General features: G+C 40.4%; 1 long non-coding RNA gene and 1 pseudogene across 2 annotated transcripts; both read right to left on the reverse strand.

The window, feature by feature from the left end:
- Window positions 1-2125: 2125 nt before the first annotated feature.
- On the reverse strand, window positions 2126-3054 carry LOC117096904 (annotated as a pseudogene). Its single transcript, XR_004442708.1, has one exon. The product of XR_004442708.1 is annotated as a 40S ribosomal protein S2-like (transcript).
- Window positions 3055-21621: 18567 nt separating this feature from the next.
- Window positions 21622-39493, reverse strand: LOC117097966. The gene is made up of 3 exons (XR_004443117.1): window positions 39483-39493; window positions 31612-31616; window positions 21622-21887 (listed from the first exon to the last, which is right to left on the reverse strand). It is a non-coding gene; the product is annotated as an uncharacterized LOC117097966 (long non-coding RNA).
- Window positions 39494-72089: the final 32596 nt, after the last annotated feature.

A 72089-nucleotide genomic window follows, 5' to 3' on the forward strand; every position in this document is an offset into this window, starting at 1 on the left:
ATGTTGTAATATTCTCAGCATCACTGAAATCATAACACCAAGTTTATTTTTTATTTCAAAAGAATAAATTTAATTTTGAGGATTATGGAAACATTCAACCATGCTCTTGAAAAAACTGGCAGGAGTAGCAATGTCATAAAACTAGGCTTAGGATAGCTGGCTTATGGGAAGAAATCACACAGCAGTACATTTTATAAATATATGATTAGGAATTTACAGTAATGATGTTACTATTTGTATTGCCCTGTAACCAACCAAAAGGCAGCAAGCAATCATAAACATGCATCTGAATGAATGATCACGTGGGAGCAAACCCAGGTATCCACTACCCAGGGCCTGAAACTGCACACTCTGCTCACCTTGGAGGCCCCTTCCTGTCCTCTCATAGTTACAGCCTCCCCTCCTTGACTATGATGGACAGATACCACCTGTTTTGAAGATTACACCAAAGGAATCATTTGAATGTATCCTTTGTATCTTGTTCTGTCACTGAATATTATGTTTGCAGGTTTTCTTCAGGTTGTTGCATGCAGTGATTTTTTTTTCATTACTTTGTAATACTCATTGTATTTCACAGTTTATTACCACGTACTATGATTTTTTTTTTTTTTTTTTTTTTTTTGCCATGAGAAAATATCAGCTAAATCCAAGTTGAGGAATATTCTACAAATCTTGCTCAAGACTCTTGGCACACACGTGCATGCGTTTACATTGGACATATCCATTAGAGTGGAATTAATGTTTATAAGGTTTGCATACATTTAATTTTAGTGGATAATACCTGTTTCATAAAGTGGGTTCCAATTTACCACCACTGGAGTGCGACTGTCACTCCACATCCCTGCCACATGTCTTGTGGGTCTTACAAACTTTAGCCTTTCTGGTGGGTGTGTAGTGATATTTAATGGTGGTTTCAATTAGAAGAGCCCTGATGACACTGGTATAAAGCACTACTTCATTGGCTATCCTTTTTGTGAAGTGCTTGTTCAAGCCATTTGTCCATTTACTCCACTTTCATTTTCTTTGGTAAGTTTCTAATGATTATGGGAAGGCTTTATTGATTCAGGACTGAGAACTTGTTAACTATGTGTGTTGCAATAACTCCTACGTGTTGGTTTATGTTCAATTTCTTGATGATGTCTTCTAATGAGAAGAAGCTCTTATTTGCCAATTTTTTCCTTTATGGAGAATACTTTTGTGTTCTATCAGGAAATATCTGCCTACCCCAAGAACATAACGATATTCTCTTCCCTTATTATCTAGAACTGTACTATTTAATATAGTAGCCATTAGCCACATGTGGATATTTAAACATAAATTAGGTAAAATAAAAACAAAGTAAAAATTTAGTGGTTGAGTTACACTAGCCATATTTCACCTGCTCAAAACCAATATGTGGCTGTGGCTACCATCTTGGAGGGTTCAGATGTGAAGCATTTCCATCACCATACAAGTTCTACTGGCAACACTGATCAAGGGGTTCTGTAATAGGGGTTTTCCTCTTACATTGAGATTGGCAATGCACAAAGTATGGATTGCTTGGTGGCGAGGCAGAAGTCATTTTGCTTTTCCCCAAGTGGATATCCAGTTGACCAGGCATGATTTTTTGAAAACACTGCTCCTTCTCTACTGCTTTGTGGTACAAACTTCGTTGTAATAAAAATGTCCACTTATAAGAGGCTCTATTTCTGGCCTCTTATCCTGTTCTATTCTATTTCTATCTCTCCTTGTATCAATAACATGTTCTCTTAATTACTATGACTTTGTAAACTGGTCAAAACCCAGTAGCTTATCTTAATGTTGGCCATTTTCATCTATATACATTCTGGAAACAACTTGTGAATTTCCACTAAAATATTAATTTTCCAGAAACTCTATTAGGGCTTCATGTTATCTACCTAACAATATGGGAAAGAACTAATGTCATTGCATATATTTCCATTTCCATTTATTTTATTGATGTTATATATTTTTCTGTATAGAAAATTGACTTGATTAACATGACAGTGTCTTGCCCATTTTTAATAAAAATACACATTATTTTAAAATGCTATTTTGGTACTTTGGTTCATTTTTTAAAACATTTGAATCAACGATAAAGTTATAGAAAAATTTTAAGGACAGATTTTTTTTTTTCAGGCTTAATTCACTGTATTTTTCTTGTATAAAAACCCTATGTTGTAGCCACAGCTGGAGCCTGGGTCTGCTGCACGGAGGCTCTGGTGTGGGTCTTGACAAGGTGGTCAGTGAATTCCTGATAGGGAGACTTGGTGAATACAGTCTCCTTCCAGAGGTCAGGGGTCAGGTAGCTGTAGGTCTTAGAGATGGCATCAAAGGTGGCCTTGGCGAAGTTGCCCAGGGTGGCAGTGCAGCCCCGGGCTGAGGTGTAGCAGTCATCGATACCAGCCATCATGAGCAGCTTCTTGGGCACAGGCGCTGAGACGATGCCAGTGCCCCTGGGTGCAGGGATGAGGCGCACCAGCACAGAGCCGCAGAGGCCTGTCACCTTGCAAGGGACGGTGTGGGGCCTGCCAATCTTGTTCCCCCGGTAGCCTCTGCGCACCAGGACAATGGAGAGTTTGGCCAGGATGATGGCCCCACGGATGGCGGTGGCCACCTCCTTGGAGCACTTAACGCCCAGGCCGATGTGGCCATTGTAGTCCCCGATAGCAACAAACGCCTTGAACCTGGTGCGCTGGCCAGCACGGGTCTGCTTCTGCACCGGCATAATCTTCAAAACCTCGTCTTTGAGAGAGGCCCCCAAGAAAAAGTCAGTGATCTCAGATTCCTCAATGGGCAGGGAGAAGAGGTAGATCTCCCAGGGACTTGATTTTCATGTCCTTGACCAAGCGGCCCAGCTTGGTGACGGGCATCCACTCCTTATCCTCGGCCTTGACTCCGCGAGCTCCGCGGCCTCGGCCCCGGCCCCGTCCACGGCCGCGACCCCGGCCCCGGATACCACTGCCGAAACCTCCGCGGAAGCCACCGCGGTCCCCCATCCCAGGGCCACCAGGGCCTCCGGGCCCCCCCGGCTGCACCGGCGTCATCCGCCATTTGCTGTTTTCGCGGAGAAGCAAGGACAGATATTTTATTCTCAGAACCTTACGAAAGTAGTTTGCTTACCTGATGTCCCATTACCCCTAAATAGTTCGGTGTTCATTTCCTGTGAACAATGATGCTCTCCTACATAAGCACAAAATCTCCTACAGCTATCAAAATCAGAAAACTAACATTGGCATGCTGCTAATAATATTTAGTCCTCAGATCCTATTTACGTGTCTAGTTCTCCCAGTGACATCCTACAGCAACGTAATGGAGTTCAGATTTACATGTCGCATTCAGTTGTCAGAAGAGATCCTTAGTCATTGACTTTGCTGAACTTGGCACTTTTGTGGATCATGGCCCAGTGGTTTTCAGAATGTTCCTCACTGGGATTTGTCTGATATTTCTTCAGAAGTGGATTCAGGATTTGCATTTCATGAGAAATAAAACTGTAGTGATGCTCTGTTGTTCTCTTGTATTCTATCAGGAAGCTTGCAATTTTGATTTGTTCTATTACTAATGAGTACTGCCTTGATTACTTGATGAATGTGGTGTCTGCCAGGCTTATCCACTGTGAAGTTATTCTTTTTTCCCTTAGTAATTGCTTAATGAGTGTTTTCTGTGGGGAGGTATTTTCAAATGAGGTAAATATCTTGTCTGTATGTATGTAGAGATGCACGTCATTGGAGATTCATGGTTTTCCCTTTTACCTAATGGATTGGAATTCCATTTACTTATTTAATTTATTCTGATGCTCAAATTGTCCTCAATTTGACAGGTATACCTTCAAAATGCTTCTTTTGAAATATTCATTGTTTGAGCATCTTTTTGCTTTCAAGAATACATAACAAGATATTTCAGGGACATTTTTTACTTCTCCTGTACCGACCTAAGAATCAGCCCTTTATCCAAGGATCCATCTTTCCTTGCTGTAGAAAATAGTATTAAAAATGTATATTAATAGTATCAAAATGTATATTGATAATGTAAGGTCTGTGCACCACTGGGAATATGGCCACTCCTAGGCCTGCAATGGACAAAGTTAGGGAATATATAGAAGTTTATTTATGCATGTATGTATATACATACATGAGATGTATATACATACATAGAGATATGTGCACACATCTCTATCTTTATAGTTTGAAATATGTTAGTACGCACTGACATTTCTAATTCTGATCCAACATCACAGTGTTATTTTAGCTTTCTTCTCTTTTTCTATATTTGTTCATTCATTTTGCGACATTACAAAACCCACTGTCATTCTTTTGAATTGATTTACTTATTTGGTCCATCCCCAGCTGTAACTAATATCCCATTCTGCCCAGCACCCTTTACCCTTTGCATGGGTGCCTTCCTCATCCTATTTAGGGTCCCTGCAGGTTCGGGCCCCATGGGCCAGCCTATATGTCTGCCTGGATTCTCTGCTTAACCTGTTTACTACACCCAGGCTCTGATGTCCCACTTTACTTCACCCCAGTGCTTGGACACCCTCTGCACCTTGCTTGTACTCTGAGCCGCCCACCAGGCCTCCTCCTCTGCACAGGCCTGAGGCCACATGGTGTATGCTTCCTATGGGCCTATTTCTTCCTCCTGCTGCTCTGGTTCCCAGATACCACGCCAAGCCACCCCTTCCCCAAGCAGATAGCAACGTTGCTCCACCCTACGTGACGGCTTTAGTACTGAATTGTCTAGGAAGGAAAAGAAAGGAAAAGGGAGCTGGGCGCGGTGGCTCAAGCCTGTAATCCCAGCACTTTGGGAGGCCGAGACGGGCGGATCACGAGGTCAGGAGATCGAGACCATCCTGGCTAACACGGTGAAACCCCGTCTCTACTAAAAAAATACAAAAATCTAGCCTTGCGAGGTGGCGGGCACCTGTAGTCCCAGCTACTCGGGAGGCTGAGGCAGGAGAATGGCGTGAACCCGGGAGGCGGAGCTTGCAGTGAGCTGAGATCCGGCCACTGCACTCCAGCCCCGACGATAGAGCGAGACTCCATCTCAGGAAAAAAAAAAAAAAAAGAGAGAGAGAGAAAGGAAAAGGGAATAGGTACCTTTTCACATTTTGTTATTGTTTGTTGCTGGTATGAAAAATGTTTTTAAATTTAGCATTTTTACTTTCATATTTTTATATTTGTAGCAAGGTTTCTAGATAGAGCAACCTTACTAAGCATACTTATTAATTCTAATACATTATTCATAGGTTCTTTTGAATTTTCCGATACATAGTTATACTTCTTGTAAGTAATTTTAGATTTACTTCCACAAATTTAATTTTATTTCTACAGATTAAATCTCTATGAACAAACTCTAAGTAGAATAAAATCAAAGAGATGTAGATCTAGATATAGCATAGTCAAATTTTAAAAACTAAATGTAAAAGATATTTCTATCCATATAATTTCATTTCTGATCCTTCCATTACTCCATTGTCTAAGATTTGTATATAATATTGTTAGTAGGTAACCTTTAACATATTCCATATCAGAGGGAAATCTCTCAACATTTTGCTATTGAATGTGTTTTGCTGACGTGTTTTTAGACCTTTTATCAGTTTGAAATATGAGAATAAAAAAATTGCCACATTAGCAGTAAAAAGGCAGTCAACAGAAAAATGTCCTTAAGGGGTCTCAGATTAGTAGATAAAGAATATCTAAAGAATTAAAGGAAAGTGTGATAATGACATCGCACCAAGTGGAAAATAGGGATAAAAAGATGGAAATTACAAATACAAAAATGAACCAAATAGAAATTCTGGAGAGGAAAAGTAAGTAATCAAAATGAAAACACCACTAGATGGGCTGAGCGACAGATTTGAACTAGCAGGAGAAAACTGGTGAGCTCAAAGGTCTGTCAATAGAGATTACACAGTCTGAGGAATGTAAAGAAAAAAAAGTGAAGAAAGTAAACAGAGCTTCAGCGCCTTGTGGGACACCATCAAGAATATCAGCATATGCATAACAGGAATTCTAGTAATATGAGAAAGATAAAGAGTCCGAAAGACACTTGATAAAAACCAACATCTAAAAATTTCTCAAATTTGATGAAGAATATTAACCTACACACTCAAATTCTGAGTAGAACAAATCAAGTACAATAAACTCTTAAGTTAATAGATTCTAAGTTAAATAAACTCAAAGAGATCCAGACCTTGACATATCATAGTCAAACTGTCAACAGTCAAAGATAAAGACAAAAACAAAAAAAAGCCTTGAAAATATCAAGAGAAAAAAATGACTAGAAACCTTGGAAGGCAGAAGGCAATGGGTTTACATAGTCAAAGTGCAAAAAGAAAAAGACAGTCCACTAAAAATTCTAGATTCAGCAAAACGATTTTGAAAAAACAAGAAGAAATTAAGACATACCCGGAAAAATAAAAATGGGGAAAATTTGTCACTAGCAAACCTGTTCTACAAGAAATTCTGCATCGAGTCTTGCAGGCTGAAATTAAAGGATACAAAGCAGTAATTCAAATCCACATAAACAACAACAACAAAAAAATACGCAGGTAAATACAGAAGACTACATAAATACATTATTTTTCATTTTAACTATTTTTTTCTCTAACAAGATTAATGACATTTAGCAACACTGGTGTAGAAAGTGAGAGAGAATACCCAAATTACTAAAGTCAGGAATGCAAGATGGGATATCACTACTGACCTTCCAGAAATAAGAAAGATTATAAGGGAGCAGTACTAGGAACAAAGTATGCTAACAAATTAGATAGATTACATGAAATTAACTGAGTCTCAGAAGGATGAAAACTACCAAAACTGACTCAAGAAGAAATTGATAATGAGAAGAGATCTATAATAAGCAAGGAGATTGAATTGGTAAATAAAAATCTCACAACAGGCTGAGCACGGAGGCTCACACCTGTAATCGTAGCACTTTGGGAGGTTGAGGTGGGTGGATTGCTTGGGCTCAGCCTGGGCAACAGAGTGACACCCTGTCTCAGAAAAAAAAAAAAAAGAATCTTACAACAAGGAAAAACTCAGTCCTAGATAGTTTCAGTGGTGAATTCCACAAACATTTAAAGCAAATTTAATACATATCTTTCAAAAGCTACCCAAAAAATAGAAAAAGAGGAAATAAGTCACAATTCATTCTATAAGGCTAGTATTACCCTAATATCAAATATCAAACCCAGACAGACAAGAAAACAGTAGACTGATATCTAAACATATACTATAGATATTAATTATATATTATTATTAATATATAATTATATTTAATTGTATTATATATTATATAGTTACTATATTAATTATACATTATTAATATATAACATGTAATTACTATATTAATTATGCATTATATATATATTATTATATAGCATTTAATATATATTATATTTATATTTATAATATAATATATAATATTAATATATAATATAATATATACTATATAATTAATTATGTATTATTAATACACAATATATAATTAATATATTTTAATATATAATTAAATTATTATATAATAGCTTTTCTCACTGGGAATCACTGTTATAGACAACAGTGAGAAGTGGAGTATTATTTATCCAGAGAAACATATACCTGCATATACATGTCATAGAGCTAATTTGATCACAGTGCAGTAGAAAAAATAGAGAGGGATCAGAAGACAAGGAAAAGAGCTGGAAGGCTGGAGGTAAGTTGGATATATGACAAACCAGAACAGTCATGAGAAATCGGAAAAATGAAAGAAGATTGTTTAAAGAAGTATTTTGCAAGACGAGTTCAAAGGACCTGGATATACGTGAAAAAAGAAAGATGAAGTAAGAATTTAAAATTGCAGAAAATGCCAAGATTTGTGATAAGGAGAGTAGGATAAAGCAAGAAATCTTTTTGTGCGTTCTTGGAGATAAATCATTGAGAATATTGGTGAAAATTACATTTTAGCTCTTATGTTACATGATCTAAAACATGGATATGAGACATCGACAAAATCAGAATTCATTTATTCTTTGCTCTTTTCCTATTCTAATTTTTAGATCAATCTACTGTGATTGCTTTAGTTTACTGTGAGTTTTGAGGTATTGGTGATTTGGTAACTGCACACTTCTCTGTAACTATGATCATGTAACATTGGAAATGATATCCAGTTTGTTCACAGGTAGCAAGCAAGCACTTCTGAAAGAAGAATATCATATACATTATGATGTGAATCCTTCCTTTAGAATGAAGTGGCACAACTTCTATTTCAACACATCTCAGTGAATAAATTCCATTTTTCCAATTATGGCTTGTATGATAAAAGAAAAGTAGCAGCTGCTAACAAACAAATTAAACCCTTTCCTGATTAACTTAGTGATAGAACAGTGACAAAGCTTTGTTTGGAAAATCACCCAGCCTCTTACGTGTAATCGTACCCAACTTCTTTTGATTCTTATTTTGCCATTTCTTTGTCATCTATGTCCTAGGAAATTGTATCCTCATGTTTTATTTTAATGAGAAGAAATATTTTCAGGATGTATACAGCTGTGCTCTTGAACTTGTGGCATTTAAAGGGCAATAGAATTCTAATGTGACTAATAAAACAAAAGTGGTTTTGTAACCGTCTGCACGAGGACGCTAGTTTCTCCCTATCTTTTAAACTGACTAAATTTGACAACTTAGTTTGTAATGATCGAAATAGAGAATCACTGTGGATTGAAGTAGAAATAACCGTAAAACAAAGACATTCCTTACCTTTCAATAAACAGGTTGTCATGTTCTCCATTTTTTTGTAAGAGAAAATCTGTCAGGAAAGAGGTAAAAAAGTGTATTTCTCTGAATATTGGGGTCTATAATGATTTTTGAATTACTCTGGAAGGCAAGAGGTTGCAATACGAAAATAATCCTTCTCTAGTAATTGATTTTTGTACTTTCATTTGAACACACAAAATTGGTTTCAGGGCTGGTGTATTACAATGTGCCATTGAGCAACGATATTGATAACTCCAGTACATGAACTCTGCAATGTATCAGTCACCATTTCTGCCCTCAGCACCTATATTTGGCATGTTAAAACCAGGTCTGGGTAGCTACAGCGACTGTGTGTTCAGAGCTGACAACCAGGGCACTTGGTTTGTCAAATATAACTGTAATCATATGGGAACACTGGGTAAGAATATTTGAAATGAGGATGTTATAGAAGTTCTAAGACATATAGTTACTGTAGATGAAATTACTTCGGGGAGAAAAGACCATTTTTATTTATTCTTTCATGCATTATCTCAATAAACAGTTGGTGACTGTATAATAGTCACTGAACACTAGAATTGGAATTTGGGTATGGAACCATGACCAAGAGTCAGTCTCAGATCTTTAGGCACCCTTAGCAACTCTTTAAAGGAGCAACGAGAATGGGCAGACCCTATTGACTTTAATCTTTTCTCCCCACTGGTCTTTTCATGTGAGGAGGGATTTGGTCACAGTGGAGCGTGGTCGTTATGATATGGATGAGCGGCTATAAATGAGCCTGGGAATCATCCAGACAGCAGGGCAGTGCAGGAAGACTTAGAGACCTGGCTAAAATGGCCATCCCTAACCTGTGCCCAGCATTTCTGTTTGCTGCTCCTAAGGCACTTTCTACTCCTTCTGTGCCCTGCTTTTAGCCTCAGGAGGCTGATCTGCATAAACCAGATCCATGGCACCCTGCGGGGCACTCTGGGCTTGGCTGATAAGACCCACCAGGAGGAGACTGGAAGCCAAGGTCCCAGTGTTCATTCCCCTCTCTGGCCCTTCCAGGCAGGGTCATGGAGGGCTGGTTGCATCATGCTCTGTCTCCATAGCTGTCTCTTAGAGGCACAAGGCTCTCTCAAGGTCCTGGTAACCACTTCCCCCCATCAGGTCCGGAGTGACAAAGGCTTCCACTGTTGTAAGTCACAGGGTGCCTTGCCATCCCTTACTGGCTTCCTTTAATTTCCACACAGTTTTATAAAATGTCCCTTCATCAAACTTTAGTAATCCCATTTGAGTGGATCGTCTGTCCCACAGCAGGACCATGACTGATACTTAATGCAAAAATGTGACAGCTATGCTGGCAACAAACCAAGAGTGGTGAGGCCACCACAGGTGGCACTGACAGTCAAAGAGCCGTTGGCACCTTCAGTTGCTAAAGGGGTCTGTGGTGGAGTTTGAGTGCTGGCTATGGTTGGTCTTATTTATTTATTCATTAGAAAATGATGATATATAATCGATAATCCACTGCATTAAAAATGAAAGGAAAATGATGTTAATGAGGTCCTTGCTACTAAAGAGAGCCCTTGACTCTGCATTCCTGTGAAGCTTAGGGAAGACTGTTGTCTTAGTCCATTTGTATTCCTATAAGGAAATACCTGAAACTGGGTGAATTACAAGGAAAAAAAGTTTAGTTGGTTCATGGTTCTGCAGGCTGCACAGAAAGCATGGCACCAGCATCTGCTTGGCTTCTGGCAAGGCCTCAGGAAGCTTTCACTCATGGTGGGAGGTGAAGGGGAGCTGGCATGTGCAGAGACCACATGACAGGAGAGGTAGCAAATGTCAGGGGAGAAGTGCCAGGCTCTTTTCAACATCCAGCTTTCAGAAACTAACAGAGCGAGAACTGAGTCACCCCAAAGAGAGGGCGTTCATCTACTCACGAGGGATTTGCCCTCATGACCTGGACACCTCCCATTAGGCCTCACTTTCAACACTGGGGATCAAATTTCAACATGAGGTTTGGGGAACAAACATGCAAACTATAGAAACTGCATAAGATACTCTAATAAGTCAATGAATGAAGAGTTAAAAATCTCACTATGTGACTTTTACAGATAGAAAGCTCCCCTACTCAATATACAATTTGAAATTAAAAGGATGATGAAACACATACAATGGGTGTGAGTAGGACACTTTTTCCATTACCACTGCAATTAGCAGTAACTCCTCCCACAGAAAAAAGAGGTTTATATCCTCCTGCCATCACTATGCAGTAGAGAAAATTGATACTGGCAGAGAAAGCTGCTAGTTTGGCAGAAAATACTGGCTCAGAGCAAAGAACTACAGCCATGCACAGTCATTTCTGTTGACTAGTAAAGTGGCAGCCAGCACTTTGCAGAGCACGCGATGAAGGTAGGCAACAGCATCTGAGTTAAATTACTTTTGACCAGGACTATTCTTTGATCAAGTGGATGAAGTGAGGTTAATACCTTGGAGCAGCAAGTAATCAGAATGCTGATGTCAGGAGCAGACATACAGGGTAAGGGAGGAGCAGGTACAGAGAATATGCAAGGAAAGAAGGAAGAATCATCCTCATCTCTATTCTCCTGGAAAATTGACTAAGGATTAGCAAAGATAGTTATAAGAGATCCTTACATAGCTTATTATTTTATGATTTCTAATTTCATTTTCAATAATTCCCAGTAAGTCATTTTCTGGTCTTCAGAAAGTGTCAAGCAGTTGTCTAGTTCTTGTTACCTGCAAACTTACATGCACGTGCCCTCACATGCACACCAGTATGTCATTTTAGAAAAGCGATTTATGTCTGCAGGTGGACTAGAGATCTAGAACTGCACATCCTTGTGGAGGGGACCCTGTGTCCCCCTCCTTCCTGTCCCAACTGCATGGACCAGGAGCAGGCAAGAACTCCACATGGGGTAACAAATTCGCTCCTCTGGAAGTTTGGAATCATGATGCTGAGTCCCTCCATTTGTGAATGTGGCTGGCACAGAATAGAGTGCAGCAGGATGACCTGGAGAGCATTGACCTGAACACTTGAGACACAAATGTGCAGTGTCCTCTTCCTTCCTCACAACCAGCACGTCCCAGTAAAGCTCAGATGACACACTCTGCCCATGGCAGACCAAGGAGACTGCAGACAACTCGCAAACTAGAGGAGGCTTTTCATGCCACACGCTACATATTATACCAATGAACTCCAGGCTCTCAGAGAGAAAGAGTTTTGCATGACACATTTTGGAGATGAAAGCGGAACTAGGAGTCACTTCTCTTTCTCTAGCCCCTTAGATTTCCCAGGAGAAGGGAGGCAGGATGCTGTATCCAATTATTGTAACAAGGATAAGGGAGTAGACGTCTGTTAGAATTCAGGCAAAAAAAAAAAAGTAACAGGAAAAATAATGGACACAATAAAGCAGAATTGCATTCTCCCTCATACGAATGCCCACAAGTGGACTGTCCAGAGCTGGCTTGGCAGACTCAGAAGTCAGGACCCAGGTTCCCTCTGTGTGGCTGTGATGTTTAATTTTATATTTCTATTTGGCAGGACATGGTACCCAGTTATTTGTTCCACCACCCATCTGAATGTTGCTGTAAAAGTGTGTTTTAGATATGATTAACATTTATAATCATTTGACTTTAAGTAAAACCATATTATTCTCTACAATGTGAGTAGGCATCATCTGTTTATTTGAAAACCTTAAGAGCAAAGGCTAATGTTTGTCGTAGAAGAAGGGATTCTACCTCTAGACTACCAAAGAGAAATTCTACCTGAATTTCTAGCCTTTGGAATAAAGACTGTAACATCCACTCTTACCTAAGTCTCCAGCTTGCCCGCTTTCTCTACAGATTTTAAACTTATCAGTGCCCACAGTTCTGAGCCAGTTTCTCAAAATCAGTCTCTCTCTCTCTCTCTCTCTCTCTGAGTTACACACACACACACACACACACACACACACACACACACACCACATGTTCTGTCTGTCTAGAGAATCCTGACTAACATAACCGTGGATCCACCAACGAAAGCAGCAGCCCTGAAGGGTTCTCCACTGGGCACGGCAGGAGGGAAGGGCAAGAGTGATAACACCATGGTGATTCCAGCATCTGGAAGGACACAGACATGGCCCTGACTTTTTCTGCATGCCCAAGGGTAGCATGTACAATAACCAAATGTCTCTGAGGGCCCAAGCAGGGTTGTGAGTGCGAGGTGAGGGTCTCCTCCCAGCTAAGGCTGTGGGCAGCCCCTCAGCTGGAAATAACAATGGAGGTGCTTCTGGGGCCTCTCAGAGACTGTTAATAGCCCATGATCCTCCAGCAGGGTAATCAGCACATATTGTCCAAACAGGGAGGACACATTACTTATCATTTCAATAATGAATGATGTTAGATGGTGACCAGGGAAGAAGCAACTACAGCCCCACTGCCTGCACCCCCAGTCACACCATATTAATATGGTGAGAACCATCCTTAAAATAGGCAAGAGTGGATGGATCACTGACAGAATGATAGTTTAAATAAAGTTCAACCCACACAGACTGTCACAAGACGTCGAGCTTTAAACCACAAATGGTTGTTGAGTGTATCTAATATTTTAATCACCAAATAGAAATGGAGACTCCAATCAATAACAGAAATGAGGAAAATTGTATGTTATTTTCTTTCTGTTTGAAGTGAAATTGACATAAACTTAACCTTTTTAAAGTAAGAAATTCAGTGGCATTTACTACAGTCACAATGTTACACAATCTCATCACCTTTATCTAGTTCAGAAACATTTTCATCACCTCAAAAGGAAACCCCACACCTATTAAGCTGTCCCTCCCTGTTCTTCCTTCCTCAGCCTTGGCAGCCACCAATCTGCATTCTGTGTCTGCAGATTTACCTATTATTGACACGTTTTATCTATTATGGATATTTCTATGTAAGTAAACAATATGGGAGCTTTTTATGTCTGACTTCTGTCACTTAACATAGAATTTTCTAGGTTCATTTACATTGTAGCATGTATCAGGACTTCATGTCTTTTAAACATTGAATACAATTTAATTTATTTATATCCAACAGTTTGTGAATCCATTCATCTTTTGATGGGCATTCCAGCTGTTCCCAGCTTTTAGCTATTGTGAATATTGTTGCTATGAATTTGCATCTATGTGTATTTGTTTTAAGTATCTGTTTTCAATTTTGGCAGAGGGTGGGGTGGTGTCTTTACCTCAGAGTGAAATTGCTGGATCATGTGGTAATTCTATATTTAACTTTTTAAGGAACTGCCAAACTGTTTTCCACATCGCCAAATCATTTTACATTCCAGCAGTTCTATATTAATGTTTCATTTTCTCCACATCCTCAACACCTGTTACTTTCTGTTTTCCAAATTAAAATTGAAATTAATCCTGTTTGTTATAGCCATCTTAGTGGATATTAGCTGGTACCTCATTGTGGTTTGATTTGCATTTCCCTGATTACTAATGATAGTGAGCATCTTTTTATGTGTTCATTGGACATTGACATCTTTTTCTTTGAAAAAATGTTTATATGAGTCCTTTGTTTATTTTAAATCGGGTTGTGTCTCTGTTATTGTTTAGTTGCATGAGTTCTTTATATATTCTGGATACTAGACCCTTATTAGACAAATGATCTGTGAATACTTTCCTCTATTCTGTAGATTGTCTTTTATTTTCTTGAAAATGTCCCTTGATGCACAAAAGGTTTCAGTGTTGATAGTCTAAGTTATCTATTTTTTATTTTGTTACTTGTGCTTTTGTTATTACATCAGTTGATTCATTGCCAAATGCAAGAACATAAGGACTTATCCCCTGGGTTTTCTTCTAAGAATTTTATGATTCGAGTTTTTATATCTAGGCTATTTATCTGTTCAGAGTTGTTTTGCATATGGTGTGAAGTAGGGGCTCAATTTTATTCTTTTGCATGTGGAAACCCAGTTGTCACAGCACCACTTGTTGAAAGACGATTCTTTTCCCATTAATTTTATTTTACTTTTTGCTTTTTTGAGATGGAGTTTTGCTCTTGTCGGCCAGGCTAGAGGGCAATGGCACGTTCTTGGCTCACTACAACCTCTGCCTCCCAGGTTCAAGTGATTCTCCTGCCTCAGCTTCCCAAGTAGCTGGGATTATAGGCACCTGCCACCATGTCCGGCTACTTTTTGTATTTTTAGTAGAGACGAGGTTTTGCCATATTGACCAGGCTGGTCTCAAACTCCTGACCTCAGATGATTCACCCGCCTTGGCCTCACAAAATGCTGGGATTACAGGCGTGAGCCACTATGCCCAGCCTCTTTTCTCATTGTATTATCTTGGCCTCCTTGATGAAAATCAGCAGAAAAGTTGTATATTTTTGGTATATTCAAGTTTGGCTGATTTTTATTTCTCTTTTCTATTACAGCTAGGAGGTTGAGTAAACAATATTCTAACTGTGGATCATGATAAAAAAAAAAAGGCTAGAGGAAATTGAAACAAAACACAGAGGAAAGCGATGGAAGAGAGAGAGCACCTGTTACTCAGCAATTGCTGTTTCCAGCCTCTCCTGGCTGTAGCTCTGTTCCTGCACCGGATTTCCTTGTGCCACCTCTAGCCTTATCATAAGCTCCACTTAACTTACAACTAATATAATTTTTTTATAGAGTTAATGAACATAATCCTTAAGCCAGTCAATATTTTGGTCGTATTCCTCCCACAAAAATGACAAAATAGAAAAAACTAGGCTTGACTTACCACCTTTAATCCATCTCTGGGGATATTTATATGTGGCCATACATGCGTCACAGACAGAACTGGCAAACTCCATTGCCCTCCACAAAGTACTGAGGCCAGAAGAGCTCTTGTGAGGGCACAGAGGCTGCTCTGAGCAAAATAAGCCCCAGGCCTGCTTTCAGGCAGGGCGACTCTTATTGCCGGTGGACGCACCACCATTAGATCTGGTGCTTGTCACATATATTCAATACGCAGTTGCCAGAAATCATTGATGCACAGGAACTCAAGCCCACCTGCCAAAGTTGTCCAGAATTTTAATATCCCAGTTTCATCTTTCTGTGTACATAGGCTTAGTTTTTGATTGAGGAGTGGTTATTAAAGAATGGGGCAGATTTCATACGCCTTACATTAAAAGACAGTTTTTACTTGATTTATATTAAATAGTCTTTAATCCTTTTTCCTCCGGAAGAGTTTTTTCTTTCCTTTTAACTTTTCCAAAGTGACCAGATTTTCTCAAGTTTTCATAAAACTACTTTGTTTTTATATGACTTTTTAGTTTGAAATAATTTCAGGCTAAATTTGAATAGTTTAGGCTTTTTGAAAACCCTACAGAAAAGTTGTAAGATTGGATAAATACACCTGGATATCCTTTGTCAGGCTTTCCCATTGTTTATATATTTCTCTGTTTATTTTAGTGTTCCCTCTTTCTACATACACACACACACACACACACACACACACACATACACACACATATATACACATGCACACATATATGCTATATATGATTTGTATCCATTTTGTATATTTACAAATTAGATTATAATTATATGTTAAATTTACACACATTTTATTTTTCTGATTCATTAGAAAGTATGTAGCAGGCACAATGCACCTTTATACTTCAGAATGTATCTTCCACAAAACAAACATTCTTTTAAATATCTATAGTTCAGTTATCAAAATCAGGATATGTAACATTAAGGCAATGCTACTGTATAATTTCCGGATCAGGTTCAAATGCTGTCAATTGTCCCAATAATGTCTTTAAGTTTTATTCCCTGAGGGATTTTTCAGTTTAAATTAGGTATTCTTGAACATCTAAGCTTTAAAATTTGCCTCCTCCTGTTGTTTTTCCTGATAATTTTACAAACTCTTTTTGACTTTTTCCTTTGATTTTTTCATGACATTCAACCTCTGCTTATGTGTTGATGAGTTACCAGTCAAGACATCTCTTCCTGACTTCCAGTTACGTATCTGTTCCAAATGTGCCTTTCACCACGTAGACATGGGAATTACCACATGCTTGGTAAATTAATGGATGAATGATTGAATGTGTGGATTCCTGCACCATGGGCTCATCAGCTTTACAAATCTACCCCATTCAGAAATGTGGAGGATCCCTTTTTTCTCCTTCATTTCTACCCCAGGTAAGTGACCGCTCCCTACTCTCCACAATCTGTCTCAGCCATGCTTCTGCTTATCTACTCACTTCCCTTTCCTTTGGCAAGGTTCCAGCCATCCTCCTGGCCTCTAGTCTCACCTCTTTCTCACCTCCTAGAGTGTTCAAGTTTGGCTGAATTTTATTTATCTTTTCTATTACAGCTAGGAGGTTGAGTAAACAGTATCCTAACTGTGTTTCATGATAAGAAAGCTAGAGGACATTGAAACAAAAATGCAGAGGAAAGGCATGGAAGAGCGAGAGCACCTGTTACTCACCAGTTGCTGCCTGCATGGTCTTCATCATTTAAAAATCAGATTCTATTTTTTCTTTGCTCGATATTTTTATAGAGGAGATTTCTCAGGAGAAAAATCTAAATTATTTAGGATGGTGACCACACTTACTGGTCATTTGCTGCTCCTTGTCAGTTGCATTTTAATCCAGATATCATAGATGATTTTAGAGCTCAGACTATGTCAACCTGGCCAGGTTGTTACTAAAATAAACGAAAGTGTGAGAGATCAAGACCAAAAGAGCTTTGATCCCTGGTGTGGCCATCTGGAGGGACTGTGAATGTACACTTAGGGCATGTACTTCAAAGGATGGGAACATTGGTGAGTAGAAATTCAGCCAAAAAGCCAGTGTGGTGGACGACACGAGGTAGGGAGATGTCCTAGCTGCAGGCAGAAGGACACAGTGAGGACTCTAAACCAAGTGACATGTAGAAGTTTACAAAGAAAGGCAGCAGACATTGGGAAAGTCTATCTTCAAACAGGGAAGCTCAGTCTTAGGCAGGGTCCAGGTGCAGGTAGATATGAGGTAGGCAATGGAAAAGCTGTGGCGGCTGGTAGATGTTCAAAGCAAAATGAGATCCTTGTCCCAGAAGGCCAGTGTTACTGGGAAGCTGACTTAAACAAAATATAGGCATAAGGAAAAGGACAGAAGCCAGGTAGTAAACTGGGTGGCAAGACTAGAGAGGACTTTGAGGTGAAAATGGTTAGACACCAAGTGCTAGATTGTTAAGTTCTTTAAATTTTTCTGAATCAGGGATGGTGTAGACTGGGTGGAGGTTGATCTTCCAGTGAGAGCCTGGTGTCTAGAGTCAAGTACAGTAGGACTGGGCAGCACCTGAGAACATGGGGTTAAATCCTCTAGTGTAGATCATTCTGGAAAGGGCCCACTCCTTTATAAATAAAGTCCTCACTGCTTCCCTTTCCAGTCTTATAAGCCCACCTGTGCTCCATTAGATATTGAAATAATTGTTGATGACTGTGGTTTATTAAATATCTTTCAAAGCAGATTAAATCAGTATCCTGCTGGTTTGAAAATGAAGGCTTTTAAAGTAAAATTGGAAGATGCTTTTAATTGAGCATGTGAAAGAAAATTAACAAGTGAAAATCTATTGTTTCAAACATACCTTCCTGACATTCGTTGTTAAAATTAAGACATCTCAAAGTAGCACATTTCGCAGAGCTTCTGTTCTTCTAGTGTCTTTCATCATTCCTTGTAAAGTGCTGGAAAGGAAAGAAATACAATTCTGGAAAATTATAAAATAATGAAGACTTTGTAAAAATACCTGCTGTTGAAATGCAGGTAAGAGCACACTTGGATAATTTAAACAAAATAAAATTAGTGGTTCCAGAAGGCATTAAATGCGGTGCTGCAGGTGAATTAACTAAAGAACATATCCACTACTAAAGATTATTTTTAGAGTACAAAAATAGAGACCTGGGAGGGTATCAGAATGTCAGAAAATAGGAAGTAGGATACATCTTTTTTAAAAGGAAAGAATAACCATGGTAATTGTCCTAAATATATAATTCTTATTAATGTTAGAGAAACTAGTAAGAAAAAATAGGTCAGAATTCTGGAGTGTGTTGGAGCTATGAAAAGTAAAATTCATCAGTTTTTAAACGTTGGTAATAATTTTTCTGGAGGAAGTTTTGCTTCCCTTCTCCTTCATTTGCACTCTTGCCTGCATGTGACTCCAGCCCTGTTCGGCCATCTTTTGCTTTGCCATTTCTATTTCTTTGCTGTTCAGAATTTCTTTCCTTTCTTTGTTACCTCTGTCTTTCCCACTAAATATAATCCTTCTCTGCCTTAGGTAATTGTCAGGGTTCAATGAGACAGGGTATAAAATACCTGCAGCACAGATCCCACACATTATTCTCAGTTAGGTGTTGATTTTCTTTTCTTTCTTTTTTGAGATGTAGTCTTTTTCTGTCATGCAGGCTGGAATGCAGTGGCACGATCTTGGCTCACTGCAACCTCCGCCTCCCAGGTTAAAGCCTCAGTCTCAGCCTCCTGAGTAGCTGGCATTACAGGCATGCGTCACCCCATGCCCAGCTTATTTTGTATTTTTAGTAGAGATGGGGTTTTGCCATGTTGGCTAGGCTGGTCTTGAACTCCTGGCCTCAAGTGATCCACCGACCTCAACCCCCCAAAGTGCTGAGATTACAGGCGTGAGCCACCGTGCCCAACCCTAGGTGTTGATTTTCTCTTCTGGGATCTTTCTCTCCCTTTCCTTCCCAGCCTTAGTTCTACTTCTCTGCTGTACTCAGTTTGTTTTACTCTCTACCCTCCAAATAGGAATTTCAGTTTTCTAATTCTGCGAAGTTAATTCATCAAACATACATTGAATAACCACCATAGGGAAGGCAACAGGATGGGAATTTTGATGGACATGAAGGTGTGGGAGTCACTCCACCTATTAAGAACTCACAGTCTCTGTGTCATCCCAAACTTGGAAAGGCTGCTTCTCGCCTTACCTCTCGCCCTCTTCCATTGTATTCTGCCTCCCCAGGAACATCATGCCCATTCATCAGGCTCTCGCTCAACCTGCAGCTTCTGGGGTGGCATTTTACAAATACGGCCTAAAGAACACTCTGCTTGGGTTTTATGATGGTTTTTTCTTCATTAAAGCAGGGGTAAGTGGTAAAATACACTGGGAGTTGCTGATTTATATGAATTTAATTAGATTTCTTTACCACAGTATTTCTCAGAGCTTTTAATATCCTAATCTGCATTTAGAATACTCAAGTGGGATCTGCTGTGTCCAGAGTTTTAGATTTGCATTTGAATTTAGGTTTGATTGTGTAGACCCACAAAAGGGATTTCTGTTTCACACCTTGGAAAACTCTGTCCGGTACATATTGTATCATTAATTTACGATGATTGGTAGCATTGTTTATATCATGTTTTTGTGTCTCATTTCTTCAATTAAATTGGCAGTCTTCCTGTTTATAAAGACCGTGACTTACGCTTCTTTGTACCTCATAACACTACCCACATTATCCTGTCTGCTACATACAAGGTACAATTTCAAATAAAAGTGAACTACTATTTATCTAGAACTTTTCATATGTAATCTACAGAGGGGATAAAAAAGAAACAGTGTATTAGTCTGTTTTCATACTCCTGTAAAGAACTGCTTGAGACTGGGTAATTTATAAAGGAAAGAGGTTTAACTACCTCACTGTTCAGCACGGCCCCAGAGGCCTCAGGAAACTTACAATCATGGTGGAGGGCGAAGGGGAAGCAAGACGTCTTCTTCACAAGGAGGCAGGAAGGACAAGGGCCAAGCGAAGGGGGAAGAGCTCCTTATAAGACCATCAGATCTTGTAAGAACTCACTCGCTATCATGAGAAGAGCATGGCAGAAACTACCCCCATGATTCAATTACCTCTACCTGGTTTCTCCCTTGACATGTGAGGATTATGGGGATTATAATTCAAGATGAGATTTGGGTGGGGACCCAAGGTCTAACCACATCACCGAATTTCAGAAAAGCTTACCAACTTGAGCAGTTATTTGTTTGGTAATGACCAGAAGCAAAACTGGATGTCAACATCTCTACATCTCTGCGCCAGGCTTTCCACAGGAGCAAAGAATTCCTGCAAGAGTGTTCACTTTATAGGGGCGAGGAAGTTACCCAAATACACATAACACAAATAACTACAATGTTGATGTTTTCTGGAGTACTGATTATAGCAGACAACCATTCTGCAAAATGAAAACAAAGGAAAAGCAACGTTCCACAACTTTGATAACTATATAAAAGGGTATAAAAGGATGGGTAATTCCTGAGGTCAGAGACAAACACACCCACTCCACTATAAGTTGTTTGATTTGGACAAGATTACCTGACTTCACTGGAGCCTTTATCCATCTGGTAGAACCCACTACTGTGTGTGCAAATTAAAGTGTTTATTTTGTCCCTATTTCCATGAAAACAAGATCACATTTTATCAAAATTGCCAGTTTCATTTTTGTCTTTTAATGTCACCTAAATAAGAAATTCCCTTATTCGGAGGGATATTTTCTGTCCCAGTTTTTCAGTGCGTTCTTGCACTGCTATAAAGAGATATGTGAGTCTGGGTAATTTATAAAGAAAATAGATTTAATTGGCTCACGATTCCACAGTCTGTACAAGAAGCCTGGAAACATCTGCTTCTGGGTAGGCCTCTGATAGTTTTACTCACGGTGGAAGGCAAAGTGGGAGCAGGAACTTCACATGGCCAGAGCAAGAGGAAGGAGTAGGGAGGTGCTACACACGTTTAAACAACCAAATATTGTGAGAACTCTATAGCAAGAACAACACTAGGGAGATAGCTAAACCATTAGAAACAGCACCCAATTGCCTTCTACCAGACCCTCTCTCCAACACTGGGGGTTACAATTTGACATGAGATTTGGGTGGAGACACAGATCCAAACCATATCATTCTGCCCCTGTCCCCTCCAAAATCTCATGTTCTTCTCATATTGCAAGATACAATCATGCCTTCCCAACAGTCCCCAAAGTCTTAACTCATTCCATTATTAACTCAAAAGTCCACAATACAAAGTCTCATCTTAGTCAAGGCTAATCCCTTCTGCCTATGAGCCTGTAAAATAAAAAAAAAAAAAAAAAAACAAGGTAGTTACTTCCAACATACAATGAGGGTATAAGAATTGTGTAAATACTCCCATTCCAAAAGGGAGAAATTGGCCAAAAGAAAGGGGCTACAGGCTCTGTGCGAGTCTTAAACCCAACAGGGCAGTCATTAAATCTGAAAGCTTCAGAATGACCTCCTTTGACTCATGTCCCACATCCAGGGCATGCTGGTGTAAGGGGTGGGCTCCCAAAGCCTTGGGCAGCTCCACCCACCCCTGTGACTTTACAGGGTTCAGCCGCCATGGCTGTTCTCTTGGGTTGGCATTGAATGCCTATGGCTTTTCCAGGCACAGGGTACAAGCTGCCAGTGGATCTACCATTCTGTAGTTTGGAGGATGGTGGCCTTCTTCTCACAGCTCCACTAGACAGTGCCCCAGTGGGGACCCTTTATGGGGAATCCAGTCCCACATTTCACCGCTACACTGCCCTAGTAGATGCTTTCAATGAGGGCTCTGACCCTGCAGCAGGCTTCAGCCTGAATCTCTGGGCTTTTCCATACATCCGGTGAAATCTAGGCAGAGGCTAACAAGCCTCATGTCTTGTACTCTATCCACCTACAGGCTTAACACCATGCAGAAGCTGCCAAGGTTTATGGCTTGCACACTCTGGAGCAGTGGCCCCAGCTGTACCTGGGCTCCAGTTAGCCATGGCTGAAGCTGGAGCAGCCTGGATGTCGGGAGCAATGTCCCAAGGCTGCACAGGTCAGCAGACCCCTGGGCATGGCCCATGAAACCATTCTTCCCTTCTAGCCACCTGGGACTATGATGGGAAGAGCTGCCACCAAGATTTCTGAAATGCCTTTGAGGTCTCTCCATCCTCTTGGCTATTACAATTCAGCTCCTCTTTACTTATGCAAATTTCTGCAGCCAGATTGAATTCTTCCCCTGAAAACAGGTTTTTCTTTTCTGCCACATGGCCAGGCTGCAAATTTTCCAAACATTTACCCTCTGCTTCTTTGTTAAATATAAGTTCCAGTTTCAGGCCATTAATTTGCTCATGCATATGAGCACAGGAAGTTAGAAGCAGCCAGGCCGCATCTTGAATGTTTTGCTACTTAGAAATTTCTTCCACCAGATACCGTAAATTATCACTGTCAAGTTCAAAGTTCCACAGATCCCTAAAGGAGGGAAATGATGCAACCAGGCTCTTGACTAAACAAGAAAAGTTACCTTTATTCAAGTTCCCAATAAGTTTCTCATCTCCATCTGAGACCTGATCAGCCTCAACTTCATTGTCCATGTCACTAACATCATTTTGGTCACAACAATTTAACAAGTTTCTAGGATGTTCCATATTTCCCCTCATCTTCCTGTCTTCTTCTGAGCCCTCCACACTCTTCCAACCTCTGCTTGTTACCCAGTTCCAACATCACTTACCCATTTTCAGGTATCTTTTTAGGAATGCTCCACTCCTCAGTACTAATACTTGTATCAGTTCACTCTTACACTATTATAAAGCAATACTTGAGAATGGGTAATTTATAAAGAAGAGTGGTTTAATTGGCTTGTGGTTCCACAGGCTGTACAGAAAACATGGAACCATCTGCTTCTGGGGAGGCCTCAGGGAGTTTTGCTCATGGTGGAAGGCAAAGAGGGAGCAGACGTCGTCACATGCCAGGGCAAGAGGAAGGATGAGGAGGCACTACACACTTTGAAACAACCAGCTATTGTGAGAATTCAGTCATGAGAACAGCATTAGTGGGATGGCACTAAACAATTAGAAACTGCCCCCATGATCGAATCTGCTCCCACCAGGCCTTACCTCCAGCACTGAGGATTACAATCTGATATGAAATTTGGGTAGGGACACAGATCAAAATGATATCACTCAGGACGTGTTAAATTAAATTGAATTTGGCGTAGGCTGCCTCTGTACATAGTGAACTGCAACCTAACTCAGTATGTAAACAAAATGCTAACTTAGGAGTATATTTTTGTAACAAATATTTGAGTTTTAGCTGATCACAGCAGCTGAGCTTCAGCCAATTACAGTCTGCCAACTGATCAGACCATGTCCATATAAGGCAAATGCTGGAGCTATTACCAATCAAGCTGCTTTCCTATGTCACTTCCCTTTTCCGTTTATAAATATGACCAGCCCACAATCCTAAATGGAGCTGTCTGGACCTCTGCTTGGTTAGGGTGCTGCCCAATTTATGAGTAGTTATTTGCTCAAATAAATTCTACTAAATGTAATTTGTCTAAGGATTTTTATTTAACAGAAGTAATCAGAAACACTGACATAATTATGACACAGATGTTGGAAGCGAATGAACTAAACTGTGTGGATTGGGAATGGTGTTCATTATGCATGTTTGGTAAACTATGGCACCAATACAATAAAAGTTAAATTTAGAGATAGAGGAGGAGATAAAAAATGAATATAGTAAAAATATAAGTAAGTAGTGCCAGTACAAAAACTGTAATAAAGATCATGTTTGCAAATGTATTCAAGCTATAAAAAACAAATAACAGACCATGAACAATTTGTATTTATCGTCATAATTATACAACTTTTGAACTCTAGAGTTTTACATAGTTTAACAATTGTGCTACTATAATTTTGTTATAGAAGTCTTAGAGATATGAGTTATTAAATTTGATTTTAAATGTTAGATGTGAAGGACAAAATTGTTCACATGTCTCTAAAAGTATTAGCTTTCTTATTTAGTAAGGCAGGAATAATATGGTTTGCCTGGATAAAAGAAATATTGGTGCCTGACAATTTTAACAACTGTCAGAAATTTAATTAGATATAGTGAAGTCTGAATATTTGCAATGAAATATTAGATTATTTCAATATCGTCTAATTTTGTCATGTCTAAATCATCACAAAAACAAAGATTCTTATAATTCCCTTTAGCTTCTGATAGTACTTTTAATTTGAGATTTATCATTGTTACTATATTCTTAGTAACTGGTCATTAGTGGGAACTCAGCTTCTTGATAATATTTGAAGGAGAACTTTGAGTTGGCTTTTAAAACACCATATGGCTAAGATACACTATTTAAAAGCATATGGCAGGCTGTCTAGCAGACAGCTACAATCGCGTCTGTTGTCACTGGATATGGGTTCTTGTCTTAGTCCTTTTGGGCTGCTATAACAAAATACCACAAACTGGGAAGCTTATAAACAACAAGAATTTATTTCTCAGTCTGGAGGCTGGGAATTCCTAGATTAAGGGACTGGCAGATTTGATGTCTGATGAGGGCCCACTTTCTGGTGGACAGATGGTGTCTTTTCTCTGTGTCCTCACAGTGGAATGGGAAAATGAGCTTCCATGGCTCTCTTTTATTAGGGCTCCAATTGTATCCCAAAGCCCCCATCTTCTAATACCATTACCTTGGGGTTAAGATTTCAACATATGAATTTTGGGATGACAGATATATTCAAATCATAGCAGTCCTGTTGATGACATAGAGCAAGAATTGTCAAACTACAGCTTGCAGGCCAACCTGGGATTGCTGCAAGTTTTTGTAAATAAAGTAGTTTGGAACATGGCAATGCTCATTCCTTTACATAGTGTCTACGACTCCTTTTGCACTGTAGTGGCAGAGTTGAATAGTTACAACACAGACTGCATGGTCAGCAAAGCCTAAAATACTTACTATTTAGACCTTTCCAGAAAACGTTTGTCTGCTCTGATACAGAGGATTGTAGTGGAAGGATACCATTTTTCCCTGTCCAGCATCCAATTTTTCTTTTTCGGGTAATAGCTCCTGTTTTCCCTTTGGAATTTCCTATACCCCAGTCCATGTTCTTTGATTGGTCCAATTCTGCTCCAGCTCCAGGAATAGGCACCGGGCCCTACCTTGGACAATTAGAGTTCAGGAAGGGGCACTTCGTTTACTTTGAGCCAATTCAGGACCTTTGATAAAGGCATTTTTGATCAATTAAGGATTTCTTTGTTTTCTAAGTTTATAAGATAACTAGATTGTCTCTCTGTTCAGGGAGGCTGCCTAAGAATAGAGATAACCAAAGGAAATGAGTCAAGCACCAAAGAGAAAGAGATAGAGGAGATGGAACTGTGTGCTTCTATCTCTGTCTCTCTGTATCTGTCTCTCTCTCTCTGTATGTGCGTATGCGTATATATACATATATGTTAATATTGAGTATCAACTTGATTGGCTTGAAGGATGCAAAGTATTGTTCCTGGGTGTGTCTGTGAGGGTGCTGCCAAAGGAGATTACATTTGAGTTAGTGGATTGGGAGAAGCAGACCCACTCTCAATCTGGGTTGACACAATCTAATCAGCTGCAGAATAAAAGCAGGCAGAAGATGGCCAACATGGTGAAAACCCGTCTCTACAAAGAACACAAAAATTAGCTGATCATGGTGGTGCACGCCAGTAGTCCCAGCTACTCAGGAGGCTGAGGCAGGAGAATTGCTTGAACCCGGAGGCAGAGGCTGCAGTGAGCCAAGACCGCACCACTGCCCTCCAGCCTGATGATAGAGCAAGACTCTGGAAAAAAAAAAAAAAAGGCAGGCAAAAGAACATGGTGGAAGGACTAGTCTTGCTGAGCCTTCTGGCATCCATCTTTCTCCCATACTGGATGCTTCCTGCCCTCGAACATCAGTCTCCAAGTTCTTCAGCTTTTGGACTCTTGGACTTACATCCGTGGTTTGCGGGGGCTCTCAGGCCTTCAGCCACAGACTGAAGGCTGCACTGTCTGCTTCCCTGCTTTTGAGGTTTTGCGATTCTGACTGGCTTCCTTGCTCCTTAGCTTGCAGACGGCCTATTGTGGGACTTCACCTTGTTATCATGTGAGTCAATACTTCTTAATAAACTCGTATATATATATATGTATAATAGAATACATATATAATAGAATATATATATATATATATATATATATCTATCTTCTGGTTGTTCTTTCTAGAGAACCTTGACTAATACTCTATCTCCATCTCTATCATCTCTATGTCCTCTAACTCTACCTATCTGTCTAGAGCCCAAATCTTGATATTATACCATGTGTTGGGGCATAGAGCCCAGTCACACTGAACCTCCTCACCAATCTAAATCCCACTTTAGGTCAGGTGTTGATCCCTGCCAAGTAAATAATTCCACTTGGTAAAGTAACTAAAAGTCATTGAATTTTTACTTGAAATAGATGAATTTTCTGAGATGTAAAACTTGTTTCAATAAAGCTGTTTTTAAAATGAGGGCCAAAAGATAAAAATAGGATGAGAATGAATTCAACAACAATGCCTATAAAATATTTTTTTGTTAAAATAACCATTTCTAGTGAATAGCAGGTACACAGTATTAATAATATTACCATTTATAGTCAAATACAATACATGTAAATCAATTGAATTCTAGTTCAGGAGAAACAAACTATGTAAGATATTTTTGGGACAAATGGAGTAATTTGAATATGATTGGGTATTAGATGGCATCATGGAAATATTTTTCATTTTCTGATATACAGTAATGATACCAAATTTTATGAGAAAATGTACTTGTTGTAAACAGAGTACACTGAAGTATTTAGAATAGTAGGATAATAATAATTTTAAAACCTGGACATTTGCAATATTTAATTGTTATGTGATACTCTGCTGATTGCAAGATGCATCATTATTTTTTATACCTGAAAAAGAGAAAACATGCTGCTAATAAGAGTGATACAATGCTTTTACATTAAAACAACAACAACAAAAAAGACAAACAAAAAGGAAAAAAGGAAGGTCCCATGAATCAAACGAAGTCCTAGAACTAGAAACCAGAAGGTGAAGCAAGGACCATTGGGAAGATGTGATCGGAATCCTCCTGCCTTTTCATCCATTATGAGTGGGGTGAAAAAATGAAAAATGGTGAGATGTTGGTGGGGTAGGCAGTTTTCAGGCTCAAATGCATTCTATTAGTTTAATGTTTGTTTTGTATTATGATGTATCATTGACAATTATTATTCAACAGCATTGCTTTAAGGGATGTACCAAAAGAGTTGAGCTGCATAACACACATGGCCAGGGAGCCAGGAAAGGTGCAATTAGCTGAGTGAAAGAAACTTGAACAGGCAGGTGACTTGGAGAACGCATTGGATGGTTGCCCCCGACACATACAAGTTACATGTGATGAGTAGAATCAAGACGCAATGTCTGGGTGCTGGAAAATTTTATGCTAGTGTGAACAACACTATTGAGGAAGGTAGTCTGCCAAATGAGAGGATGGCATCCAGGGAGGAGATTCAGGATGGCAGGGGCGGCTGCAGAAAGTCATTTGGGGACAATGGTCATGATCCAGGTGAGAGGATTAGGATGTAGGGCAGAGCTCTGCATGGGGCTAATGAGAAGCTGGCAGAGTCTGGATGGGTTTGAGAGAACATCTACTAGTTTCTTGAACGGAGAGAGAATGTTGTTGCTGGTTACCTAGTTTCTTATGCAAGCACCTGGGTGGATGGAGGATTCATCTACTTCGATGAGGGCATTGAGGGGACGGGTTTAAGGGGGAGGAAGCTCGAGCTGGGAAAGCACAGGGTAAGAAGAGAAAGGCTGAGGTCTGCGGGCTGAGTGTTGCCAAAGTTTCATGGTGAAACAGAGAACATATCATCAATGAAGACTGAGAAAGAGCTGGAGAGTGGAAAGTTACCTGAGCATGGGCTGCCATGTAAAGTTCAGAAGAAGGGAGTCTTTCACTGTGTTAAGGCTAATAAGTAATTAGGAAGAAGAACATGCTAGTGACCTTGCCATATCATGACAGTTCTCCAAAAGTTATTTAAAATAATTTAAAACTTGGTGTTTATCAGAAGGCAACAGTATAATTATGTCCAATTAAGGGTGACAGTCAAACCTATGATATGATTCCCTTGATGATGTGAAAGGGCCACTATAGGCTGTATGAAGTATGTGCTTCCAACTGTACTGCTGTTTTATTTTTTATTTTTTTTATTTTTATTTTTTAGATGGAGTCGCACTCTTTTGCCCAGGCTGGAGTGCAGTGGTGCGATCTCGGCTCACTGCAACCTCCGCCTCCGGGTTCAAGCAATTCTCCTGCCTTAGCCTCCTGAGTAGCTGGGATTACAGGCGCTCGCCACCACGCCAAGCTAATTTTTGTATTTTTAGTAGAGATGGGGTTTCACCATGTTGGTCAGGCTGGTCTCGAACCCCTGACTTGTGATCCACCCATCTCAGCCTCCCAAAGTGCTAGGATTACAGGCGTGACGCACCGCGCCCGGCCCTGTACTGCTGTTTTAAAAGCACATTTAAGACATAAGACACAGTGGGGTTATTTTCTGTTTCACTTCTCTTTTGCTTTATGGAATGAGATGACCTGGAATGGAAGAAGAGCAGATAATTCACAGGGATGATGATCTCTAGCTGTTGAAAGGGCTGTTGGACCTACACCAGCAAACTCTTTAGCAATTTTGCCCAGTTTACCCTATAGCATCTACAACGTCAGTGAAATCCTCCTTTTCAACAACTATTTTAAAGATGTCCATGGATTTCCCAGCAAAGAATATCATACAGGGGATATTCTGGACTTAGAAGAATGCTGGTGGGGAGTGGAGAACACATAGGGAATGCAAACACTGCATTTATTTAAAACCGGGGAACAAGCTAAAAAGAAAAAGAACTTATCTAAAAAGCAGCCTCAACAGAAGTTTTAAGAATCAGTGAAAATATAATCCAAACCCTCACGCCCTGAAAAGTGGAGATGCTGGTATTTTTAGGGACGACTTGGATGTCCAGAAGGATCCTTAGTGAAAAGTCAGTGGCTGCAGCAGCTTGACCTTCATCTACGACTGCACAGGGTCTGATGGGAGCAGTGCTCAGCCCTCCACATGTGCCTGTGGGCACCTCCTGATGGGCTTTTTGGACACCTCCCACTGTGCCTCATGTTAGAGGGTATTTGTGTTCATACATTAATTATCTGAAAATTTCTGAAAGGTCAATCTCAGTTAATTTTAATAATAAAAAACATTTTCTAAATGTTAGTGATAAACATGAGTGTGGTGAATGTCTCTTTTATACTGAGTAAACATCTCTATTACCATTCCGCTTCTCTGTGTGAAAAAGTTCTGTTTTTGGATGTACAGCAGCTGGCTTTAATCCATTTAACGAAAGATACATGAGATGTTAGCTGGCAAAGAAAAATATCTGCAGTGACTGCCAATTATTGTGCCTTTACTTCTTCCAAAATTGGGCACTGATTGCCAATTCTCGTGATAGGATGGGGCCTTCATGCCATTTGCACTTGCTTTTCTTCCTTAAAGCCTAAATATCTGATCCTTTTCTAGTTAAGAAAATCCTTTTCCTTTTCTTTACCAAATCATTAAAAATTCATACGCTTTTTGTCTTTTAAAAAGCCCTAAAAGGAAATATTTTCTCTAAGGCTGCCTATTAGAGAAGCTGAAACTATTTCAAAATAAGGTTGATTAGCTTTCAAAGGTGGAAAAAATACTGTACATCTTTCCTGCTTGTCTTCTTCAGGGAGGCAGCTCAGGCTGGATTCTAAGTTGGTGTTGTCTGTGTTCCCTAGTAAAAGGAACTTTAAAATGAGCTGAGAAAATAAGGCAGATTGTGGCTCATTGGTATCAATTTGAAAGCTCTTTTTTTTTTTTTTTTTTAATCTGCAGTCCAGTGAAGAAGAAATAATTGTATAGGAAAGGCATTAAGGTAGTGCAGTCTCCATCCATAAGCGGAAGCGATTTGAGACCAATAGATTGGCTACCTGAGAGTTAACTGATTTGATCTGCATCTTCTTCTGTGTGCATTTGAAATCATATCTCTTATGTGGCTCATAAGCATTTTAAAGACCCTAATATGACATTTTCTTAACCTCAAGTGATTAACCTCATCTGGCCAGTTCTGGTGTATTTAGATACCAACGTCGAAAACATGCTGATGACTCTCTGGCATTGCAATTTGTGCTTATGGACAGGAAAGTTACTTGTCTTCAAGATTCCAAAACTTCATTAGGAGAAACAACAATGGCGATTTGTCTCCTCCAGGGAAAGTGTTTTGTGTTGCTCAAGGAAGATTTCAGAAGATATCCTGAAGGTTTTCAAGTAGCACATACAGTCACATCCTTTAAAAGTTAAGTTTAGGACGTTACTTATCTTCAAAAAGGGAATAGGGCTGGATGGCCCAATATCTGTCAGTTAACATTCAAATGGCATCAGGTGGCATGTTGTGGAAACTTCATGCACTTATTCATCCATCTGCCCCTCCATCCATCCGTCCGTCCATCTGTCCTTCCGTCCATCCATCTGTCCATCCATCTGTCCATCCATCCATCCATCTGCCCCTTTATCCGTCCATCCATCCATCCGTCCATCCATCCATCCGTCCATCCATCCATCCATCCATTCATCCATCCATCCATCCATCCGTCCATCCGTCCATCGGTCCATCCGTCCATCCGTCCATCCATCCATCCATCCGTCCATCCGTCCATCCGTCCATCCGTCCATTCGTCCATCCGTCCATCCGTCCATCCGTCCATCCGTCCATCCGTCCATTCATCCATCCATCCATCCATCCATTCATTTGTTATTTTACTTATTCAACAAGCAAACACTGAAAGCTTTTTAAGCACAAGATTTTTTGTTAGTTTCTGGGTGCAAAGAAAAGTATAACACACATCTTACAGTTTGGTGGGAAGACAAACATAAACAGACAATTATAGTGCAGTTTAATTCTCGAAAACTATATGAAATACATGAAATACCCAAATCAGTAATGTGTGAACATGAGGAGGTCCTGTTCTGCCTAAATCCCTTCCAAAAATTTGATCTAAAGAAATAATCTTTTGTTTTCCCCAAGAAAATAGCAAAGTATGTGTGTAAAGCACACCCACTTACCATATTTATAGGTTTAAGGAGTGGGGACATTTTGTGTATACTGAACATGAACACTGCATCTCAAATCTTAGATTAATAGTAATCACGATGAATAAAAATGATAACAAAGTTGGAAAGCATTTTATGGATTTAAAGAGAGATTTAACATTTAGCCTTGGAAACTTAGGATTCATATGAAATATATTTATAATGGGTTATTTATGGCAATAGACATTTTTACACAGAGGTTTTAATTGAGGTTGCATGGTATTAGGAAATAAAACTCTCAATCTTGCTATCATAAAAGAACACAAAATTCAAAGATATTCCTTTAGATAAGAAATTATATCCCCAAAGCAAAAATCTACAACTTTGAAATATGTTCAATATTAGAAAACACTGCATAAAAGAAAGCAACATATTTCAAGCACCATATTGTAACTGATGACAGTTAAAAGTAAAATGCACAGGAAACTTTTTTTAGAATAAACATATGTTCTTTTTCCAGCAAAAAGCATCCAGTCTTTACCACTCCATAGAAAATCCTGCCATTTTGTGGGCTTTCAGAGAGAATGGCATAAAAATAGATGATAAAATGGCATTTCCATACTAAGCCTCAAGATTTTAGATTTTTATTGTTGTAAATATTTATGGTGAAGAGCACAATTAATTATGCTTCATGAAACTGAAATAGTTATCTACATAAAATTCAGACCCTGAGATTTCATTTAAGCATACACAGGCTTTGTTCCTTGACAGGCTATGTTCTTCTGGCTCCAAAAATTACCAAATTCTGGAAACATTTTGGAAACGATATTTACACAGTAAAGTCACCTAAATGGATTATGTCTAAAGTTGATAATTCAGTTGTCAAATGTGTATTTGTATCACACAAATGTCACCATTTTCCATTTATTTTTGCATCAGGTACTCTCCTTCAAGGAGTGGAACACAGACCATGTTACCCTGTATCTTCTAATGCAGGAAAACTTTAATTAGATATAAATGAGTTTGATCAATGAATAATTAACTTCTATTAAAGTTTAAGTAGATTGCCTGACCTGGACACTCTATTCTGAAATTAATCTGGTGTACGTCTGATAATTAGTGTTAAAGCAGTTGGTGCTAGAGGTGATCCTTCTCAGTCCTGCCACTGAACAGAGTTGAGTCAGCCAAAACGTCCATTTTAGAGTCAACTTTACAGGGCTCAGCAGACCATTGTGTACAATTTTACCATGAAATTTAACCTACAATAGGCAGATCATGCTATTGACATCTGAGAGGCTACAAATCTTATGGAGACTATAGGGATCCTTAATCGAGCCCCTTCGAATACTACGTGGGCCTGTTTCTTGCGATCTGAATTTTTAAGGCACACTTTCAAGTGTTACTAAGCAATTATCGATACAGTTTTTCATTTATTCATTTGTATTTTATTTCACACCTATGATGAACTGACAATGTGGTATTTGCTGGGCATAAAAATATGAACCAAACCTAATGCCATTCTTCAAGGAGTTTATAACATGATATTCAGAAGGAAGCATGAACATGTAAAATGCAATGTGAAAGTGCTGTATGAAAGGTTCGTAAGGTGCTGAGGAAGCATAGCACATACAACCCCTAACGATACCTGGATGAATAGTAATTAACAATCTGAGCCTTTACGAATATTTTTTTCTAGCAACACTTAATCCCATGAGTGTAAGAGTGGGAGGAGATTGGGATAGGCAGTACCATGAGGGGATGTGGAGATGTCTTATACTTGAGATGAGGCTTATGAGTGTAGTACTTAGAAAGTTTTTCTCACGTACATATTTGATCTTTTGGTCTCAATTATCTGAGTTAATTTATTTAAAAATTAATTGAGTAATTACAACATACCTGGTGATATTGAGGGCAAAGGTAAAAATAAAATAAGACATAGATCCTTCTTTTTCTCTTACATTATAATCTACTATAATGGTATAAGTTACTGCTAATAACATGAAAACTATTTTGGAGAAATTGAAGTACTGATTTTTTAGAAACCCTGACTTTTCCTAGAGCTTGCTTTGAATATCTACCAGATTTTATATAAAAGTAAGAACTCTAAACAAATATAAATTTGAGGGCAGTGAATAGATTCCTATTTTTGGTGTTTATGCTACTCATCTTGTTATTCACTAACTTTAACACATAAAATGTATAAAAGTTACTTCCATGGATATCTATAATGTTCTTTCATAAAACTGCTACCACTTATTAATACGGAAGATATCATATGATAAACTTAAAAGTTTTATACCATTTCATTGATCATTTATAACAATCATATGAAGCACGTATGTTATTTCATTTTAAGATCAGAAAATGGAGGTGTTGGCCGGGCGTGGTGGCTCATGCCTGTAATCCCAGCACTTTGGGAGGCCAAGGCGGGCGGATCACAAGGTCAGGAGATTGAGACCACGGTGAAACCCCGTCTCTACTAAAAATACAAAAAACTAGCTGGGCGAGGTGGCGGGCGCCTGTAGTCCCAGCTACTCGGGAGGCTGAGGCAGGAGAATGGCGTAAACCCGGGAGGCGGAGCTTGCAGTGAGCCGAGATCACGCCACTGCACTCCAGCCTGGGCCACAGAGCAAGACTCCGTCTCAAAAAAATAAAGAAAGAAAGAAAATGGAGGTGTCATGCCAGACTGCCTATTGACTCCAGTAGTAATAACACTGTGTCCTAGAGGCCAAAGAAAGGACCTGGCAGATGAGAGACAGGTTTTAATGGGGGTACTTCCATACAGGGCAGTCTAACGGTGGTGGGCTGAACAGGAACACCATTGTTGTTGGTTTAAAGCATTCAGTGTATATAACATTTTCACGTGGCATCCTCCACCTGGCAACCTTCATTTAACCCAAAACAAAGAACCTTGATCCCCTGCATAGCCTATGTTCCATGGGATGGGTCAGGGGTTTGTATTTCTTTATAGATAAGGAGTGAAGCTCCATGTTGGCCAATCCTGGATTCCTTAGCTAAGAACTTTGAACAAATACTCTTCTTAGACCATGGAATCGTTCTTGAGATATGCTTCGCTTACAGCTGTCAGATGCCTCTGCCATACAGGAGGCCTAGTTCAATCACTGGCTCAAGGTTACATATCGAATGAGTAAAATAATAGGGGTTCAAAGCAGGATCTGTCTGAAATTAAAGGTAAAAATCTTCTCTATTATGGATAAGGTGACCATACAATTAATTTTACTAATCAGGACACTTGTGAAAGGGACATTATTAATAACTATTTAATAATCACTCTGGGAAAATTGGTGTAGACCAATATTGTTCAGATACCTGGCACCATGGGACATCTAGTACTGCCTCCAACAAATCTGTGCTCAGCTCACACGTCATACATTTCTGTTGGTCACACAGATTACATGCTAGGGCAATAGATAGATAGAGAGATAGATAGATAGATAGATAGATAGATAGATAGATATGTCTTTTTTTTTTTTAAATGAAGTTTCACTCTGTCACCCAGGCTGGAGTGCAGTGGCGCTATCTCAGCTCACTGTTACCTCTGCCTCCCGGGTTCAAGCAATTCTTTGCCTCAGCCTCCAGAGTAGCTGGGAATACAGGCGCACACCACCACACCAGGCTAATTTTTATGTTTTTAGTAGAAATGGGGTTTCACCATCTTGGCCAGGCTGGTCTTGATCTCTTGACCTCGTGATCCACCCACCTTGGCCTCCCAAAGTGCTGGGATTACAGGCGTGAGCCACCGTGCCTGGTCTAAGACAACATATGGTTTTTAATCTCTTATCCTCCAATGGTAGCCTGAGAAACTGGAGAGCTCAGATGAATCTTCTTCTTCTGGAACCTCTGCCTCCAGGGTTCAAGCGATTCTCCTGCCTCAGCCTCCCGAGTAGCTGGAACTACAGGCACATGCCACCAAGCCCAGCTAATTTTTGTATTTTTAGTAGAGACGGGGTTTCACCATGTTGGCCAGGGTAGTCTTGATCTCTTGACCTTGTGATCTGCCAGCCTCAGCCTACCAAAGTGCTGGGATTACAGGCGTGAGCCGCCACGCCAGGTTGAATCTTCTTCATTTTTATATGTGTATGGGAAAATTAGGAGAGCAATATATTTGCCTAATGAATGTGCAAACTGTTGATTTTTGCAAGGATAAGAAATGGGGGAGATGGGGATATCTCTTGGGAATTTATATCAGAGCCAGGTGGGGGTTCAAACTGCATATGTCCTTCTGGGAATTTTGATTCTTCACCTCCTTTCTCAGCATGGAAGAATCATTAGTTAATAAGTCACTGCAGCTGAAGCAGGGGGTACCCCCCCACAAGATACGTTGTGTTGAGGACCACTGGTTTAACCATTTTGGAATGAAACTGTTTTTGTGAAGAGTGCTGTTTTACAAAAACCACTGCAGTTCCTTAAAGAAAGGTATATAACACCCTTTTCTTGGTGGGGAGATTAGTTGAGCTTGAACAACTTAATAAAATTTTTGAAAAACCTTAGTTTTAGCTGACTATTGATTCATTTTGGGTAAATCATACTATATAGTCAGGGGTCATTTAATGATGGGGATGCATTCTGAGAAATGTGTCTTTAGGCAATGTTGTCCTTGTGCAAACATCACAGAGTATAGTTATGAAAATCTAGATGGTACAGCCTACTACACACATTGGCTGTATGGAAAAGTCTATTTTGTTCCTAGGTTCCAAACCTGTACTGCATGTTACTATACTGAGTACTATAAGCAATTGTAACACATGGTATTTGTGCATCCAACCATAGAAAAGGTACAGTAAAAACATGGAATTATAATCTTATGAGACCACTCTCATCTGTGTAGTCTGTCTTTGACCAAAATGTTATTATAGGCACATAAATGTATTGGATAATTTCCCTTTCTTTAGATCCCCATAAAAAGAAAAAGAAAAATAATTGTAAGGTATAGGCTGCAGATGATAAGGACATGGAAAAGGTAACACATTAAAATTCTTTGGAAAATCTCAGGTAAATAAAAGATTAATTAAGAATATTATGTAGGCTATGTTTGAAACAATGCTCATAATAAGCAAGTAAGATTTAAATGCAAACATTAAATTTACGAATTGTCACAGGACCTCTGAAAGAGAAAGCTCGTCTAGCTTAAGTAGGAACTTTCTTAAAATATATGTAATCTGTGAAAGTTGTAAGATTCAAAATACAGTCACTTGTGTCAAACTCTGGCAAATGGACCTGAGGAAGACCATGAAGAGAGAGCTCTCCCTGTCTCTCTGTCTCATACACACACACCCCCACCCCCCCCCACCCCCCCCCACACACACACTTTGCCCGATAACAGGAACTAGCTCAAGACGTGTTTACAAACAGCAGCTTACTACCTGAGACACACAAAGACAGCTAGCAGCACAAGGACAGCTAGCCACTCATGCAAGAACACTTGCCTGGCACATAATCTCACAAATCCAGTGCAGGATTACAAGGACCTTATAATGCCAACATTGAAAGTCCTACCTAACAACTCTTGACCCTCGCCAATCAACTCTTGTAAGATGCTGCCGGTGGCAATAGCCTTTCTTCCAAATGTGTAACCGCCTCTCTCTCCAATAAAATCCTAACCTTCCTTTGTTCTAAGGACAAGCCACAGACCAACCCAGTCTGTGCATATGTACTAGACTTCAGTCCTATTTCTTCATTTATTCCCAGATAAATCTTGTTAGCTTGGAGATCCAACTCTCTTTATATTTTTATTTCAAGTTGAAAAATCTTATGTGTAATCATGAAGTTGCCACAAATGCACAAAGTCTTTAAAATTAAAAATATATATATGCTACAGGAAAAGGGCATTTTCTGTGGCTCCATGGGTGGGGGCAGGACTTCCGGCAACACCATTTTGGGCATCCCATTTTTGCAGGGCATTTGGTTTTTTCAGGCTTTCAGCTGTTGCGTGGGGTTGTCTGTCTGTGTAGTTGTTGGAACCACGCAGCTCCATGGCCAAGCAGGGAAGGACAATTGGAGAATGGTGAAATCGCTTTTGCAAAGATTATGAGGAAATTATGACAGTAAAAGAGGTCTGACATAACCAGCTCCATCTTGCCTTTAACCTCCTAGCTACCCTTGTTTATTCCTGAGAGTAGGTCAAACTAACTTTGGGAGGAATTTAGTTTATAGTTTAGCTTCATAACAACGGTGATAACAGCCCGACCCTGAAACAAACCTCCTCCTTGCCTGGGGACGAGACTGCCTTTGTAAAACTAACAAATTAGCCGCAAGATTAGAAATTATGATTCAGGAGTGATGCAGCCAGAGGCCATAAGATTCCTAGCCTCCCTGGTGCTCCTACGGATAACATCACTATTGTAAGACCTAAGATTGGTGTTTGAGATTTTTCAGACCCTGCATTCTGATGAGTCAGCTGGCACCACCCAGACTGGTAAACTGGCTCATCTAGTCTTGTGGCACCCACCCAGGAACTGACACAGAGGAGGAAGACAGCTTTGATTCTCTGTGATCTCCTCCCAAACCAACCAGTGAGCATTCCCCACTCCCTTGCTCCCTGCCTGCCAAACTATCTTTTAAAAAATCCAGCCTCCTAATTGTAAGGGAGGCCGATTTGAGTAATAATAAAACTACAGTCTCCCTTTTGGCCAACTCTATGTGTATTAAGCTCTTTCTCTATTGCAATTCCCCTTGTATTAGTCTGTTTTCATGGTGCTGATGGAGTCATACCACAGACTGGGCCATTTACAAAAGAAAGAGCTTTAATGGACTCACGATTTCATGCGGCTGGGGGGCGCCTCACAATCATGGCAGAAGGTGAAAAGCACGTCTCACATGGCAGCAGACAAGAGAAGAGAGCTTGTGTGGGGAAACTCCCCTTTCTAAAACGATTAGATCTTATGAGACTGATTCACTATCATGAGAACAGCACAGGAAAGACCTGCCCACCTGATTCAGTTACCTCCCACCAAGTCCCTTCCATGAAACGTAGGAATTATGGGAGCTACAATTCAAGACGAGATTTGGGTGGGGACACAACCAAACCATACCACCCATCTTTTGATAAATTGACACTATTTGAGCAGCAAACAAAAATAACCCATTGGGTGGTTACAATGGGACCTGCCTCAGAGCCTTTTTAGGCCCGGGACAGCACTGGGCTGAGTCCTCGGGAATCCTAGGTTGCTGCCTCCTGACTAGCTCTCTCCATACATACCACAGGGCCAGGTCTGTGACCACTTAGAGTGTGACTACCAGCTTCATACAAAAGGAGTGGGGACAGCTTCACCTGACCCAGAGGACACTGTTAGGTGGGGGTGAGGCTGGATATCTGTGGTGTGCAGATCTCACGATGGTGTCCTATTCTCAAGTCACAGCTAGGCTATCTGTTGTGTAACTGGCAGGATGGTGAATAGTCACTTGTCCTAAAGCATTTGCTGAATACATCTTCTAGGTACTACATAGAGAAGAAATCTGCATGCCTGACAGAGTTGAGATGACTCCAGCCATAGTGGAAGTCACAGGGGTCCTGTGCATTGTTGCAATCAGTTTTCTGAACCTAGACTCATCCTAATGCACAGCTGTCATGCATTACCAGCAGCCAAGGCTCTGCTGAAAGGCACTTACACAGAAGTTTTTTTTTGCTAGGAACAGAGGACTAGAAGACTGTGTTGTGAACATAGTGTTTCTTTAGAATGAGCTTCTGATACCATAAATACCAAGGCAAGTGTAGTACCAACACCTGCCATGCAAAAACCATGCTTGTGTAGGTCATGTGGAAGACGACTCTGGTTCAAGGCAAACCTTCAACCAGCAACAGGTGCAGTGGAAGGAAGGGGAGCCCATTGGAAGTGAAGAGAGCAAGACCCTGTTTGTAAAGAGCTGTAGAGACCACAAGTCAGAGTAATCCTTTTGCATGTGGGGGCTGGAAAGGACTTTCTTGCCAAGTCAGGCTTTCTCTGCTATCGAGTCACTCACAACAGAGGAATGAGTGTGTGGTGGCCTTTCCCACTGTACAAAGGCATTACAAGTGCAGTGAACATGTGCAAGCCTCTGGCCACAAATCTGTACTTGTTCAGCACCAGAGAATCCACACAGTTTGAGAAAGGTCTTAGGACTGCAGAAAATGTGGGAAATTCTTTTACCACATCTCCAGTCTCATAAACATGGGAGAATCTACTGTGGAGTAAGGCCATGTGGGGACAACACATGTGGGAAATTCTTTAAACATCTCATTAAGCATTGACGTGTTCACAGGGGTGGATGTGCACTTACAAGTGCAGTGAATGTGGGGAAGTTTTCAGTACCAACTTCTGGCTCATCTGCCAACAAAAATAGATACAAGTTCAAAATAGTTAAAGCTCTCAGGAGCACCATGACTGTGGCACAGCATTCAGCTAAAGGTCTAATCTGTTCAGCACCAGAAACTTCACAACCTATTAGGCTGGTGCAAACGTAATGGTGGTTTTTGCCATTACTTTTAGTGACAAAAACCCCCATTATGTTTGCAGCAATCTAATAATAGATAGGCTTTTAAAAGGCAGCAAATATGGGAAAGCCTTTAGACACAGACCTGACTTTTTCAGCACCAGAAAGTTCCCACTGGTGAGAGACCTTCTATTGCAGAGAATGTTCTCTCTTTTTTTGCCAAGCAACAGGACTTAACAACAGAGAGAAGATCTGGAATTTATCTTCATTTCAGAGATATTGGGCAGATGATGAATCCTATTCATGCAGTTATCGACATGGAAAGATTTTCTATGCGTGCTAGGTATGTCTGAAGCTCTGGAGCTGTGTTGCCATTTTTGGCCTGTTCATGGACTTGACCATGTTGGTTGCTATCAGAGCTTGTGGCTGAAGCCATCGCAGGTCTACCTGCTCTCGGCTCTCCCAGGTTTGATCAGTAACCCTTGTGTTCTCATGCAGACCTCTGTTCTGCCTCTCCAGTCCTTGAAGAGAATCACGAATGGCCTGAGCCCAATGACTACAAGACCTACAGGGTGCAGATGGAAATCATATTTTGTACAGAAACACTGGGAGTGTCAATAGGGAGCTTGGGCTATGGAAAACTGGAGTGAGGGTGCCTATCCTGAAGGTGCATCTACAGATGTTCCCATAAACATGGTTCCCCAGGATGAGGGTTTTGCAGAAGTTCTTGGGACTTCCAGACCAGCACCTCTCCTACACTCAATCTTATTGGCAGAGCAAATAACCTAAGGCTTTTGCGGATTACTGCAGCCTGTATGGATGGACTATTCACCTCAATGCATTGCTGCAGAGGCAAGAAAATGGGGGTGGAGGGAAAATAGCTTCCACCACTCAGTGCAGTGGCATTGGTGGCACAGCAGGTCTGATGACTCAGGTGGAAATGGCCCTCATTGCTTTCTAGTCTCTGCTGCTAATGTTGAGAACAAAGATGGTGGAATGAATATGGGTTTAGTTAATTCTTTTATTTTCTAAAGTAAATGGAAAATCTAGATTTTTTCGTATGAAATACATTATTTTAATGTTTTATTGGAATACAGCTGACATACTGTAAACTATAGATCTGATATATACCATTTTATAAAATTAGAAATATATATATATACACAAGGAAAACAGTCACAACAATCACAATAAGGAACATATTCATTACCCTAGAGTTACCCTGTATACCTTTAAAATGGCTCCTTCTCTATCCTCTCTAGCCCCACATCCCCAAGAAACTATTGCTTTACTTTCTTTTACTATTGAATTATTTGCCTCCTCTAGAATCTGAATGTATTTAACTCTTGTCTGATTTCTTTCATACAATGTAATTGAGATTCTCTTTTGCAACGTGTGTGAATAGTTCATTCAGTTTATTGCTGAGTAGTATTCTATAAAATGAATGTACCACAGTTAATCTATTTTTGTTAATTGTCATATGGGCTTTTGGCTTTTACAATTAAAGCTGCTGTGACCATGATTTTATAGGCTCTCATTTGTCTTGACTTCAAATCTAAAAGTGCGATGCTTTCCTCACAGAATATATGAATGTTGATCTTTCCAAGTAGCTGCTCTACTGTGTTTTAAGTGTTTGTGCCATTTTATGTTTCCAACAGCAATATAAAATAGTGGCAGTTGTTAAACATTTTTACCTAAAACTTCCATTGTAGTTGCTTCTAATTTTTTGCCATTTGAATAGGTGTGTATTAGTTTGTATCAGTTCTTCATTGTGTTTTAACTAACATTTCTCTAACGATTCATGGTTTTGAGCATTTTTTCATGTGTTTATTTGCAACTCACAAAGCCTCTTTAGTCAAATGTAAATTCCTGTATTCTGCCTGTATATTTTTAAATGTTAGAACTTCATCCATTTGTCAGAGATGTGAATGATTTGTTTTGTAAATGGGGTAATAGAAGAAAATTTTATCACATTTTTGGGCTTGACACAATGTGAAGGTATAGATGTGGTATAGTTTTAAATTTCATCTGTACTGTTCTTTAAGCCTATACAGTCAAACAATGAATCAAGCCCTGGAAAAAAATAAAAGAACGATACAAATTGTACATTCTGCTCCTGGGCTTTCAAGAATGCAGAGAGGCCTATTCAAAGATACTTACTCTAGGCCGGGCGCCGTGGCTCACGCCTGTAATCCCAGCACTTTGGACTTTGGGAGGCTGAGGCTGGCGGATCACGAAGTCAGGAGATTGAGACCATCCTGGCTAACACGGTGAAACCCCATCTCTACTAAAAATACAAAAAAAAGAAAAAAAAAAGAAAGAAAATTAGCCAGGCATGGTGGCAGGCACCTGTAGTCCCAGCTACTCAGGAGGCTGAGGCAGGAGAATGTCGTGAACCCGGGAGGGGGCGGAGCTTGCAGTGAGCCGAGATCACACCACTGCACTCCAGCCTGGGCGAGAATGAGACTCTGTCTCCAAAGAAAAACAAAAAAATTTAGCATTTTTCTAGCAAAAATGTGAAAACAAATCTCCTCAATAGGGCATTGGTCAACTGTATCATGGGGAATCCACATTGAAAAAGATTACGCAGTATGGAAAAGATGGAGGTAGATTTGCATGTGTTTCTGTGAATCATTTTCAAGCACACTGTGAGAATAATATGCCAAAGATGTTCATGTTTGTGTTGAACAGGGTTGCCTCTACAGTTAAAACTGGTGGCACTGTGGCCAGGTGGGATTGTTTTTATTTTATGTTTATACCTTCCCTAAAAATTTAGGTAGGGCAATCAGATTTTAAATATGTGTATCATTTTGGACAAGAAGTAATCTTGAAATACATGAATTTTAAATAGAAAAAGTCAACATTTTTAGTGATTTATTAAACATATTATGGTGTGATATTTTTTGTTGTATGAAATAATTTATACCACTGTAGTGTTATTGTTATAAATCACTGATTAGTGTAGTTCTGTAAAGAGGCTACAGGACTAGAAGTCAGAAACCATAAGCTCCCACCATGGTCTGCCTAGCCAGATTATCATTTAAGATTAAATCTTGGTTGAATAATACAAAAGGTGTGAAAACAGACAAGACTAAAAATTGTAAAACTGAGCCAGCTGAAGAGTAGTAAACATAAAGATATTTCTCAGAAACTATCCTGTAGTCAGAGTCACTCAGGACCTCTGTATAGTTTTTGTTGTTGTTATTGGTAGTGGATTTTTTTGATTTGTTGTAGCTTTGCTGTTTTGTTTTATTTTTTCCTGTGGAGGAAGAAAAGATTATGTTACATCTGGAAAAGGGTCAGCACTACTTCTGAGAGTCCCACGAAGAAAATAAGTAGAGGTGCCTGTGAAGGGGTTTGATGCTGCAGCCTCTGGTATGAGGCACAAATTTCACTCTTCCTGGATTCCCTCTCATTGTGTTTTCAAACAATCCTCTCTTCATCTAAACCCAGGCCTTTCCATTCATACCTATGCCACTTATTATATAATACTTTGTGATTCTTTTATATGATTGGGGGCATGTGTGTGCATGAGCACGCTTATTTGTGCAGTTTTGATTTTGCTGCACTCTTAAATGGTTTTAGCTCTTTAATTTATGTAATAATTGAGCAACTTTACTTCAAATTTTATTTAAAAACAATAACCAAGAAGTGACATTCAAATGGAGCAATGGCGATCAGGAAGGTCTATGTAACAGAGGGAAGATTTTTTGAATTTCAAGGCAGATCCTTTGAAATAACCCAGTCAAACAAACAAATAAACAAAAGACAAAAAGAAGAAAAACTGAACAAAGCCTACATGACATGTGGAATACTGTAAAATAGCAAATATTTAAATTTTCAGAGTTCCAAAAGGAGAATAGATTGCTAAAGACAGAAAATCTATGTGAAAGATAATAGCTGAAAACTTCCCAAGTCATGCAAGAGGTACAAACATTTAGGCACAGGAAGCTCAAAGATCCTCCAACAGACTCAACAATACTCAAATAAAAGGTCTTCTCAAGACACATTTTAGTCAAATTGTCAAACTTCAGAGAAAATTCCAAAAGCAGCAAGAAAAACATATCAATTTAACTATAAGGGGATCCCTATTAGAATAACAGCTGATTTTTCAGTATAAATCTTACATGCCAGGAGAGAATGGGACGGTATGTTCAAAGTGCTGAAAGATTACAAAAAAAAGGAACAAACAAACAAACAAATCCCATGCTGGTCAAGAATACTATCGCCAGCAAAGTTATCCCTGAAATAAAGAAATAAAGTCTTTCCCAGACAAGCAAAAATGGAGCGACTTCTTCACCACTAACTTGTCCTACAAGAAATGCATAAGGGAGAACTACACCTGGAAACAAAAGGATGATATCTACCATCATGAAAACACACAAAAGCATAGCACTCATTAGTAGAGCAAATACACAAATTAGGAAGAGAATGGAGTCAAGTGTTACCATCACAGAAAACCACCAACTGCAATAATGAGCTACAGGAGAGGAAGAGAGAAAGGGACAAAGGATATATAAAATAACAAAAAGTGGTTAACAAAATGACAAAAATAAGTCTTCACCTATTAATAGTGATTTTAAGTATAAATGGATTAAATTATTCACTTAAAAAGTGCAGAGGGGCTGAAAGCATTGAAAAAAAAAAAAAAGACTAAAAGTATGTGCTGCCAATAAGAAACTGACTTGGCCTGTAAAGACATATGAGACAAGAGGATGACATCTACCATCATGGAAACACACAAAAGTATAACACTCATTGGTAGAGCAAATACACAAAAGATAAAAAGAAGAAAAACTGGACAAAGCCTACATGACATGTGGAACACCATAAAATAACCAAATATTTAAAATTTCAGAGTTCCAAAGGCTAAAAGTGAAAGAATGGAAAAAGATAGTCCCTGAACATGGAAACTCAAATAAGTAGGATTAGCCATACTTACATCAGATAAAATAGACTTTGAGTAAAAAACTGTAAACAAAGACAATGAAGAGATGAATGATAAGGGGGTCTATTTGGGAAGATATAACAACTCTAAATATAGATGCACCCAACACTAGAGCACCAGATTTATAAAGCAAATAATATTAGATCTAAAAAGAGAGAGAGATACTTCAATACAATAATAATGGATAACTTCAACACCACACTGTCAGCTTTAGACAGACCCTCTAGACAGAAAATCAACAAAGATACATTGAATTCAAACTGCATTTAATACCAAATGGACCTAACAGTTACAGAACATTTTATCCACAGATGCAGAATACGCTTTCTTCTCACTGGCACATGGAACATTCTGAAGGATAGATCATATATTAGGCCACAAAGCAAATCTCAGCAAACTTTTAACAACTGAAATCATATCAAATATCTTCTGAGACCACAAGCAAATAACACTAAAAATGAACACTAGAAATTAATAACAAGAGAAAATGTAAAAATGTATTTTTCCATTGTACTTGGAAAATATATAAACACATGGAAGTTACATAAAATGCTCCTCAGTGATGATTGGGTCAATACAGAAATTAAGAAGAAAATAAAAAACATTTATTGAAACAAATGAAAGTTGAAAAACAACACACCAGACACAACAGCAAACGCACTGCTAAGAGGAAACTTTGTAGCAATAAATGCCTGCATCAAAAAATGAGTAAGATTTAAAATAAATAACCTAATAGTGCATCTCAAGTGACTACAAAATATAGAAAATGTTAAATCCAAAATTAGTGGAAGAAAAGAAATAATAAAGTCATAGCAGAACTAAACAAAATAGTGACTAAAAAAACCATACATAAAAGTCAACATTGCTTAATGATAAAAATGCTAAAAAAATAGATATAGAAGAAACATACCTCAACACAATGAAAGCCATAGATAACAAACCCCCAGCTAATATTGTAATACATTGAGAATATCTAAATGCCTTTCATCAAAGAACTGGAGCCATACAGGAGCACGCACTTTCACCACTCTTATTCAACATAGTACTGGAAGTGTAGGCTAGAGCAATCAGGCAGGAGAAAGAAAGAAAAAGCATTTAAATTGGAAAAGAGAAAGTAAAATTGCTCTTCTTTGGAAATGACATGATCTTATATATAGAAAAGCCTAAAGACTCCACCAAAAACTCAGGACTGAGGAAAAAATTCATTACGGAATCAACGTGCAGCAATCAGTAGCTACACTTTCACTACTCCTATTCAACATAATAATGAACTAGCTGAAAAAAGTCAAGAAAGTAATTCCATTTGCAATAGCTACAAAAATTACCCTAGGAATAAATGTAACTGAGGAGGTAAAAGACCTCTATGAGAAAAACTACAAAACACCAACGAAAAAAAAAAAAAAGGAAAAGAACACAAACAAATAGAAAGACATCCCCTTCTCATTTATTGGAAGAATTAGTGTTATTAAAATGACTGTACTACAGATTAAATGCAATCTCATTTGAAATACCAATGACAATCTTCACAGAAATAGAAACAAAATTATATAATTTCTATGGAACTACAAAAGACACCAAAAATCCAAAGCAAGATTGAATAAAAGAACAAAGCTGGCAGTGTTACACTACTTGACTTTAAAATGTATTACAAGCCTACAGTAGACAAAACAGCATTGTATTGGTGTAAAAATGCACACATAGACCAATAAAACAGAATACAGAACCTGGAAGTGAATCCATATATTTACAGGCAACTGATTTTCAACAAAGGGGCCAAGAAACTGCATTGGAGAGTGAATGCCCTCTTCAATAAATGGTGCTGGGAAAGCTGGATATCCATAGGCAGTAGAATGAAAGTGGATTTCTATCTCTCATCACATACAAAATATTAACTTAAAATAGATTGAAGAATTAAATGTAAGACCAAAGTTACAAAAGTACTATTAGAAAAGATAACATAAATGTTTCATAACATTGGTCTGGGCAAGGACATTTTGGGAAAAAAACTAAAAGCACTGGCAACCAAAGCAAAAATAGACAAATGGGATTACATAAAATAAAAAGCTTCTACACAACAAACAAAGGAAACTATCAATGGAGTAAAAAGACCACCTACAGAATGGAAGTGAGTATTTGGAAATTATTAATCTGATGAGGGGTTAATATTCAGGATATACAAGGAACTCGAACAACTCAATAGAAAAAAAATAAGCACCTGATTAAAGAGTGAGCAAAAGACATACATATTTCTCAAAAGAAGACATAAAAATGTCCAACAAAAAGGTTCAACATCACTAAACATCAGGGAAATGCAAGCCAAAACCACATAAGATACCATCTCACTCATTAGAATGGCTATTATACAAAAAAGAAATGCTGGCATGGATATGGAGAAATGGGAACCCTTATGCACTGTTGGTGGGAATGTAAATTCTGCAGTTGGTTGAATCCATGGAGGAAGAAGCAAGGATATGGAGGGATGACTGTATGCATATATAATGATTTCAGATTGTAGATTTGGGCAGTGGCTTGAATGTAGGAACATTTGAGTAGTTAACCTCTTATAATGAAGGGCTTAAACATGCATATGTCTCTCTCACAACAAGATATTTCTTCTCTAGTGAACATGTTTACGAAACGTGTATATTTCCACTTTTCAGATTATATACACAAGTGGAGTGTATTCTAGGCTTTTTTGGATGTTATGCAGTGTCATTAATCATCAGGGAAATGCAAATTAAAACCACCTCTCAACAATACGTTGAAGAGATAGCTGCACTCCAATGTTCACTGTGCCTTTATTCACAATAAGAAGATATGGAAGCAGCCTAAGTACCCATGGACAGGTGAATTGACGAAGAAAATGTGGTATATACACAATGGAATACTATTCAGGCTTGAGAATGAAGGAAATTCTTCCAACTGCAACAACACAGGTGAACTTGGAGAACATTACGTTAATAAAGTCAACCAGGCACAGAAAGAGAAACACTGCATATATCTCGCTTATATGTGGAAGTGAAAAGCGTCGAACTTATAGAAGCAGAGAGTAGAATAGTGATTGCCAGGGGCCAGGATAAAGTGGGGGCAGAATGAGGAAATATTGGTGAAAGGGTACGAAGTTTCTGTTCGCCAGGAGGAATAAATTCTGGAGATCTATTTTACAGCTTGGTGACTACAGTTACTATAGTTTATAGCAATGCATTGGATCCTTGAAAATGGCTAGAAACTAGATCTTCAATTCTCACCATAAAACAATACTAAGTATGTGAGGTACTGAATATATTAATTGGCTTTGTCTAGCCTTTACAATGTATACATATATCAAAACATTACATTGTATACCATAGATCTATGTGATTTTTATTTGGCAATTATACCTTAATAAATCTGGGGAAAATATTGAAGTGACTAAGTGTGGGACAGGGAAAGGGAGAGGCAAAATAAGATTAGAAGAGATTTTTTTTTTTTTTTAAAACAGAGTCTTACCCTGCTGCCCAGGCCAAACTGGAGTACAGTGTTGCAATCTTGGCTCACTGTAACCTCCACTTCCCAGGTTGAAGTGATTCTCCTGCCTTAGCCTCCTGAGTAGCTAGGAATACAGGCATTTGCCATCTCACCTGGCTAATTTTTGTATTTTTAGTAGAGACAGGGTTTCTCCATGTTGGTCAGGCTGGTCTTGAACTCCTGACCTCAGGTGATCCATCCACCTCCTCCTCCCAAAGAGCTGGGATAGCAGACGTGAGCCACCGTGCCAGGCCCAGAAGAGAAATACTAAGATAGACAGTTAGAGTGCGGTTGTGGCAGAGGCCTGAGAAAGAATTAGAAGCTGGGCGGGGGTGAAGGGGGTGGGGTGGGCAGGAAACGGAAATAATGAAAATAAACAAAAGGGATGAGGTCAGATTCGAAACTATAGGAAGTAAATATTTGATGCCTCCTAAAGCCCACAGTCAATGAAAAGTCAAAGAAAATTTATTGGAAAAGAATTGCTGAAACCGTAGAACAATCTAGGAGGAATGACATAAATAGAAAAAAAAGTTCAGATGGAAGAGACTTATATTACACAAAGTCTTTATTGGGAAATAAGTAGTAACCACAGCACAAAGAACAATGGGGTCAAGTGATATTAAAGATATTAAGTCCATGAAGTTTAAGGACAGACACTATTTGACTCTGAAAACAATACAGTCTCTATGGTGTTCTCCTATTCAAACTGGACCCAAAGCCTACAAGAATGATGCGTAATGCCAGAGTAAGTTAGATTGAGTTTTGTTAAAGTTTTTCTGTGATTAATTTATATGTGGCTGCTACCGACCGGATGCATGGGTTCTCAGCAGTCATTTTTATATTGCTTTTTGGAACAACGTTATTTAGAATCACTCCTTGACCTTTCATCATCTTCAAGCTTATGTATTCAATATGTTCTATGTAATTTTGATAAATTGTTTTGTAATTGTCCTGTCATTTCACATTGCATCTCGCTGAAAATATTTTAAGTTCCTTAAGGTTAGGGACTTTGTCCTCTTTTTATTTTGCATTGATAAGCTATGTTTCCCTTTTTCTCCAACATATTTCTTTCTTCTCTCCAAAACATACACATGCACATATGCGTATACACATATACACAATACCCTGGATGTAGAAAATGATCTAATCATCTATCAAGACTTGGTTACTGACTAAAGACTTTGGAAAAATTAACTGACAGCTCTTATTTGCATTAAATAGACAACGATTTTGTTTCAAAACGTAATAGACAAATGTGACTTGATTATCAGGGAAAATTACAACCCTTAAAAATTGATAAAATATTTAGACTACATTTGAAAGGAGTGCTGTATTGGGAGTTAGCACACACGAGTTCTGGTTTTGGCTCTGTCTCCCTGTGTGACATTCATGTAATCACCCTTGAAGTCAGCATTCTCACATAGAAAACGTAATGTTCTATTAAATGATATCTGAAATACCTTCAATGATTTATTAGTCTGTGAAAAAAATAGCTTGTTTTGGTTTGTTAATTAAAATTTTTCCAACTTTTTTGAGGTATAATTGACAAAAATTTCATGTATTTATGGTGCACAATGTGGGGTTTTGATTAATATATATGTATACATAAAATAGCTTGTTTTTTTGTTTGTTTTTTGTTTGTTTGTTTTATTTGTGTTTTTCTTTTGAGACGGAGTCTCTCTCTGTCGCCAGGCTGGAGTGCAGTGGCACAATCTCAGCTCACTGCAACCTCCGCCTCCCAGATTCAAGCAATTACCCTGCCTCAGCCTCCCCAATAGCTGGGACTACAGGTGTGTGCCACCACGCTCAGCTAATTTTTGTATTTTTAGTAGAGATGAGGTTTCACCATGTTGGCCAGAATGGTCTCCATCTCTTGACCTTGTGATCCGCCCGTCTCAGCCTTCCCAAAGTACTGGGATTACAGGCGTGAGCCATTGCACCCTAGCTTGTTTTTAAAAGGCAGTGATGGGGAATAGATAAATGGCAGGTCGAAAGAGGGCAACTGAGTGCAATGGTGGAACAGGAACTGGAAAATGGGAACAAGGGGAAAATGGGACATGGTGATCACTTCTCAGTACTACATCTTTAGTCAGTTCTCCACTCCTATTCCTTGGTTCTTACATCCGGTGAATTCATCATCCAATTACTGAAACAGATCACTCCCCTTAAAAAGAAACATCATTTTCCCTGTTCCACATCATCTGTCACAGTGGTGCAATGGATCATCTCACATTTGGCCAGCATGGCCTTCTCATCATGACTCTGGGCTCACATCCTCTCTGTTGATGTATTCATTTTTGTTGGCCTCATGGCATGGGTATGACTGAGTCAGAACCTGCCCTCAGAAGAAGGGAGGTTGGAAAACTTTGAGAAGCAAGAATTCAAAAGAAGTGTCAGCCTATGTATCTTCATTAAAAGATGCTATAGTCCATTTTGTTGGAGGCCACAATCCTGAGACTCGAGAAAATGATACTCCAGTCCAGGCTTGCTTACTAGGACTAAGATATTTGAGAAAGGTCAGTCAATCCAGGCTAAGTAACTTCTCTTGGTGTCCTGGGTGCCTCCCCTCACTCTCACAAATTGACTTGGGGACCTTTGGAATCCCATTGGAGACCCTGCGATCCTCTAATCCAGGGGTCCCCACCCCCCAGCCCACAGACTGGTACCCATCGGTGGCCTGTTAAAAACCGGGCCACACAGCAGGAGGTGGGCAGCAGGGGAGCAAGCGAAGCTTCATCTGTATTTACAACAGGTCCCTAGAGCTTGCATGACCATCTGAGCTCCATTTCCTGTCAGATCAGCATTGGCATTAGATTTTCATGGGGGCGCAAACCCTACTGCGAACTATGCATGGGAGAGATCTAGGTTCCACGCTCCTTATGACAATCTAATGCCTGATGATCTGTCACTGCCTCCCATCACCCCCAGATAGGACCATCTAGTTGCAGGAAAACAAGCTGAGAGCTGCCACTGATTCTACATTATGGTGAGTTCTAGAATTATTTTATTATGTATTACAGTGTAATAACCATAGAAATAAAGTGCACAGTAAATGCAATGTGCTTGAATCATCCCAAATCATCCTCCCCCAACCGCCTCCGGGTCTGTGAAAAAATTGTCTTCCATGAAACCGGTCCCTGGTGCCAAAAAGTTTGGGGGCCACTGCTGTAATCTCACTTTGCCTACACTCATATCCTCAGCCACCGTCACATCAGCCACCTCTCATTCCCCACAATTCCACCCCTGGACTTCTTTCTGCTTACTCACATCTCTTTCTATGTCCTACTGCCCAACTCCATCTCCAAATAATTCTCTATGCCCAAACATGTCTTATTACCAAGCCTAACACATGATATCTTGACTCTTGGACTTAATGCTGCTTTTAACACCTGCCTCAGCTGTGCCATGGGGACCCTGCCACACCTGGAGGGCTCCCCCAGAGGCAGTTACTTATTGCTCCTCACATTCACCTCTGTCAAATTCCAGAGACGCTGCACTTTCCTTCAGCCTGATTTCTACGTACAGACTATTACTCCTTTAAAAAGCAAGTGAAACGCAACTGCTCCCCAAAGCCCACAGAAAGCCCTGGCGTGGCCAAGGCGCGCACCGCATCCTTTCCGTCCTTCCTTCTCATCATCTTCTGGGATCCACAGCCCCACCAGTCATTGGAGATTTTGGAGGCAAACTCACAAGTGTCTTTCCCCCTGAGCTTTCCCAGCAGCCTGGTGTCTCTTGTATGGTCAAATTCTGATGCAATCAAATTCTACCTTATGGGTTTCCAGACTTTACCAGATGGTGGTTTTCATTTCATTTTCACTTATATTTTAAGATCCCTCACAAAACCTTCCCTAGTGAAGTTGCTCATCTAGATTTTCAGGATCTCCAGCTCCCTGTTCCCTCTTTTTTTCTTCAAGTTTCTCAGTCTTCCACCTGTCTTCATTTCCTTTGGAGTCTTATTTAGACTTTAGCCCAGCACTATAAGCATTTTCTTCCAATGGCCTGAGCTCCCTTGCTGTGCAGTTTCTGTTGTATCTGATACCCAGATCACCTGATATCCACTTTCAGCTGGGCATTGGACTGTAGCAGCTTTGATTTTTTTTCTAATAAACTTTTGCACTTTCCTCAAAGTCCTCTTCCACTTGCTGCACACTGCTTAGAGAAAATGCAACCTACTAATATCAGAAATCCTTCTGTTTCATGCGATCCAATTTAAATATCTGCCTCTGCCTTCCGCAGTTTTCTTCCTTTGTCTATGTCACAATACAAGAGGTGTCCCCTCTCCTGTCTAAAGCTCATCTTCCTATTTGTCTCTGGATCCAATATCCACTTGCGCCCACCCCCAGGGACATCCCTCACCTGATCTGTCCCCTCCTCTCCCTGTGTTTTCCATTCTCTCCCTAGAAATTGAATAGCTCTTATCAGTGATTGAATACCGCAAGCACGCAATTCACATTCATTAACATATCTTCATTATCTTAAAAACCCTCAACTCTGTATCTCAATCATTAACTGCTCCACCTCTTACAATTTATATTCCAAGTCCTTTATGCAGTTGTCTTTATGTGTTTTATGCCTTCTAACATCCTTTCCTCTCTCATTCTAGCAAATTCTGGCTTCCATGTCTCATTTCAACTCTCAAACCTCCTCATCTTTTGATCCAAGTGTCAATTGTTATTCTTATCTTCCTGGACAGAGTGTGGCAATGATGACTGCTCTCATCTTCTTGAAATGCTCTCCAGCCTGGATTTCATGCTATGTTATTCTTGTTTTTTCTTGCCCATCTTCCTGAGTCTTCCCTAGAGCAATCACTTTTTCTGTCCTGCACATATCGCTTTTGTCCTGGGCCTCAATCTTTTTACTATCTATACGTTCTTTATTAATTTATTCTATATCAATATTCTAAATTACTGTTTCCAAGCTGATTACCGTCACGTTTATCTTTTTCTTGTTGGATGGATTTTCCAGACCTCTGTGGATACTGGTTTACTGAATTTCCCCACTTCCGTGACCCACAGATACTTCTAACCCACCACATTCAAAACTGGACCCCACTTCACCTCCTGCAGCTACAGCCTCTAACTCAAATCCTAGCCTCAGATTTCATTATCCTCAATTTATTATCCATACCCAAGAGTCACCTTTCTATACCATTCTGTCATGTCAATCTCTTCCTTAAAAAGCAATTTCCTTGCATAAAAAAAGTAATTAAACTCAGAGTCAAAAGCCCATGCTTGCCAGGCACTGTGGCTCACAACTGTAATCCCAGCACTTTGGAAAGCTAAGGCGGGTGGATCATGAGGTCAGGAGATCAAGAACAGCCTGGCGGACATGGTGAAACCCCGTCTCTACTAAAAATACAAAAATTAGCTGGGCATGGTGGTGCGTTCCTGTAATCCTAGCTACTCGGGAGACTGAGGCAGGAGAATTGCTTGAACTAGGACCCGGGAGGCAGAGGTTGCAGTGAGCTGAGATGGCACCACTGCACTCCACCCTGGGCTACAGAGTGATACTCTGTCTCCAAAAACAAATAAACAAACAAACAACAAAGTCCCTGCTTAAATTTAGAAACACTTATTAAATTTCCATACACATTGTGCATTCCAGCTCTGTGTCTCTTTTGCATACAGGCCTTCAATGCATCATTGCCTCCTCCTAGGACATTCTTACTGCTCAAATAATTTGGTTCAGTTCTACTCATTTTCTTAGATAAGGCATCACTTCCTCCAGTAGCTATTCCAGATTCTCCAAAAGATGCTCACTTGGAATTCTTAAATTCCAGAGCATCTGCCCTTACTTATGATAATGTAAACCAAAATTAAAATTCTAAAGCCCTGGCCGGGCGTAATGGCTCACACCTGTAATCCCAGCACTTTGGGAGTCCAAGGCGGGCAGATCATGAGGTCAGGAGTTCGAGACAAGCCTGGCCAACATAGTGAAACCCCGTCTCTACTAAAAATACAAAAAATTAGCTGGGTGTAGTGGCATACACCTGTAGTCCCAGCAACTTGGGAGGCTGAAGCAGGAGAATCGCCTGAACCTGGGAGGCAGAGGTTGCAGTGAGCTGAGATCACACCACTGCACTCCAGCTTGGGCGACAGAGCAAGACTCCATCTAAAAAAAAAAAAAAAAGGCCGGAAACGGTGGCTCACACCTGTAATCCCAGCACTTTGGGAGGGTGAGACAGGCAGATCACGAGGTCAGGAGACGGAGACCATCCTGGCTAACACAGAGAAACTCCGTCTCTACTAAAAATACAAAAATTAGCTGGGCATGGTGGCGGGCACCTGTAGTCCCAGCTACTCGGGAGGCTGAGGCAGGAGAATGGCGGGAACCCGGGAGGCGGAGCTTGCAGTGAGTGGAGATTGCACCACTGCACTCCAGCCTGGGCGACAGAGCAAGACTCCATCTCAAAAACAAACAAACAAACAAAAAAAAAAACAAAAAACTAAGGCCCCTATACCATCTGAATGGACTTCCTCAGCCAGGGCACTTTTAAAATTTAACCTGAGACTGGTTCAGGCCATGATGGGAAGGGGGCTGGGACAGGCCTCATCACACATCTCCAGTATTAACATCAACACAGATTTTAAGTCTGATTAGAAACACTTTACAACCTATTATCTCTGAAGCCTGCTACCTGAAGGCTTCCTCAGCAAATAAGAACTTACCTGAACCCAGACATTTCTTTCTTTTGATTCCAGGTCTTTGGATAAACTTAACCAAATGTCAACCAGAAAAATTTTAAATCTACCTGTGAGCTGGAACTCCCCCACCCCGCCACCCATTTCACATTGTCCCACCTTTCTGGACCAAATCAATGTATTTCTTAAAATTATTTGATTAAAGTCTCATGTCTCCCTAAGATGTATAAAAGCAAGCTACGCCCAACCACCTTGGGTCCATGTTCTCGGGACCTCCTGAGGGCTGTGTCACTGGCCATGGTTACTCATATTTGGCTCACAATAAATCTCTTCAAATATTTTACAGAGCTTAACTCTTTTCTTAGACAGTAGCAAAATGTCACATTATAATTTCTCCTTTTTTTGGTCTGCAGTTCTTAGTTTATTACAGGTTCCTTAAGAGAAAATGTAGATCTCTTTTACTATTTTATGTGCAGTGCCCAGGGCAGTGCCTGGATAAAAGAGATGTTTATTCAATATCTACTGAGTTAATTAATTAACTCTTTCCTGCCATTGAAACAGGATTTCTTCAGTGCCGTTTCATCAGCTGCAAATCTCTGCAGTTGCCATGATCTCCGCTTGGGGCCTCACTTAGGCCTGCTGGACTTGCTCCACCTGCTCAGCCTAGCAGGCTGCTCTCAGCTCATACCTGCCTGGATGCCACACCCACCATGGCTCCATGCACAGCCCATGGCTGAGCCACGTGTGCCATGAGCAGCTTCCACGCTGGGTACTAGTGTGTAGATGGATGAAACATGGTGATTCCCCAAAACCTGGAGATGCCAGCAATTGTGGAGCCCCCAGGGCTGTTACAGATCTTGCTTGGGAAGTCCCGAGGTCTGGGTTTCCAGAAGTGTCACGCTCTTCACTCCTATAGCTTGGTGAATGGAAGCATGTTTCAAACTCTTTTATTCCCACTGCTTGAAGCTCCGTGAATGGGGGCGTGTTATAGCTGTCTCATTCCTGCAGTTCGGTGGGTTCCAGGTTCTTGCCCTGTGACCAAGAGGAATGAGGTATGCAGCCACTGGAGAGCAAATAAGGCAAAATAGAAGTTTATTGAGTATAAAAAGGAAAACTCTCAGCTGAGAGAGGGGACTGAAAGCAGGCAGCCATCTGTAAGGCTGAGTTTCGGGTTTTTATAGGTTTGGAATGAGGAGATGCAGGCTGTTGGAAGTCTTGGAAAAGGCAACATTCAATTGGTTAAAAACTATTATTCAGAAAGAACCAGTTGGGAAAGAGTGGGCAAACAAGTAAAGTTCTCACTCCAGTCTTGGACTCTATCTGGAACTAGCAGTTTGGTTTTCAGGATTTAAACTATCTCTGGCTCGAAGGTTGGGTTTCACCGGGGAACCATCCCTGTATGCTTAGGAATCTGTCTGTCTCCTATCGCTATGAATCCCCCCTCTGAAGAGGTACGTCCATCTGCTGTTAGGATAGGAGTGGTGACTGCTCTCACTGCTTCATGCTGACAGGGGCACTGTTTGGGAAAATGGCTGTCAGGTCTCTCTCAGAAGCCTATCTAAGAGTCCCTGGTAAAAAGAATCCATCATCTGAGGCTCCATTTGCATGACCATTTGGAGTCTGATGGCCTCTTGGTGAGAGGAAACATCTTACAAGGAGGTTAACTATGAATAAACAAAGAGGGGCTAAAAGGAAAAAGACCTAGTGCCAAAGATAACAGAAACAGGAAATAAATAGACTCACCATTCTGAAAACAATGTTGTGGCCTGAGCTGTTTCACTCGATGAAAGATATTCGATCTCATATGTGGAAGGGAAGCTAAACTTCAGAAGAGACACAGCTGTTTAAGGGAGTAGATAATATCATGGGCCTTTGAGATTAAGTGGTCCTTGGCAAAGACGCCTTATGGTGAGGAACAGAATAAAGGCGAGAACAGTAAGTATAGGCAAGACTATAAAGAGGACATTCATGGAAGGTTAATTATTGACATTTATCTTTTGTGATCTTTAGCTTGAGGTCTCTGATTTTCTCACACTGGTGCTTTGGGTGCTCTTCTGGTTCAACAGGTAATTCCATCAACTTCCCAGGCCTGTACTCAAGTGTAATAAATCTGATAATCTATTTTAGTGACCTTCACTGCCGAAGGAGTAGAACGAAGTCCAGCGTAAGCTTCTTCCCACTCCAGACCTAGAGAAGGAAAAAGAAGGAAGGGGCTTTACCAGTACTAAACCCCCTCGGTTAAATGGAGGTGACCCTAGTTCACAGTGTGGGACCTCTAACAGTTGTTTGAGTTCCAGTTGGAAATGGGCCAAGAAGTTATATGTTTAATCAGATCAGAGGTTTCTTGGTCTAGCAAGAAATATTGGTGAGAAAAGGCTGTCCATACATGTCAAAGGCACTGAAACCCAGCTTTGAACGGGTGTTTCTAACACATAGTAAGGCCAGGGGAGAAGAGTAATCCAAAGGAGATGAGTCTCTTGAGACAGTTTTCTGATATCTCTTTTGATAATATCATTTTTCTTTTCTACTTTCCCTAGGATTGTGGTCTCCAAACACAATGAAGATGGTATTGTATGCCTAGTACCCTTGAGACCCCCGGGTGACAGCCACCTTGAGCAAGGGGCCATTATTATTCTGGAAGTACTTAGGGAGTCGTAAGCGAGGGGTCATCTCATTAATAAGAACTTTTATCACCTCAGAGCCTTTATTTGCCTGACAAGGAAGTGCTTCTGCCCAGTTAGTGAAGGTATCTACCCATACAAGGAGGTACTGGATGGCCATCTGTCAGTCTTCCTTCAGGTAGCCTCCCATTCTTTGGGTTTTGGTGGGCAGAAACCATCAATTGAGGAGATTATTTTTAAGTCAAGTCTCGCAGCATTAATGACCTGTTTGACCATTGTTAGCAGATTTTTCCATGAGAACAACCTTTGGACCAATTGATAGTTTTTATCCTTATGCATGCGGAGGGACATGTGTGCTTGGTGAAGAACTTAAAGAACTTAGCATTGGCTGGAGGTTGGTAGATGAAGTTTTCCATCCTCTGATTGCAGGCATTCTGAGGACTGAAAGGTGTATCCCTGAGATGTGGCCCATTTAATTTCTTCAAGAGAATATTGAGGTTATAGTTCTTTTATGGAGCCCCCCAGATCAGAGGGGGCTCAAGTGGATTGGAAATCTGGGGCCCGTTTTCTGCTAATTTAGCTGCTTGGTCTGCCAACTCATTCCCCTCAGCTATTTCATCTGTCTCCCTTTTTTTTTTTTTTTTGAGACGGAGTCTCGCTCTGTCGCCCAGGCTGGAGTGCAGTGGCTGGATCTCAGCTCACTGCAAGCTCTGCCTCCCGGGTTCCCGCCATTCTCCTGTCTCAGCCTCCCGAGTAGCTGGGACTACAGGCGCCCGCCACCTCGCCCGGCTAGTTTTTTGTATTTTTTAGTAGAGACGGGGTTTCACCGGGTTAGCCACGATGTCTCGATCTCCTGACCTTGTGATCCACCCGTCTCGGCTTCCCAAAGTGCTGGGATTATAGGCTCAGCCACCGTGCCCGGCCCATCTGTCTCCTTTTGATAGCCTTTACAATGTATTACTGCCACTTCCTGTGAAAGGAAAATTAAGGATAATTTCCTGATGGTATTTAAGGGTAGACTCTTTAGCTCCCTCTTTCCAGATTGTGGCATAGGCCTGATGGACTAGGAGGACATACTTAGAGTCAGAACAACAATTTATAAAAAAAAAAAATCCAATCGGTTTCTCTTGGGTAGTTTCTTTGAGGTCCTCGCTGGCTGCATAGGTTTGTACTATTCTCTATTTGCATTCATGTTCAAGTTCCCCAGCTTCTTCCCTAGGAGGTTTAGGGAAGAACAGCTTCTTAACTGGACTTCAGATCCCTCTAGTAGCAGCACTTGATATTTGAGGAGGCAGTTGTCCATTAGCCATAGACTCCTCTTAGAAGACAGCAGTCCTGATACATTATGTGGGGCATAAACAGTTAAGTTATTCATGGTTAACTTGGTATCCTCTGGCACCAGCAAAGCTACCAGTGCAACGATCCAGAGGCAGGCAAGCCATACCCATACTGCAGGCACCAAATCAAGCCCCTTGCTCAGGCAGCCTACAGGATGCTGGACTGGACCTCAGGCCTAGGTTGTAACTCCCAGGACCATTCCCTTCCATTCTGATACCTAAAGATTGAACATCTTCCCTGTGGGAAGACTAAGGGTTGGTGCCTCAACCAAGACTTGTTTCAAGTGGTCAAAGGCCCTTTTAGCCTCTGATTCCCAAATTAGGGAGTCTTAGCTGCCTGACTCTCCTTCATTAGGCTATATAAGGGACAAGCTGTTTCACTATACTGAGGTATCCATAATCTGCAGAATGCTGTAATGCCAGGGGTTTGGGGGAGGGGAAAGGAGGAGATGGGCTTAATCCTTTCTTCACCTACTTCCCTGGTTCCTTCTGACAAAACTAGACCTAGGTACTTCCCTGAAATGTGATGGAGCTGAGCCTTAGACTTTGAGAACTTATATCCTCTGTTAGCCAAAAAATTAAGAGGAAACTTACTGTTCTCCTGAGAGACTTCCTCAGTTGAGGCACAAAGGGTAATGTCACGTAAATATTGTAAGACTTTAACATGAGGATAAAGGAAATCAGAGAGATCTTTTGACAACTCCTGCCCGAACTCTTGCCATATGTGTAGCAGTTAATAGGTGCATCTTGGGGATTCTGGGGTTTGTAAGCCTGCCAGGTGGCCATTAGAACCTCTGCCTTTTTCTTGGTACTGTCTTGGAATTCCTGAGGTAACACCATCCAGGTTAGCTGGGTGTTCTGGTTGGAGAGATTGTTAAATATGAACAAATAGTGGAATTTGGGGTGTGACAGTATGCAGAAAAGGGCATCCTTTAGCTCCACAATTATGAACAATTTAGTTCCCTCAGATATTTGAGTTAGCAGTTGTAGAATTGGGAACCACCAGGTGAGTTGAAACCACAGCTTCCTTAATGAGGCAGAGGTCCTGGACCAGTCTCCATTTCCCACTGGGTTCTGTACCACCAATACTGGGGTATTACAAGCACTGTTGCAAGGTTTGAGGAGGCCCTACATCCTAAAGTTATCAATGATGGCTTCTAACCCTTTCCTAGCTTCTGGTTTTAGGGGATATCATCTCTGGTTAGGAACAGAGGTGGGATCCTGAAGGTCGATCCCGACTGGTATGGCGATTGTGGCTTGGCCAAATTTCCCTTGAATTGCCCAAACATCTGGATCAATATTGGTCTCCACCAGGGGGAGACAAAGAGTCTGTCCTGAAGCCATAAGAATGGTGGCTCCCACCTGAGCTAAAATATCCCTGCTTAGCAGAGGAGTTGGGCTTTCAGGCATGATTTAAAATGCATGTGAGTAAACAAGAGGTCTCCCCAACTACAACTAAGGGATTGGAAAACATATCAGGTTAAAGGTTTTTCTGGGATGCCCCTCACAATCGTGCTAAGGGAGACGGGGAGGTCCGGATTGGAGAGAGCTGAAATGGCCACTCTGGTATCCAGGAGGAGGTCTACCTTCCTCCCTTTGACCTCCAGAATCACTCTGGGCTCCCAGAGGGTAACGGTGGTCTGAACCATCAGAGCCAGAGAGAGGAGTCCTGGAACACATCAGTCCTGTTGGACTATGTGGGACACTGGCTCTACAACTAGTGACCTCTGTCTCTGAGGACAGTCAACCCTCCAGTGATCCTCATTGCAGATTGGGCAGGATCGATGTGGCATCGTCATGCTGTCCGGGCAGTCCTTCCTAAAGTGTCTTAGCTTGCACATGTATAGCAGTTAACAGGTGCATCTCGGGGATTCTGGGGTTTGTAAGCCTGCCAGGTGGCCATTAGAGCCTCTGCCTTTTTCTTGTGTCTCCTTTTCCTGTCTTGGGCCTCCTCCCAATCCCTATTTTAAAAGAATGGAGTGGCCATTTTCAGGAGGTTCTCTAAAGTACTGTCTGGTCCCATGACCTTTGGGTTCCTTAGACCTCATCTATGCCGTGGATGTGAGTGAGTCCTCCACCTATGAAGGGGAAGGCCTAGTTGGCAGGGATAGTCATGCTCACCTACGCTGTGCCCTGGCTTTCTTCTGTCAACTCTCTCTGGGTCCCCCAGATCTAGTTTTGCTTTAAGGGATCCAAACCGAAGCCTGGAAAAACCACTGGAGTAATGAAGCTGTGAAACCAGATCCTCCTGAAGCAAAGGAGATAAAGGGAGTCATGGGCCCTGCCAAAAGGAAAAAAAATTCCACATATAGAAAACTTCCTGTATTCGCAGAACTATGTTGACTCCTGACGTGGTGGAAACAACAACAACAACAACAACTTAAATGCTGAGGAGGGAGAGCGCCTGGGAGAAGTAGCCTCTTGCCCTCTGCTAATGGATTTCTTTAACAGGGAGAAATACAACTCTCTTAAATGTTACATCTTTTTGTTTCTAAGAATAGACAGAAACAATACTACTCTGAATTACACTTCGGATGACTAAGCCAAGTGCTTATTCTATCCAGTAATATTATCTCTGTGGTTTGCAGCAACACTCTTATATTGTATGTAAAGAGGGGATCGCAGCCATGGCATTCTCAAAAGAAAGAAAATGCAACATGAAAGATCGTTGGTCTTGGTGCCAACACCATAACAGGTTGTTGGGGACTGGAACTGGTCTGAGAGCCTTTGGATAACACCAAGGTGTGGCCTTGGCCAGATTCCTTTAGTTGTCCCAGGACCTTATTCTGATCCCATGTGATAGCTAGACCCTCATGAAAGGAAACTGAATTGAAACAAAGCCAACATTTCCAACACCCAAGGGTGATGGGGGATTGACAAAGTCCTCCCCAGCAAACCTCTCCTCTGAGTCTTGTAAGCCTGGCAGCCATACTACTCACTCTTAACTGGCTGACAGAGGCCCGGTGTTTCATCTGCTTTTGGAAAAAAAATCTGAAGACAAGTGGCCTCAGAATGACAGTAAAGAGTCATAGGTTTGCACTCACCCTTCTGCAGATCCCGGACAAGACCCCAGAAATGACACAGGATTCCTTCAGTGCCACTTTGCCAGCCAAAAATCCCTGTGGCCACTGTGACCTCTGTCCAGGGCTTCTCTTGGGCCCACCGGTCTCACTCTGCCTGCTTGGCCCAGCAGGCTGTGCTCAGCTTGCACCCACTTGGATCCTGTGCCCACCACAGCTTCACTCTCAGTGCGTGGCTGAGCCAGGCATGCTCCAAGTGGCTTCCACATTGGGTGCCAGCATGTAGATGAGGGGAACATGGTAGCACCCAACAACTCAGAGATGTCAGCAATTGCAGCACCCCAAGGAGTGTTATAGCTTTTGCTTGGGGAGTTCCATTATCTGGGCCCTCAGAAGTGTCACAGCTCTTCACTCCTGTAGCTCTACAAGTGGAAGCATGTTACAAGTTCTTTTATCTCCACCACTGACAACTTGGTGAACAGGGGTGTGTTACAGCTCTCTTGTCCCCACAGTCCAATGGGTTCCTGGTTCTTGTCACATGACCAAGAGGAATGAGGTTTGTGGACACTGGAGAGTGAGTAAAGGAGAATAGACATTTATTGAGTGAAAGAAGGAAAGCTCTCAAAAGGAGACTCAGAGTGGGTAGCCATCTGTAAGGCTGATTGCAGGGTTTTTGTATGTTTCGATTGAGGAGGTGTGGGCTATAGGTAGCCTTGGAAAAGGGAATATTTGATTGGTTAAAAAGCATTACTCAAAAAGAACCAATCGGTAAAGAGTGGGCAAACAGGAATAGAAGTTTTCACTCTGATCATGGACTCTATTCAGAACTGGCAGCTCAATTTTCAGGGTTTAAACTGTCTTTGGCTTGAAGGTCAGGTTTCACCAGGGACCTGTCTCTGTCTCCTTAGAAATGTTTCTGTCTCCTGTTGCTATTTTGTTGTAATTTCTTGAATCTCTGTAAAGCTTTTTATTAAAAAAAAAAACAACCCATTAAATATCTTCTTAGAGAAAGAGAAGACAATGGTGTAGTATTTGAAATTTATTCTGTGTGGAAAAATGTTTAATGGCTCAGCAAAGCAGTGGTTAAGAAGGGCAGGAATCAGATGCTGAATACGTTTGAAATTACAACAATGCTAAATATATTTTACATAACAGAAAAGTAATAAAATCATTTTCTGAGTTTGATGATGTGATCGCAGGCCAATAATAATAATAATAAAAAAAAACACAAACACAAACCCAAAAGCATAAATTCATACACTGTTGGGTCTTTATCAACACTGGCAGGTTGAGGAAGGATAAGCTGGGCAAGAAAGGAACAAGGTAGGCAGATCTGGGACAGAATCTTGGCCATGTGATCCAGAAGTGACATTGGATTTTGTCTTAATCTAAGTTTCCATATCTGTGAAATGGGGATAGTTAAAAACTACCTACTCTAAATCTTAATAGTGAAGATGAAATAAGATGATGTGTGTGTGAAGCCTGCACCATAGAAGGAACTCAGTCTGTGCTGGTTCTTGGTGTCCCTGCCATTGCTGCTTCCCTGCCATTACTGCTTCCCTGCCATTACTGTTTCCTTGCTAAGTGTTTCTTGAAAGGCTGCTCAGCACCACAAAATGGGAGCCAACGTTGAGAAGCAGGAAATGAGAGACAGTTCTAACAAAGTGATGCATGTGTTTAGCTCCTTTGATATCTTGGTGCTTTCTGAAATGGAATAAAGAAAATAATTCCATTTGTGAAGGAATATTGTCAATAGACAATGCCGCTGGGAGAAAAGAATAGTACTTTTTGTAAACATTTTCTGTAAACTGCATTTTTAAAAAGGAGTCATGTGTTCATATATCTCCCCACTTGGGGAAAAAAATCTTTTTTTTTTCAGTTAAAGTTTGTGAAAATTAAAGAAATAATGTCTGAAAATCTCTTTGTGCTGCCTGGGGTAAATAGCTTTGACATGCTTAACAATAGGTATTTTGTGTTTTTAAAAATTTTCACTTTAGAAGATGAGAAAAAAAATTTTTAATATTACATTTTTTTCCCTGTAGCTTGAAATCTTCTTATTTCCCCTCAGTAAGTTTTTCATTTATTTTATGAAGTTGGAGATGTTGGAGTGAAATTCAAGGAGTGAGTTTATTAGTGATACTGTCAGTGGAAAATTCATTGTGAAACAGACAAGCTCATGGCCAATAGCATAACAAATACTAGGCTCACTGAGACAGCAAGGGTTACAGGTGAGAAGTAGTCACTGAAAGGGCAAGGTGTGTTTTTTGTTTTGTTTTCTCTGAAAAAAGGAACTTCAGTGTTGTATCTGGAGAATGAATGTGAAACCGCGAAGGTACCTATCATCAGTTCACCCTCCACAGAAGTTGTGAATCCCTAGTTCTCACAGATTTGAGAGTAATTTGTAAACCTTTTGTGTTATTGAAGAAGATTTAAGAAAGAGTGGGTAGCAATTAAGACTTTAAATCACAATCTCCTTGAACTTGAGATAAATTATTATGGTGTTATTTTCAAAACTATATTCCTGGGTTTTCAAGAAAGATAATGGAGGTTTCCAAAACAAACCAACCAAACAAAAGAGAACTGGTTTTGGATCAAATGCATTTGGCTTTACTGAAGGATACCTTGAAGCTGTCTCTGGACCAAGGGGGATTTACTGTGCAGTTGCCCAAAGGTTGTATCACCGGGACGGTTTTCATAGTGCATATATTTTGTGGAACACAATTGCTGAGTGGAACATAGTTTGGAAAATGGTGATACAAGAGAGAGTTTGACATTAGGTAGGTGCCTCTGAATTTGCACCCTCAAGGACAGTTACGTAAATCTTATCAATAAAGAAAGGCATATTCTGAAGCCTTGGGGAAATCCCGTCTCTACTAAAAAATACAAAAAACTAGCCAGGTGAGGTGGCGGGCACCTGTAGTCTCAGCTACTTGGGAGGCTGAGGCAGGAGAATGATGTAAACCCGTGAGGCGGAGCTTGCAGTGAGCTAAGATCCAGCCACTGCACTCCAGCCTGGGCAACAGAGCGAGACTCTGTCTCAAATAAATAAATAAATAAATAAATACATAAAGAAAATGAGGAAGAAACTGTTTATCTTCTTTAAGTAAATTCTAAATTTATTAAAATAGGCCTTCTTCTTTCTGTTTTCTTTCTGACCCACAGACCCTGACCCAACAACGAATGAATAAAGTACACTGACACATAGATATTCTGCTTTGCCAGTCCAGCTGAACATCCAGACTGCTTACAGACTCCACGCAGAGTCCTGTAAACAGCTGTGACCGTGGCCATGACCAGCCAGAGAGACTTGCATTTATTCAGTAAAGATTAATTGACAAAGGCTTGAGTCAACACCACTAGAGGGTAATTGACATTGTGGACTTCCCGAGTAGAACACAATTAAGCACCCACAGTAGAACAAAGGTTAGTCTTAAGACCACATGAGTAAACAAGTTATTTAGATGAACTCCCCACATTCCTTTGTTTCTACTCTAACTTATTTAACTAAAGTAAGGGGACTAGGCTGCCTTCAGCAAGATTTATTACTGAAGTTATGCAAACTCTCAGGCCTTCCAAGAGGGTTTGTGGCTATTATAACTAAAATTTTTCCCACCAGCCTGACTGAACCCCCACATTCTTCACCTCTTTGTTAGGACAAGCTATGTTTGTCCCTCATCCTCTGGTTCCTATGGCACCCTCTAATTGTTCTCCTGGCACTGGTTTTGAATCCTATCTAATTTGTCCCTTGCATTGCAGCCAGCGTTCTTTTCAAACATCAAGTCTGTTTAAGTTCACTTTTTATAAAACCTTCATTGGCTGCCATCCAAAATCTGTACCATGGCTTCACTAAGCCTTGGCTAGCGTGTCCTCTCCCCACCTTCATGGTCCCGTCCCACATTATTCTCTGTGTTGTGCTCTGCATTGACCTTTCACTACCCCAGAACTCCACCTTGTCCCTCACAAGGTTCCTAAACACGCAGTCCCCCACTTGTAACCCCTTTTCCTCCCACCCAATTTCCTGTTTAACTTAGGAAATTGATTCCCATGGTACAGATTGCACCTCCAAGGTAATTTCTTTGAGGAGGTCTTTGCTGATCTCCCTGCATAGGTTAAACGCTTCTACTGTGTTCGTTTTTGACACCTTTCTGATTTGTGCACTGATGACTGTGGCGATTGCGCTCGTATTTATGTGATTAATAATTATCTACTTCCCACTAGACAGTGGGCTTCATAAGATCAGAGATCTCATCTATCTCCCGTCATCATTGTATGCTTTGTACATAGCACAGTGCTTGCCACTTAGGAGTATTTAACAAACACCTTGTTTAGTAAATTAGACATTTTTAGTCTCCCTAACGAATCACCTTAAAGTCTGGTAGAAGGGAACCTATTCTGAACCATATCGAGGCTTCACAAACTTGACCAGAAGTACTCCAAAGAGGTAAACTCTCAATCTCTCAATCCATTTATATTACACGCTACGCATAATATAGATGTGTGTAGCCAGGCACGGTGGCTTACACCTGTAATCCCAGCACTTTGGGAGGCCGAGGTGGACGAATCACCTGAAGTCAGGAGTTTGAGACCAGCCTGGCCAACGTGGTGAAACCTCATCTCTACTAAAAATACAAAAATTAGCCAGGAGTGGTGGTACACGCCTGTAATCCCAGCTACTTGGGAGGCTTAGGCAGGAGAATCGTTTGAACCTGGGAGGCAGAGGTTGCAGTGAGCCGAAATTGCGCCACTGCACTCCAGCCTGGGTGACAGTGTGAGACTCCACCTAAACAAACAAACAAACAAAATATATATATATATACGTATATACGTATATATAAATGGTGTGTATAGATATAATATGTTATATCTTTATGGGCATAGCTTCATGAGCATGTGCAGGTTCACACACACAGCACATGTAGGAATCTGACTTGTTCCAGCACGTTTTCACTCCATGGAAGTCATGATCCAGTGACCATAAGGTTAATGTGAACTTCTGCCTGAAGGAGAGGCCTGGAGCAAAGCACTCCATGGTGTGTCAAGACCATTTCATTGACTCGATTGTCTAACAAGTATTTTCATTTAAACCACAGCCTGTGTGGCTCCCGCTCACCCTTTCCTTGCAACACATATCCCCTGGGAAAGATTCTCCTCAATTACAGACATTGGCACTGCTGCTGCCCTTTGATGACTTTTATGACTCCCTCTTCCTGTCAGTTTATTGCTCTGTCTTTCCCTGTTATAAAGCAAGTCATTTCCTGCATTTTATGAGTCTCATGCATGGATTTCTGCTCATAATTAATTTGTGCACAATCCTAGCTCAATGCTAAAGTAATGATATCTTTGAAGACAGGAAGGAGCACCTTCCTTTTGGAGGGATGTAGAGAATGAAAGGATAATTGAGAATAGTTTTCCAAACTGTTTTGCAGCATATATGGCCTGACTTTACCCAGGAGAAGCTTGACAGGGAATGAGCCCGGGTTCCTTCCTGGGGGCCTTCCTCTTTCCTTCAGACTTCACATCATCAGGCAGCTCCTGTTGACTGCAATAAAAGAGCTGTCACTTACCCTCCATTCTCTTTCAATATGCTGCTCATTCTTTCATTTGTTTCTGAAGTTGCTAGTGGGAAAAATATTTATTTCCTATTTTCTTTTGAGACTGAGGCACATTTTTTTTTCTTTCTTTGCTTTTCTTTCTGAGCTTGTGTAGAAATTTTACTGTAGTCACTTTGAATACCATGTCTTCCTTGCTGGAACCTCTTCTTCATGCTCCACATTTAGGGCTCATTCTGAGTACAAGATGAATCTTGAACTTAAAGATAAGACTAATAATTAGGGGTAGTCGTTTGAATCCTTTTTAACAGATGAAAAATACAAATATGTACTGGGCATATGAAGTAGGCACTCAATAATTTTTGTTGAGTTAATAAATCAATTTTAAGTATAAGACACAGATTTCAAGTCTAAGACTACTTAGTTTTGAAATAAAAATACATATTTAGTTCAGTTACTTGAACTAATTTTCTGGTATGATTTTATATTTTATGGGAATAGAACAATTATTCAAGTTCTGCAACTCTATCACTTAGCATTTGCTAAATAACAAACCATCCTCAAACTCAGCAGTTCAATAATAAATATTGATTATTTCTCATGACTGTATGAATAAGCCAGGAAGTTATTCTGATCTGAACAGATCCAGCCAGGATCAGTGATCCAGGAAGTCCTCTGTCATGTCTGGTGCCTGGGAGCTGGCTGGTCTAAGGGGTATGGTGGGGGCTCTTAGCTGCTGGCTGGTCTAAGGGGTATGGTGGGAGCTCTTAGCTGATTGGCTCACTTCTCCCTGAAGTGTCCTATCTTTTTCTACAAGCTAGTGCAGGGTCCTTATATGAGGACAGCGTGATCCTTGGCAGCATGAGAAGGCAGGACCCATTGCACGAGCACTTTTCCAGCCTCTGAGTTTGCCACGTTTGCTCTAGTTCATTGTTCAACACTAGTCATGTGAGCAAGCCCGATGGGGTGTGGGGGTGGGAGGACTGTGGAAGTGCAGGGAGACAGGGAGGTAATTAGAGCAGACATTTTGCAAACAATCTACCACGGTGACATATGGTCAAACATGAAGAAAGTTTAAATTATGATTCATGGTTATGCAACTCACATCTATTTTATAGATAAATGACCTACTTTGTAGCAATATATTTTTCTTTCTTTTTCCTTTTCAGGGATGCAGCTTGAGCCACAATGTCAAAAGATGTATTCAATCATAATGTTAGGATACAACTGCGGGCTGAGTATTCCTTATTCAAAATGCTTGGGACCAGAGTGTTTCCGACTTCAGATTTTTCCAGATTTGGGAATATTTGCATATACATAATGAGATATCTTAGGGATGAGACCCAAGTTTGAATATGAAATTCATATATGTCTCATATACACCCTATATATGTAGCCTGAAGGTAATTTTATGCAATATGTTACATAATGTTGTGCATGAAACAGTTTGTGTACATTGAACCATCAGATAGCAATGGTACCGCTACCTCATGTCCATGCTCAAAATGGCTGCATTTTGGAGCATTTTGGATTTTGCATTTTCAGATTAGTGATGCTCTACCTCTACTATATATAAGGCATTTTTTATAGAATGATGCCAATGCCAAGGTATTAAAAGTATAATAAGGAACACAAATAATTTATATTGTCCTTATAGAAACATAGAATCCCAGGCTTTTGCTGTCAATAATCCATTTCTTCTTAAAACCTAGACCCTGGCATTGAAAGATGTCTTAATGTGGTGGAGACAACAGTGGGTAATGTCAGATTTCCTCCCTTAGGAGTTCTCATAGTCTACTAGGACAGGCAGCCTAGTGCTCAGATGATCACAATACAGTACGGTCACTACTAGGACAAAGGGTTCTAGGAGGTACTTTTGGAGAACAGAAGAATGAATCCAGATGGTGAAGTAGCAGAGAGGTCAGGAAAGACTTAAACACTATTCTCAAAAGGGATAAAGAGTGAGGTACAAATAATGGCAGGAGCCTTCTGGTTAGAGGGGATTCAAAGGAAGGAGGAGTGAGCACCGTCAGGTCAGGACACAGGCAGGTGGGCATGGCTGCAGCAGAGCGTGCTAATTAGGAAAGGAAAGTCCCAGGACAGCAGAAGCAGGAAAGTGCCCTGAAGGAAGCGTGGCATGCAGTTTTGCTTCTTGCACTCGTTTATTCCACAAATAACTACTGGAGGCCTAATGTTTGAGAGGGAGCTTGCGGAGGGATGGGGGCATGGTGGTGAGCAGGGGCAATGAGAGTCCTGAAGGTTCAGGAGGCTCGCACCCCACCCCGCTACTGTGGAGAAGGTGGAGACCAGAACCACAGGCATGATCCGCCATGGCTACGCATCATGGCACCAGCGAGGAAGGAGGCTTTCACTGCATCCTTGGGGAGCGGCAAAAGGATTTTTGAAAGAGAAAAAGATTGACCGGATTTTAGTTTGAGAAAAAAAAGTATCATGAAGGTCAAGGGAGGAAATAATTTCAAGGAAGAATGGATGTTGCTCATGTGTTAGATAAGGGTTAAAATATCTGCTGTGTTGACACAGCATTGTGTGGCCAATGAATATTTGCTTAGTTGTCAATGTATTTTATAGACATTTAAACACTTAATATTGATTATCTTCCAGGGCAGTTTAGATAGGAGATGATGATAGAAAGCAGGTTGTGATGTGGTGAGAAAGCACATATACGGTTCAGTGGAAGCTCAGAATTCGGTCAGTGAAGTCTACTAGAAGACGTGGGAGACTTCACAGAACAAGCACGTTTTGAACTAAAATCAAAGGCTGAAAGTATGGAGGAGACTGGCATTTTTACGATATAATGAGGAAGAGGAAATAAGCATATCTGATAACTTATTAGATATTTAGTTATAAATTACAGAATTCAAAAGCCTAAATTATAAAAGGTAAGGTTTTTTTTTTTTGCCTCAATATCGGAAATGGTCTCATCTTCAGCTTTATATACATCCCCAGGCATCTTCAAATCATGTCTTGGCTCTGCTTAATCTCTGTGATAGCTTTGTCTCCAGGCAGGTCCTTCTTGCATGATGAGAAAAACAGTTCTCAACAGCTCCCGACTTCCACAGTTTTTACATCATGGGGTGTACGAAAGGAGACATTTTGCTCAAAGCATCCATATTGATCTCCAGATCTCTAGAAAGGGCTGTTAACTGATGTTGTTCAACCATGTTCTCAAACCTGGGGCTCCACAAATAACTACCGACTGTTCGATTCCGCTAATAGTGGTTCTCTGGACGTAAAAACCTATGAATCAACAGTCCGGGAAGTGGAGTACAAAATGGGCCTGGTGCCGTGTTGGCAAGGGGGCTTATCACTGACATTGTTTAGGATTACAAGGTATGGTAATCAGCAGAGGCAGAGCCATTTTTAAATTCTCTATAAGCAATGCATTCTTTTATTGCCCCTCTCAATTGGTACACAACCAAGTGAGAATTTTATTTCAACTTCTTTCATAGTAATTTTGACATTTTTGTTCTTTCAAGGGAGAAGGGTATATCATCTTGATTTTCTAGCATTTAAGTGAATGACAGTTATTACAGAAGATAAAGTTCTAAGAAAGGATGTAAAAATTAAGTTCTCAAATAACCTGTAGGGTTAGAATGACTTTAGAGAAGCAAAATTGTGCAGCAGAGAGAAACCCACTAAACGAGTATTAGAATCATCTGCTTTTGAAGACCATTTCTGGTCCTATATTTAGCAGGATATATTTCTCATCATATGGTAATTGGTAGACTCTTTGCCGTTTTTTAGAAGTTTTAGATCAGTGAGCAACTCTCTGTGGGAGACATTTCTTTGGGTATTAAATGCTATTTCCTAAGACTTTAGGTCATATGCTGTTGACCTTCACTAGCTATAGTGAGGTTTGGACACAAAGCATTTAGTTTGTTGCTGGTAAGTATGGATTCTTTACGGTGCTACTTACAATGCAGAGAGGGAAAAATCAGTCATTGTAATGACACAGAAGCAATGGACAGAGGCTACAAAAGTCTCAAGCCCTGAGTTATAATTCAAATTCTGTTATTCAGCAGGTATGACCCTGAGCAATTCATTTCACTACTTTCTGATGCAGGTTGTTGACCTGTCAAATAAAAATTGAATTCAATCCTTGCCAAAATCCACTGTAGCCCTAACAGGATATGAAGTAGATACTAGGATTCAAAATGAAGTCCAACATTAGCCCAATAGGAAATGGAAAAAATCCAGGGAACAAAAATGAACTAAGCAGTTATCTTTAAAATAATGACTTCACTGCTGACATGTTGTCAGAGCCAAGCCAAATGAGATGCAGCTGAACATTTCATATGTATGCACCGTGTGCTCAGTCTTTCTCATGGGTTTCTTGTCTCTACTGAATATGTGACTTTTTTCTGCTCTAAGCAATACATGAAGCTGTTGGGGGAGGCTTGTGATTCTCTCCCCAGCCAGTGACCTAG

This window comes from Trachypithecus francoisi, unplaced genomic scaffold (assembly GCF_009764315.1).
Source record: "Trachypithecus francoisi isolate TF-2019V2 unplaced genomic scaffold, Tfra_2.0 Lachesis_group15, whole genome shotgun sequence".
Taxonomy (NCBI): domain Eukaryota; kingdom Metazoa; phylum Chordata; class Mammalia; order Primates; family Cercopithecidae; genus Trachypithecus; species Trachypithecus francoisi.